The sequence below is a fragment of the Vigna angularis genome, chromosome 2 (assembly GCF_016808095.1).
Source record: "Vigna angularis cultivar LongXiaoDou No.4 chromosome 2, ASM1680809v1, whole genome shotgun sequence".
Taxonomy (NCBI): domain Eukaryota; kingdom Viridiplantae; phylum Streptophyta; class Magnoliopsida; order Fabales; family Fabaceae; genus Vigna; species Vigna angularis.
This window is the reverse complement of record NC_068971.1, coordinates 640466-712554: the sequence shown is the minus strand read 5'-3', so window position 1 is coordinate 712554 and position 72089 is coordinate 640466. Positions and strand designations below refer to the sequence as shown.

The following is a 72089-nucleotide window of genomic DNA, read 5'->3' as shown; positions in this document are numbered from 1 at the left end:
TCTTCTATTTTTATTAATAATTACATAAATAATAATATTTTTTTTCGATTATTAAAGTAACCATTTCAATTTAATAGTATATCTTTTCACTATTAATTTAAAAATGTTGCAGAAAATAGATTATGAAAGCATAATTATTAATTTTTTTAGTGAAATACAAGGGAATTACGTCATCTGACTTAGTTATGTGTTAAAAGCGTGATATTGAGTTAAAACTCACCTTAAACACTTATTTAAAACTTCAAATCAAATTTTTAATTATTACTTCAACATGTGAATGCCATATTTAATAGTATGGAGAAATAATTTGAGAAATTGAAACCACAAAACGAACATTACTCATTAATATACAGCATAAACACAAGGATTAAGCCTGATATTTACATAAAAAGGAATAAAAAGTATCCAAAATAAACTGCATAAGTTTTTATCCTTTACATATAAATTCGGACATGCCAAGAAGTATTAATAATGTATATTATTTGATTAAAGTTTAATATTATTTTGGAAAAAAATTTTGAGAGAACCTTTCATATAATATATTAATATGTAGTCAAAGTTTAAGTTAGTTTAAATATTTTTTTTTTAATTTTAGACATTTTTAAAAAAAGAAAAACTTAACAAGTTTTTATATTTTAAAATATACAAGACTTCAAATATATAACAAGAAAAATGTTTTTTAACAATTTTTTTACAATGTTTAAATTATGATTCGTGATTGATTTATTTTAAATATTTTCTTTAAAATAAATTCAAATTAGTCAATAAAATAATAACATAAAACTTATTATAAAAAAAATTGTTATAAAAATATCAGAATCTATATAATAATTAACCCTAAGATATCATTCTATCGACTTCGGATGATATCTACATTTGACTTTGTTTCTCTTAATCAGCAGCACACTTATATTTCCTCTCAGCCAGCACCCATTCTCTTTCGACCTTGTAACATATTTTGATGTTATGCTCAAATCAAGATGACAGTATCAGCCATCACAGTTATTTGTGACTATTGAGAACTGAAATATATATATATATATATATATATATATATATATATATATATATATATAATATTTATAAAGAGAGTATGCCCTCAAAATATGACAGTTAAAGAAGCTAGGAGTTTGATTGATATAAGGACTGAGAGTGTCACAGGAAGAAAAAGCAGGTAGAGATAGATTATAGAAGGAAAAATCTTACCAAAGAGAATAGGAAGAAAGAAAGAAAGAAAAGGTGGTATGATTATGTTTGAATTTGCATTATGACAGCTGCAACAGAGGCAAAGGCTTGAGCAAGCCTCAAAGGTCCACTCCTCCATATTTGATTATATCCACTGTACAGAAATATAGAGTAGTGGAAGCCTTCGAGGGGTGCTAAAGACTTTCTCCCATCAAAATACTGAATTATTGCTACCTTATTAAGCACAGCCACCCATATATATATATATACATCATGAACAACAAGACCTAATATTCTCTTTCTAACTTTTTCTTTTATTATTGCTACACTAAATTCTAAAGGGTAAGACTCTCTTATGCTTAAATTTTTCTATTTTAAGAGACTTTCGAACACAGATTTTATTAGCAAGAGAATAAATATTATTCTTAGTGCAGCCTTGATTGCACTGTTTTAGATAAAATTGTTTTTTTTTTACTAATGGAGAATAAGAATTTACGCATAATAGAGGGAATTTTTATTATTGTTTTGCTGCTGGTTTTCAAAAAGCAGTCTTATTTATACTTATGAAAGCTTGAAAAAAAAGAAATGGTAGTAAGAAATAGTGACATGCCTGACTTTTATCAGAGAATGGTATTATTAACACCAAAATGAACTTCTGCTGATCCGTTTTTCAATATGAATTTATTTATGATTAAAATTAAATCCAGTTAAAAAATATTTAATAATTAATGTGTGGGTGTTATTCTTTAATATTTCTGATAGGGAACGAGTTTTTAATGTGTGGAAAATAAAGGGTTATTTATTTTTATGATGAGTGAAATAAAAATATTCTATGGTTGTATATATTAAAAAGATTATATGAACCCAAATCTATATTATCAAGAGAAACAAAGAAATTAAAAATACAAGACTTTTTTGGTTAAGAAAAAACGTGTTTGAAAGATCAAATCATACAACTCTAGAGAGTAATCATCTAGAGAGTATAATCATCAGGTAAGTTTTCATTCTATATTCATTTATTTGCTAATTAATAATGAAATATTAGATCATGAATAAATAAAAATAGTATTCAACTTAAGTGTTAGTATACAAACAAAGTCTCACATTCAATAAAACAAGAGATAGATGAGTTTATATACACGTAAAATATCTTCGTTAATAAAAAAGATTTTTTAGAGTGAAACAAATATGTGAGAAGGGAGAAACAACACATATGAGTCTTCACAATGGTAAAATCTATCTCTTATTTTATTTAATGTAGAAATTTATTTGTATCTTAACAGCAAGAATTTTATAACATATTATTAAAAATCCTTAAATATAAATTTCCGGATAAAAGTTTGAGAAAAAAAGAATAGTGTGATTCCGGTGCGTGCCACAATTATCCACAATATTCCATATTTTTACATCTATATATTATATCCTCGAAAGTATCTAGGGCATTGTTTATATTAATATTTGGAATCTTGAACATATATAATATAAATTAGTCCTAAACCTGTGACAATGATATAGTTTAGATTTGAAAGGTGACTTATTCTTGGTGTGAAGAGCCAAAGCAAAATTACCCTAAAAAAGTGAGATGCCAAAATTCACTCACCTTTAGTTGACTCCTATTCATTAGAATGTCAAATGCCTAAATTATTAGTGCAACCTTTTTCCCTTTAAATTGATATTCATGCATGCATGCAAAGACATTCCTTTTGGCTTTGCATTATCTTTAATTCTCAAAGTGGAAACATTATTTTTCGCATCTGCTGCCCTCAAATGAATGGCTCTATTTTGCTACCTAAAACTTGTGATGTTCTTCTGTCACTTTTCTATAAGATGTTTATTAATTATTACGCAAATTATAAGGACAATGATACTTTGACAACATTTTTTTGACAACATTTTAACATCATCTACGTGTCATTCTGTGATTGGTCCATGTCGGTGTTTATGATTATTATTATTGATTGTGGAGTAATTTTGGACCAATTACAGAATGACACATAGATGATGTTAAAATGTTGTCAAAAAAATATTGTCAAATATCATTATCCAAATTATAATCACCAGGTGCACCCAAAGGCAACAAGAAAAGATGTGAAAAAAACTGTTTTTGGTATACTTAGAATATATATTGATTTTAAAAGTTTGAATTTGACAAAATCAACTTGTATGTTATATGGTTGTTTTGTGGAAGAGTGAACCTTTTGTCCTGTTTATCAAATTCCTTTAAATCTGATATGGATTAGTTTTTATTCTTTTTATCTTGGATATGCACGTGTTGTTTTTTATGATGTTATTAAATTAATAGGAGTAAATAAATATAATATATAAAGGAATCAAAGTGAAAAGGAAATTAATGTGAAGCATGTTGATCGTATATTGGTTTAAGAATCAAGAGATATAGGGAGCATAACTAAAGTGGCTATGATTTATTATTAATAATTAAAGGAAGTTTTATACGGGGTTTGCAAGCTTAAAGTTAATAATTTTTTTCTTTCTGAAATTTAGGTCGGAATATATTAAAGAAGACAGAGTCACACCAATGTTTCTTTCAATTTATACTTTTTTGTATAGAAGGAGTAGTGCGGTTTGAGATTAAATTAACTTTTTTTTTATTGAAAAAAACAAATATATTAATAGATGCAATTGGGTTATCTCATTCCATATACAACAAAATAACATAAAAAAAAAGAAAATACAATATAATAAGATTACTTTTGGTTGTCCTCCCTACAACAAGGGAAATCCAACACAACATGGCAAACGTTATTTTTTTTAATGATTGTACTCTTGTCAAGATATTAAATGTTCTATTAAGCTCTATGATATGAAATTGACTTTTAATAGACTTAGTTTAACATGTTTACAATATGATAACAACCAAAGAGAATTTTTGTTATTTTTCTTTTTAATTATCTCTAATAATTAATTTTTGCCTTAATATGGTACTTGATCTTCAAATGTACATAGTTACATTTATTATTATATCGTCAATTATTTATATAAAAATATATATTTTTCTTTTATTAAATTTTTAAAATGTAATGATTTATAGATTTAATTAAGTTTCAAGTCTATTATAAATTCTATATATTATCAATTTAATTCCTACTAAATATTGTTAGTATATTAATTATTTATAATGTTTTATATTTTTCAACTAAGTCGTTGTCTTTCAATACTTGTATTGATGGAGTAACTTGACTGATATTTTAGTTTATCATCTTTTCTTCAATACTTTTATTAATCGAGTGACGTGATTGATATTTATCTCATCTTTATTTCTCGTGTAAAAAATGTGAAGTTCTTTTATTAATATGAGATGATTTTATGATTAAAGTAAGATGATAAATGACTTTTATAAATTTAATTGAAAATATGTTTGATAACTAGATTATCATGTTCTTTAATGACTTCTACTACATTACTTACATTGACCAGGTCACCGTCGGTTATTGTTACCACCATTGTAGGTGATAGTAACGAATCTCTTGTACTATAATATACTTCCAATGAAAATAACAAAACTCACTTGTCATTTTACATTAATCATAATATTTTTCTATTAATAAAAAAATCTTTTACTTTTTAAGACATAACAATTAAGCAAAATGATAAATAAAACAACATTATCATCACATATTTAACGGAAAAAAAATTAAATGACAAGAACTACATTGAAAAGTATGAAAATTTTAAATTATTAATAAAAAATAATAGGAACTTAATTAAAAATATAGAAATCTATGAAAAATTTAAGATTTAATTAAACATTATTTATATTACCTAAATCAAATGTGTGTTCTAGTATTGGAAAATGGGTACTATTTTCTATTGTGAGTTGAGAAGCGAATAATTTATCTCAAATATGATGTGCAATCTAATTACCATTTTTATCAGCAGCGAATATATTTTCTAATATAGAACTTTAAACATTTTAAACTTTTTATATTTTAGAGATGGTTTTTGCCAAAATTGGATAAGCAATGAAGTTTTTTGGTTGGGAATGATTATTAGGCTATATTTCAATGGAAAGGTAAGGTATTAAGGAAATGTTGAAAACATTTGAATCAATAAGTCACGAATATTATATATAAGAGGTCATTCCAAAACTCATTTTTAACTTAAGCTTTATGAACGTGTTTATGTGTTTTATTTTTTATATATTACTTATTTTTATCATTTCTAATATTAAATCCAAACTTAGCTATACTTATTATGATACGAATCTACAATTTATCTACTCTTTTTGTATGGAAAACCACTTATATTGTTTAATAGAAAAAATATTAATTATACTTAAAACAAGAAGAAGAAAAAGTTAGCCAAGATTTGATTCCAAATGAATTTGAATCAACCCAAAACCTAAATGGCACCAGCACACAGTTAGAAAATAATAGTTGCCTGATAATTTATAGATTCCATTTTCCATTAACATTAATTGCAATTTGTCATCCGTCCTTTTAAGAGTGAAAAAAACCATAAAATAGTAAATGTTCCAATAATTAATCTTTAAACTGATTCTTGAAATCAACATTTTCACACGAGAATCATTCATTCTATTTTAAAAGATTACCATTTGATATATATATATATATATATATATGAAAATAAGATATAGGTCTTGATATATATAATGACAATAAATTTATGTTTTTATTGTTATAATCGAGCACTAACCTTGTTGCCATTTTTAAATGTTTTATTGTCAAATCCTCTAAAGTGCATAATTTTTCCGTACTAGTACCTCCATGAATTAAAGCTGTAATCGTTTTCACCATGTGCATAATCCATTAACAGAATAAGAAGGGAATATGGAAAAATAAATGAAATATTTCAAAATATGTATAGATTTTTTTATTGCTCAACAACACACCATGGAATATATATAATAAGTTCACATCAACATAAATGATAATATGAAATATTAGGTACATGCATGTAGTGGTATTTTTTTATTTGATGGAATTTTAGATTACTTAGATGGAATTTTTGAATGAATAGGGTTAAAAAGAATTGAACATTTGCAAAATCAGAGTAATTCTTTTGGAGTAATGGGTAAGAAAATGCTATTCCTTTCGAGTATTGTACAGGCGACGTGTTTGTAGACAGAAAAAAATAAGCAAATAATAATGTTATTGTTGAAGATATTAAAATTGAGAATGATTGAAGGAGAGTTGAGTTAAATAAATAAAAGAGAATGAAATAATCGAAGAAAATATTGAAAAGGAAATTATCATATTTGTAAATTCACATGAGATAACAATTACTAAAAAGAAATGCATGCACTCTTAATTGAGTACATTCACATGAGATAACAATACAATGAATTAAACATATTTATAAAATTGATTTACAATATAAATGATTTGCATGTCATTTCGTGTTTATTCTGGAATTGTGAATTACAATATTCTAATTTAGATTGAAAAATAAGTTGTTTGCTACTCCTTCTACAAAAATTCATTGAGTTTATTTGGTTCTTAACAAACATCGAGTTAAATCCTCTCCAAACAGTTATACATTCTAGGCTAATGTTAATCAAAATTAGAAAAAATACTATTTCTAAATTATCAAATTCTATATTAATTCTCCTAGCTTTTAGCAAACAAGATTTTGAGGTAGATTTAGAACTTTAGAATTTTTCTTCTTTTGGAGTTAAAAACGTTGAAAAACTCGAATTAAGATTTCAAAGAAACAACTTCACGTTTTACGTTTATCAGAGATTATGAATTTTGTGTTTGGACGAAGAACTGGCTTTAAGTTCTACGCAGTTTCTCTAAGATGGTATCTTTTCAAAATAATTCTTGACTATCATAATTTTCATTTTCAAATTTGTCTCACAATTTTCTAAAAAAAAAAACTTAATATTAAAGATTAGTGGCAATGACACCGAATTAAATCTTATTTTTAAAGCATCAGATACACATAAAATTTGATCAGAGATACAAAAAACTCTACAATGGCCATTATTACATTTAGTTGCAATAACTTCTTCTTTTCCATAGGATCCATGAAAATTTTTAGGTCTTCTTCACTTGAATGAATTTGTATGAATAGTTTTCTTATAAAAGTTTACCAATATATAGTTTTCTTTTTATAAGATAATTTATATGAATAGTTAAGATCAAAATGGTATTTTGTGTAAGTGTATTTTTCTTCTTCTGATTTTTATCTTTCTTATCAAATAGTTAAATTTTGGTAACACTCGACTTTTTATGTTTAATAGGCATGGTCTAAAAATATATATAAAAAATAATTCTAAATTATTTGGGAAGTAAGCTTGATATAAGTATGAAGTTAATAAAATTTTCAAGTTTCAGTAATATATTACAATATTTTATTAGAACTATAAAATTCATTTTATTATAGAAAGTTTTCCTGTATTATCTATATTAGTGATTATATTATAATAAAATAAAACTCGAATTCATCGTGTATCTTCGTCTGTGATCGAGAAACTTATGATGTTGTCCTTTTCTTATTTATATAACAAATCAATAAGTCCATCTTTCAATTCATGCAATTAAAATTTATATACTTTAATTCTCATTTTTATCACGCATTGAAATTTTTGAAATTTGTTTGGAGAAAAAAAATCTAAAAAGAATATAATAGATAATTTATTTAAATTACACTAAAAAATATACAGATTAATTATTTTTCTTAATATAAGTGAAATAACATTAAAGAATTACTATATAAGAATAGAAAGAGTATAATTCAACTCTGATTTTGCATTTGAATTGGAACCGGATCATAATCATAATTAATATTTTTGAGCTATAAATAAAAGGTAAAAAAAGTGTAATTAACATTATTTTTAACAAATTTTATTTTAAAATCTTTTATCCATTTAATAAAAGAATTATAATTTTTAAACCACTACTTAACCAGAGACCTCATGATTGTGATGGATATTGGGTCATGTGGTGGTTTTAATGCTTTCTGCAATCGATAATGAATTCTAAATAATTGCATTATATTTTATTTAATACTAATTGGTTTAAAAAGTAAGAGAAATATTCGTAGAAGAAGGTAAGGTACTCTTTTCCTAAATGTTGGATGTAAGTTAATATGAAGAATAAATTGGTAAAAAAATAAAAATATGAGGACCATATCAAATAATTAAAAAGTCGGAACCGTTGTTAATAACGTACACGTAAAAGCAGTCAAATAACTAATATTTTTATAATTTGAATTTTCTGTTAAACTTTCCTGTATCATTTTTTTTATTGTATTTTAAAAATACAGATACTGATTTTAATATTTTAAAATATATTAAAAATATTTAATATATCAATCAGTCTATCTATATATGATGTACAGCAAAAAATAATACCGAAATATCAAACAGAAAATATGGAATCAAACTATTGTAAATAACATGTTCACACATGCTAATTTACAGTTGAATAAAACATAGTAATTATTTATTGTGAAGTTAGAAATAGTTCCTTTTTATGATTAACTAATTTTATGCAAATAAATATAGTTGACAATGTGTTCAAGCTATATTACAGATTCTATATATATTACAACACCTTTTTGCAGTATATCATAGCCTATCGTGATATATTGGTGTAAAAAAAGAATGATATAGTATGTCAATATACAAAACCTACATTTAAATAAAGATATTTTAACATATATATTTTTGACAATATTTTCAGATAATATAATTATTGTTTTTATTGAGTTTAGAATATATCAATACAGTATCAAATAAATTATGAATCAGTATAAATTAATATAGTGTTTTTTATATATATATTCTAGTGACAACAAGCAAGTTGCAGCAAATACCCACTGAGTTAAAGCTCTTCACAGTAACCCTTGACCTTATTCTCAATACAACTTGTGCAATTGAAAACAGTGTACAATCAAAAGAAAGGAAACAAGTCAAACATAAGTGATTCACAGAAGAAAAATGTTTTTTTAACAACTTTTTTTGAATCCAAAGCCAAGAATAATAGTGTTCTTTTCTTCACATTAGAACCGAAAACCTGCAAGAAAACAAAAAGTGTGGTCTTGTTTCTTCTCCCTCAAGCAAAAAGTGCGAGAAAAGCTCCATGTATAAAAGCTTCAGATTTTGGAATGCTGAAAGTTTGTCTTCTTTTCCAAGTACAAAAGCAACACTCAAACACAATCACCAGTACTTTTAAGACCTAGAAACTGCACTCTGTAGAATAACAACAGTATTACCGCAACACAACATTATAAAAATCTATTATTGTGGATGTTTAAGAACATAATGAAACATAAGCAGATGTCTTTAATGATCCCCAAGCCTCCATTACCACTTGTTGCAGGATTTTAAACCGACAGCAACATGCAGTAATGGAAGCCTTTGGGGTCACCAAAACTCATTCTGTATTATTCAAAGCTCCATGCATAGACCTAAGAAATTTGTTAATTTATTTCTCAGTCAAGCACACACCTTATACCTTAATCACGATGAATGCATCCATATTTATAGACTGATAAAGAGAGAAGATGAAAATGCATCTTACTCTCTTTGCTGTGCTTTGATTCGCCAAATTTAAGATATGATTACTTTTTAGATAGAGAATAATGGACTTTATAATTTCTCAAGAACCTTCATAGTTTATAATGACAACTCAACTAAATTCCACTAAGATGGAGATACATAGTGCTTATTTTTACTTCTAATATAATAGAATGTTATAAAAAGGGAAATATACCTTCATTTTGCATGATTTCTTTTTTATCTTCATCCAGTGGAATCAAATATACCTGATCCTTTAATAAAAAATTCATCTGCATGTTGGTTATTTGATTGGTATAGTGGAGAATATATATATTAAATAATGACTTTAAAAAGATAAAAGGAACATTATACTAACAGAAGCCACACACAAGTCAAAACTGATTGATGAAAATTACAGAATGCCACCAATTAACATTGCAGATTATCCGTTTCATGCAATCATTCAACAATGGAGATCACAGTCACAAGCCATGTGTCAACACTAATTGAAGACAAAATCAAACAAACGAGTATCATTAATACCTGCATAGTGATTTTGGAACCCAGATTAAGTTATTCCGAAAATTCATTTCTTATCCAAATTCTTATAATCTAAAGATAAAGAGTAACTTTCTTTTGATTTATATATATAATATGTTACTTTTTTTATTTGCAAATGATACGTTAACATAGCTTTTTTTTGGTTTAATTGCTTAATTAGTCTAAGAGTTAGTGTCAAGTTCGTCCTCTTTTTAAAAAGGTTTTAATTTTGTCTTCACTTTTTATAATTACACTAATTAAGTCCATTTCGTTAATTTTAACAAAGAAGTCTGCATATTTTTTTTCTTTATCCTATGCTCCTATGCTTCTTTGCACGACCCATACCCATCTCTTTCTCTCTCTTATGCTTCTTTGCCAGCAGCGTCGTCTATGTTGGTGGCCAACAAAAAGTTTTCTGGTTTGAGGTTTCGATGCATGACGCCCATGAAGTGGCATACATGAACGACGTTCACGATCTGCTTCATCACCTCGTCGCCTCACGCTCTTAGTAGTTCCTTTTCCACTATCTTCTTTCCGTTTATATGTAGTTATGTTTAGATTGAGAAGTTCAACAATTATTTTGGTTAATCAGATTATATAATTATGTATTATGTCACATAATAGTTATTTTATTTAATAAAAAATTAGGTTTAATTGCTTAAATTATGATTTTTGAATTAACAGATGTTTTTCCCTTCTGAATTCGAGAACAACATGTACATGGATCGTGTGCATGCAGTGAGCCAGTAAAATCTGCTTTCGCAGTCAAAGTCCAAATTCGCTTCAGAATTAAAACAAGAAAGATGCACTTAGTTGGTTGGTGATGCATTATTTTTTCTCTCTGACTCGAAAAGAAAGAAAGAGATGGGTATGTGTCGTGCAGAGAAACGTAAAGAATAAAAAGAGAAACTTGACACTAACTTCTTAATTTAGACATCAATTAAACAATTAAATTTTTTCCTTATAATATTTTAACACTATATACATCTCATTTATTTCCTTAAATTAAAAATATGGCAGCATAATAATCAGTGAATTAATAAAGACATAACACGTGTGCTAATATAATAATCAGTAAATTAATAAAGAAATGACACTAATGTTATAAAAAAATTTGTGTTGAAATATTTTTTTCGTTTTTTATCACTCTTTTGGTTGTCCTCCCTACAACAAGGGAAATCCAACACAACATGGCAAACGTTATTTTGTTTAATGAATGCACTCTTGTCAAGATATTAAATGTACTATTAAGCTCTTTGATATGACTTTGACTTTTAATAGACTTAGTTTAACATGTTTATAATATGATATCAACCAAAGAGAATTTTTGTTATTTTTCTTTTTAATTATCTCTAATAATTAATTTTTGCTTTAATATGGTACTTGATCTTCAAATGTACATAGTTACATTTATTATTATATCATAATTATTTATATAAATATATATATATATATATATATATTTCTTTTATTAAATTTTTAAAATGTAATGATTTATAGATTTAATTAAATTTCAAGTCTATTATAAATGGTATATATTTTCAATTTAATTCCTACTAAATGTTGTTCGTATATTAATTATTTATAATTTTTATATTTTTTAACTAAGTCGCTGTCTTTTAATATATGTATCAATGGAGTGATCTGACTGATATTTTGTTTCGTCATCTTCCTTCAAAATTCGTATTAATTGATTGATATGGTTGATATTTTATTTCTTCATCGTACTTATTTGTCTATCGTGTTAAAAAAAAGTGAAACTCTTGTATTAATATGAGATGATTTTGTATTATAGTATGATGACGAATGATTTTAATTGGTATAATTGAAAACATGTTAGATAACTAGGTTACTTACAATGACTAAGTGACCGTGGATTGTTGTCACTCTTATCACCATTGAAAGTGATATAATAACGATCATTGTAATATAATATACTTTTAATGAAAATAATAAAACTCACTTGTCGTTTTACATTACCCATAATATTTTTCCATTAACCACAAAACCTTTTACTTTTAACAATTAAGCAAAATGATAAGTAAGACAACATTATCATCACATAATTTACCGGAAAAACTAATAGACACGAACTTGATATATAAATTTATGTTTTTTATTGTTATAATCGAGCACTAACCTTGTTTCCATTTTTAAATGTTTTATAATTCTTTTTAATATATTGTCAAATCATCTAAAGTGTATAATTTTTCCGTACTAGTACCTCCATGAATTAAAGCTATAATCCTTTTCACCATGTGCATCATCCATTAACAGAAATAAATGAAATATTTCAAAAGATGTATAGATTTTTTCTTGCTCAACAACACACCATGGAATATATATATATATATATATATATATATATATATATATATATATATATATATATATATATATATATATATATATATATATATATATATATATATAATAAGTTCACAACAGCAACTGTTCTTTCATCATTATTAATGATACATCAACATAAATGTTAATATGGAATATTAGGTACAAGCATGTAGTGGTATTTTTTTATTTGATGGAATTTTAGATCACTTAGATGGAATTTTTGAATGAACAGGGTTAAAAAAAATTCAACATTTGCAAAATCAGTAATTCTTTTGGATCAATAATGGGTAAGAAAGCTATATTCCTTTCTGAGTTTTTAAACTGTTATTTCAATTATAATGTAATTTATTTTATTTCATTTTGATTTAATGGTAAAAAAATAGAAAAATATAAATATTATTATGTCAAAAAGTTGTGACAAATTGTCTTTAAAACACAAACATACTTAACGTCACGAACATGATAATAACAATCGATAATGCTTTCTGCAATCGATAATGAATTCTAAAGAATTTCGTTATATTTTAGGTAATACCGTTGGATGTTGTAACGTCCCAACAATATAGTGTAAAATCATATAAGAGAATAATAACATATTAACAATACTATAGACCAGTTCAACACTCAGCGAGATATGATTATGGCCGAACGACCTTACATAACAGCAGAAAATTTAAAACCGTACGCTAGCTACCACTAGACCGAACGGTGTACAAAATACACTATTACTGCACGGTCTTTCAAAAATTAAAGATAACAACAGACCGAACGTTCCTAAGGTTCGACCTTCACTTCTGATGCATCTTTCAGTACTTCTTCCAGCAGCTCTTCTCCTTCTGCTCACATCCACACGGATGATCATTGCAACAGGACAACGACAGGACACACAACACAAACAAAAATGGTAAACAGGGTAAGCTTATGTAATTTAATTTATTCAATAACAACATATAACAATCATACTTAAACCAATAACACTCAAATCAACATTCATACATCAAGGCATGCAATTAACGACCACTTGACTCTGACTGTCCGGACTGTATGAATCTTGTGTAGCTACGACGTTCGTGCACTCGGGTGATGTAGTAACTGAGATGCCCTCAACAGCTCCCACCCGAGGTTGATCCGTTCCGTCCAAGTTAACCTTATGAACTAGGACCTCCTGCCATTCCCACACATGACCTACTCCTCTCTACATGAGAACGAGTAATCATGGAATATCAGGATGAACGTCTGCTAAGCTTTGCCTACATTCATACTTTACCAATCAATAACCACTTTCTGTGATATTCCTCCCTGGAATACTCGTTCATAATCAAATTATTTCATTCACATCACATTTCAAACTCTCTTACAATTCATCATTAATACATTCGACTGAAATACGATCACACTCTCTCATCATCTCATAAGTTCGACTGGAATAACACTTCTTAAAACTAACATGACTGAGCGTTACTTATTCACTTCAATAAACAGACCACTAAGAGTTCAAAACGGACGCCACGAAGCCTAGGCCGAGTACTAAGACTCTAGACCAAACACCTTTTAAAGATTAACACTGTTTGACACACAATACTAATACTGATAAGAAACTATGAGAAACGAACGCTATCGATTTTTGGGTGAAGACCTTTATTCTAAAACGGTAATAATAATTGATTACTAAAAACGAGATCAGCGCTTGGTTTAAGACCGAGCCCTGTAGAAACCTAACACTATCAAACGAGCGCTGGTCCAAGACCAAATACTTATCAGAAACGAGCGCTACTGAGATCGAACGCTTAGTCCAAGATCGAGCACTAATAAACTTTCATAAAATGAATGAATAGATATATATACGACTGCACCACACTTATTTATACATATATAATATTATAACACGGTCTTCATTAACAAAATTCCTTGTAGAAGAAGAACTTAATATAGACGGACGCTCAAAGGAAAACTGAACGATGAATATGAACTCTCGGTCACAGTTTATCTAATCCTATATAGTATTACAGAAAGACTCTTAGACATTATCCCTAAAGCATGAGAAATCAGGTAAGACCATGCACTCCCAAGAATAACTGAATACTCGCTAACGACGCTCGACCATACTACCACCTTTACTCAGAGTACTACAGTTTGAATATCAAGTCTTATCTCAACTCAGTTCACAACGTATATCATTCATCCATCCACACATCCAAACAAGCAGTACACGCATCTTTCATACTCATCAAATAATCAAACAACGTATCATGCAAACATACCAACATTCAAAACCAGAATTTAATCAAATTATATAAGTTTCCCTTACCTTTATACGTAACCGAACGTTCAACGAGTCAGAATAGAGCTCCCCACTACCAAAGACTTAACGTTCGAAAATCACGTTTTAGGAGTACTGAATCAAACAGAAAAACCAGAAACACTCAGAATTATACGATTCACTCAGGCGACCAGAAATAGAGGGTTGCATGCGAGACTAAACGAACGTGCTAAAGAGAAAGAAACTCACCGGCTCAGAATCATAAACCGATCGGTTTAAACGAAAGCTCTTGACGCCGGGAGTGTTCAAATGGTGCCTGAGAGGTGATCGGAAGAAGAAAATGTGTGATTTTCTTAGAGAGAAGGTGGAGATTTTAGAGAGAAGATGGAGAAAATGGTTTCACCAGTTTGGGGAAGAAGAAAGGCATGAAGAGAAGTGACACGACATTTAAAATTTGACATTAAGTATTGTCGTCACCCAAACCGAACGGCCTCTCTCCTGCAGCCACTTGTTTTCCACTAACTGAAACGCTCACTCACTCCTTGACACATGGATCCCACTACTTGGGGTTTTGAGTGAGTTTTTAAGGGGTATGACAAATGTAAGTTAATATGAAGACTAAATTGCTAAAAAGAAATCATGAATATATGCTTAGGGTTCTATTCTAACCCTTACTAACCCCATAAACAATCGACAATAGTAGGAATTGAACATATAGCTTCTAAATTTGGAAATCAATTATGTTCCTTGAAGCTCGTGAGGAAGGACATGAGTTTATTACAATCATGTCAAAATAATGGAGGATATTGTCATTTTGTCTTCTGCTGCCTCATTTTTAAAGCACAATTAACTTATCGGGTAGCTTAATTCTAGTGCTTTTGGAATGTGTTTTCAACTTTCAGGTTATGAGTAAATATGGCCAGGTGAAGAATTTACGCTTGGTCAGGGACATTGGTATCATTCTTTGGTCTACCTTACTTCTTAACCCTTCTTTGATTGTCAGTTCCTGTTAGTTATTTCTTCTTCCTGCTCTAAGAGTAGCTATTTTACATCTTCAAATTGTGTGCTTTTGAAAAACATATAAGTCGTGCTTCTTTTGAGCATGCAGGTCGATGTGATTGAGTCTTTCTTGATTTCTTGCTTGTATAATGCTCTGCATTTGACTATGTTTTATTGTATTTCAGCCATTTTAAGAACTATGTTAAAGTCTCTCAGGAATCTGGATACTGTTCTTTTCAGATTGTTTTTCCACCACAAATTGTTTTCTATTTATGTAGATATAATATAGTGGTTGTAGCACTGTACACGGTTAAGAACAATGTATTTCATTCATGAAGTTGTTTTTGTTAGAATTATCAACAGATCTGAGAATGACTTGTTGGGTTATTGCCTCAACTACTGGAAAAATATACTATTGAGTCTCTTTAAATGTTCGTTTACGAAAAGATATAACATTTCCAGTTGGGTTATTTGTGCCACATTCTGTGTATAGCCACATTTTTCGTGTTAAATTCCTGCCATTGATTTGGAAACTTTATGAGTTCATTCCCTTAAATGATATGTATATAGTTATCTTTAAGCCGTATTATTGTCAAGCTCTGGGATTTAAGTTTTAACATTGGTTTTATTTATTTTTGGTTGCAGTGACAGGAGCTTCTCGCGGTTATGCTTTTGTTGAATATGAAACTGAAAGGGAGATGCGACGGGCATACATGGTGTGGTATTAAAACTATTTAATCTTTAGCTTATAAAAGCAATGCTATGGAAAATGACTGAATTTTCTCGTTTTGCAGGATGCTCATCATTTGATTGTTGATGATTGTGAAATCATAGTTGATTACAACAGACAACAATTGATGCCTGGATGGATTCCTAGAAGGTTAGGTCAGTTAAAGTGACTCATTCTTCAAGTTGCATTTCTATCTAATGGACCAGGATCCATCTGAATACTTTTTGTTCTCTTCTACAGGTGGTGGTCTCAGTGGCAAGAAGGAATCAGGGCAACTTCGTTTTGGGGGAAGAGAAAAACCATTTCGTGCACCCTTGTAAGTTTCAATTCACTCGTCCCAAGTCATATCTGAAAAGTATTTTTCTGAATTGTTATATCCTAGTTTTGAAAGATTTGTGATAATCTGTGTTAAATGAAAAGTGAATATTGAACCATTATCAAAATTGGTTGATTATCAGAGTAAAATTACACTGTGGTTTCTAGAAATATGTCTAAATTACACTGTGTCCTCACTTGATTGGAAGGCTGTACAAAGGGGGACTTAATTCTCTGCAAAAGTTTAAAAGGGCCCAATTGCACTTTGTGACATGAGATGAGACTAGGTTGTTTTTATATTTTCATTATTACAGTTTTTTTCTTTTGAACAGAAGGTCAATGTGATTTTTCGAAACAAGAGAGGATGTGGGTGTAATTGGCCAAAAGTCAATGGCCAGTCTAATTTCCATTACATACTAATTTAAAAGCAATGATATTCTATGGCACGTTTTCAAAATATTCCGATACTGCCATGTTGCCAGCAATGGTTTCATCCAGTTTTATACGATACACTGATACAAATGTGGTTATTGGTACTTATACTTATTGGCTATGTTCATTTTCTGACTATTACTTGACCAGGAAACCAATCCCATATGAGGAGTTGAAGAAGCTTGGCATACCCCCTCCGCCTGAAGGAAGATACATGTCACGCTTTCAGGTGGTGTTATTTTACCATTTGGAGCATATCTCATTTGGACAAGATGTTTTATTTATAATGATTTGATCTTTATATTTCAAGATATTAAAATTACAAAATCATTTGAATTTGTCTAGAATTGCTTGTTTAATTGTTTTTGTTTTTGTCCATGCTTGTAAAGGTTCCATCGCCTCCCAGAAGAGAAAGGAGTCTTTCAGACAGGGAAGAAGACTCTCATAAACGTAGATGGGGATCCGACGACAGAAACAGAAAGGAAGATAACCTTAGAAGTTCAGTGGACATTAAGGAAGGGCATTACAGAAATAGATCAAGACACCGAGATGATGAACACTCCCGTGGAAGGAGCTCATCAGAGAGAAGTGGTCGTTACCATGAGAGGAGTTCATCCGAGAAAGAACATCTTCACCGGAGATCTACAGACAAAGACAACAGGAGTTCATCTGAGAAAGAACATCGACACCGGAGTTCTACAGACAAAGACAAACATTCTCGGAAGAGAAAAGAAAGAGATGAACGGTCTCAAACGCAGGGAAAATATAGTCGCCATTCCCCTCACAAGGACTAACTCCACTCCACAGCTGATTCTTACCATTCTGTGTGCCTTTGTGCTGTGTTTCGTTTATGCATGGGAGAAATGGGAATGCAAAGTTTCAATCCTCAACATGAAACTGGTTCATTCATAGGTCGATGAAAGTCACTGTTTTTGTTTATATGCAAAAACAATCAATTGATGAATTGATGATTGTTAGAGTTGGCTTTGTTTTGTATGTTTTTCAAATTGGCTTACCCTGAAAACAAGCATCAAGTGAGGGAAATGGAAACAATTTTTCAGAATCAAAATGTGATCGAACCCAATGCAAATGCAGGTTTCATATGTGAAGTATATTTTTCACTCCACCTGTTTGATTGAAATCCATTTCTTTTTTATTGTTATATCACTAGTTAATTGGAAGCAAGCACTGTGAAATAAAAAAGATGCTGTAGTAAATTATATATTTTACTGTGATAATGCTTAACAAATAATGTTTTTAAGAAAATCTATAATTTCTATTTTTTATTGTTTTATTTTTATTAGCTATACTATTATTGTTACTGACTTATTTTTATTCACATTTTAGTGGTGCATATTAATTTTAAATATTTTTAATGACGTTAATACAAATATTCTGTTTTTTAGCAAATCAGAAAAATAAAACATTTTATTACATATATTGATTCTAGTTTTAGAAAGAAAAAAAAATCAAATGGAGCTATATTTTCAATCTTAATTACTTAATTTATTTTCTAAATTTGTGAAACAATAATAATAAAAAAAGTAATTTAAAAGAAGCACAAGAATATATTTAAAAGTGGTATAGTTATTTAAATATAAAAGGTTTCTCACATAATGAATTGGCAGAGTTTTTTTCCTTCACGTAAAGCAGATATTTTACAGTAACATATTAATATAAAATGAAGTAAATGATTGGTTCCATAATGAATTATGAGTAAAATCTATTAAAATTAGGATAAATTGGAAGTAGTATATGGTACGCAAGTTCCTTTAATGAAGTAAAATTCAAAATTTGAAAGAAGAAAAAATCTGAAATCTTGGAACGGTTCACCGAAGAAAGAATGAAATAAAACAAAAATGGTTGACCTTATTTACGCGTTGGCCACCTGAAATTAAACGCTTTGTCTCCCTTTTTTCTTATATATAAAATTAAGTTTAAAAAGTAAATAAATAAATAAATAAATAAATAAATAAATAAATAAATAAATAAAATGGTGTTTGTTTGATTTATACCTTCACTCCCTCTCTCTCTTCGTTGTGATTCCCACACCCCACCAAACCAAACGCTTCCTTCAATCATAGGATTGATTCAACACAAAACCCATCATTATCTTCCATCAAAGTTCAATCCTTTTTCACTTCGATTCCTCATAGCCGTTTCGTTTGAGCTCATCAGCTATGCCCAACTGGGAGCTCAGGAACTGTTGTGACCATGACCAGAAGGTCTTCATTGGTTGTGTTGCTGGCTTCACCGTTGTAATCCTTGTGGTACACTACTTCTCTCTCTCTCTGCATTCAAAACACCCTCAAAATCAAAACCAAATTTTTGTTTACTCCTTCCCACAAAGGAAAACATACCCTGTTAAGGAATTAGATTTAGAGGAAAAAAAGAGAGTTTGAAATTTAAATTCAAGTGAAATTGGAAGTAATTTTTTGCGATGTTTAATGACAACCACTTTCTCTCTCTCTCTCTCTCTCTAGCTATCTATCTATCTATCTCTGTCTCTCTGTAATCTAGTTACTAATTCGTACTAATTACTGACTGCACATGTTTGTAGTTGTAGGTGATTGTCTTAATGTAATCAAAGCTATATCTTGCTTTATTTGATTGCAATGATATATCATGCATTTAAATTATTTCAATCCTACTACGTAGTGGTAGCAAAGGGATGTTGAGAGAAACACAATTGCATTCAATAGATGTTAAGTTATGAATGGGATTGTGAATTGGAGTGGCAAATGACGTTACCATGTGAAAGTTTCTGCCTTTTAAGTTTTTTGTTTTTTGGATAAAGTATGTGGACGGTTAGCAAGGGGATTAACGATTATTTGTGATTTCCGCCTGACTTTTTCCCAAATTAGTTGACTTGAGACTGGATCAAAGTTTGGTAGCTCTTTTGGATGGGCTTATCCCTAAAAATAATACATGGTTGCGTAAGTTGAACAACTTGGTGGTCTTGGCATTAGACAAAAGACCTTTTCAAAAGGAGGTCCTTAGTTTGTTCTAGTATGCTACACCGTATTTAAATAGTTAGTGGTTACTAAGGTAAGTTTGCAGATATTTGTTTTGATTTAGTAACCATACATATTAATGCTACACCACATTTCATGTAGATTTATTTAGGGCACAATGTCATATATATATATATATATATATATATATATATATATATATATATATATATATATATATATATATATATTTATTTTGGTCTCAGGCTGTATAACTGATCTACTTGTGTTATATTACTTTGTTGTGGTGGTGGCTGTAGCTATGGAGGACCTTTGTACTTACACCTTTTAAGCTCATCACTGTGTTTCTGCATGAAGCTAGTCATGCCATTGCTTGCTGGCTCACTTGTGGCAAGGTAAAAACTGTAAATGTTGTAGCTTAATGCATTTTGATGTTGAAGCTATCAAACATCTTTAATCTAGTAAGCTAGTTTATCGACTAGGAACTTATAAACTGAGCTTATTGGTTAGTAGTTAGCTTATCTACTAGAAACTACTAGTTTACTAGTTACCAGTTAGCTTATAAACTAATTTGGCCAAACACACTCTTGAGGTCTTTTAAGGAATTTGTCACTTTCATTGCTTCGTAATTTATTCATATGCAGTAAATTTTGTGAATTGTGATGCATTAATGCTGCATGTTCCAGTTAAACAAAGTATATACCATGTTGGTAACAATATATTCACTGTGGATCATTAGCATTATGCATATTTTTACAGCTGGCCCGACCATGATGGTCTTATTGTATGGAGCCTGAGTCATTGCAAAAATTTGACTCTGGTGTAAGGTTCTTTATATTTGTATCTTCTGTATACTGAATCATTTTTAGTCTGATCTCAATAGGTGGAAGGAATTCAGGTTCACGCAAATGAGGGTGGGGTAACCCAGACACGTGGTGGAATATACTGGGTGATCTTGCCTGCTGGATGTAATGCACTTTTCTCCCTTAATTTTTAGTTAACACTTTAATTTTTACTTTCATTTGATATATAAAAAGTTAATGCAATGAGGTTCAATTTTTTAAGTTCATTTAGAATCAGGGACTTGTGGATAACAATCTTATAAAACTAACATCATCACCAAATGTGCTATGGGTTTGATGTGAAATTGTGACATGCAATATGTGGATATTCTGTATTTGAATGGATAGACTTCTTAACCTTTTTATGCATATGATTTGAAATTGATAAGAAGACTTCTCAATTGCATTTACCATTATTCTGATTGATTTTTCTTCTAGATCTTGGTTCGTCATTTTGGGGAATGGCTTTGATACTTGCATCCACAAATCTTCTCACCGCAAAAATTGCTGCTGGTTGCTTTATTGCTGCTCTGATTGTTGTGCTCTTTCTTGCAAAAAATGTAAGATTGATTATAGATGGAGATGTTTTGTACCAATATATCAAAGCTATTTTTGTTCTGACTTCTCTCCCTTTTCCTATCTTGCTACACACTTTTATTCAAAAAGTGGACACTTCGAGGACTATGTATTGGTGAGTGGTTTTGTGATCTTCTTCTCAAATAGAATGTGAAAAAGTGGAAAGATGACATTGACAATTCTCACATTGACATTTTTGTTGACCAATTAATATCAGGATTTATTGTTTTTATTGCTGTTATTTGGGTTCTGCAAGAGAAAACAACAGTTCATGTCCTTCGCTATGTCATTCTCTTTATTGGTATGTTCCTCTTCATCCATTTTCCAAAAATTATTTGAACTAAATAGACTACTAATTATGATTTACTTTTCAGGTGTCATGAACAGTTTGTTTTCAGTTTATGGTATACTTTTAAGCACTTTCTACATGGTTTATTTTACTTTGGATAATAAAATTTTTGCTACCACTTATATAACATGATTAAAATTTATGTGATCTAGATATTTACGATGATTTAATATCTCGAAGAGTCAACTCTAGTGACGCTGAAAAGTTTGCAGAAGTTTGTCCATGCCCTTGTAATGGTTTTGGCTGGGGAGTTATTTGGTGAGTTTGCTATTCCGAAGCACGCTTGAATGCAAGATAATCCTTTTATTTTGGACCAATATTTGCTGGTTTTATTAGGATTGAAATTTGGAGTTTTTTTTTTTGTCATAGTTAAAACTCTATTAAATAGTAGTTCTTTGCTTATAATGATTAAGATGGTCATATAATAGCAGTGTAGCAATAGGGGTAAAGTACATGAATGAGCAGTTGACTCACAATTGTAATATATGCTTTATCACTGGGGATAAACTGAATTTATGTCCTATATTTGTATTAGCTAGTAGTCATTAATATTCCGTTCTGCAATGGATTCCACTTTCAGGGGGATGATATCATTTGCATTTCTTTGCGGATCTTTGTACCTTGGCTTGGTCATATTATCAGGTAAATATGAAGAGTTTAATTTAGTATGCTTTCAGTGTAAAATTTTCTGTATGATCAATCTACTAGAAATTACTCAGATATGACTTTTAAATTAAGTATTACAAGAGTAAAAAATCTTTTTATACTTGTCAATCCAGGAACGATGACAGTGTAAAAAATTCATATTTTTAATATATTTTAATTAAATTCAATATACAATGTCTCGAGGAGTTAACTAATCAGTTGAATACATGGCTCCTCCCAAATGAAATTGAACTTGAAAAATTAGTCTGATACAGTGTATAATTTCATTCATATGTCAACAATCTGTTCAAACTTAGTAGGTGTTAAGATTTTAAAAGCCTTAAAGTAGTTTTCTGAACTGAAACAGATATATACGGACACACAAACACACAAGACAACCACATTTTATGACAATGATATATTTATGCATGTCTCTTATGTTTTTTGTTTACAGGTTGAGAAAATTGTATGCGAGAGGTTTGTTAGTGCAGAGAGCTTGACCAACTTCTGTTAATGCTTTGTATTCTGATTGTTTGTTCTTTTTTTTTTTCTTTTTTTTTTGTGATGGGAGTTTACTCTCTGTTACTCCCATGCCTTCATTCTTTGCATCCCATTTTGGGGTGCTTGATTATACATGATTGCTTTTGTATAGAAAATCAGAAACTAATACAGGCGAGTACTTCAATAGATATATGTGCCTTAGACATTTGCAGCTACTTTTCATCCCCTTTTTTTTTCTTTCTAAATTTGTTCTCTGTTTAAAACATACAACTGGGTCGGTTTGAATCACAAATGAATATCAAGAGTCTATGGATTCACCAAGAAAAGTCATGGAAAGAGTTTACACACATAACAAGAGACGTATACGGAAAATATAGAACTTGTACAAGTCATAACTTAAGTGTTCTTCTGGATAAACGATCTCTTACAGAAAAAACATTTTCCAGAACAATTGTCAGAACAAAAAAGATGAAATGAATGATGTATGTTTAAAAAAGAAAATTTGAATTACTCAGTTTGGACAATATATGTGCGCTTTTTGCTTAAAAATAGGTTTTTTGCTGAGCCACTATTCAGCTCCTTTCAAGAAAAGGTAATTTTGTTGAAAGTGAACAGTTTTGAATATAGATCATATTTGTAGAAGTAAGGTTTCAAATTCCTTCAAAAGCTTCCAGCATTCATTCAAGCATCTTAGCTTACTGAATACTGGAAGCCTTTGAGGGTACACGAAAAATTCTTCTGTTAACCTCAGTTTTGATACTGGTGAAAGACATTTTAGGTTGGTATTTATAGACAAGAATGCTTGGCCCTTGGTCTCTGAAAGAGGTTAATTAAATCGAATACATTCCAAAGTCAAGTCGAATTCTCTTCATTATTCCCTTCTCCACGTTTCGGCTTTGCTTTTATTTTCCATATATCTTTTTCTGATACCACAACTAAGTTTATCTTTTCTGTCACTGTATATGTATGTACTCAAAGCATGAAAATATAGAGCTCTGAATCAATTTAAAAAAATAAGAATTCAATTGAGTAAAAAAATAATGTAAAAAACAAAACGCATCAAAAACAACATAAGGACTAAATTATAGAACCTGCCTATTTGACATTACTATATGAACAAGTCTATATTATAGTATAATAAGATTGTATTTCGTATAATCCAACTGATAAATCCCAAAACCAAGAAAAAAAATATACATGATAGGTTGAAAAATTGAAAGAACTGAGAAAAGTAACGACTTTGGAGAAATATAATATGTGCAGTTAGCTTCTGACAGATAAATTATTCTGCATGGGAAGAGTCAACCAAAGCAATATCCTATCTGTTTCTGGATACTGTTACTGCATATATGGGTGTGTGTATATATATATCAGAATGTCAACGCACTTTTTTTTTCCGTCTCTGCCTTTGATAATTGAAATGCATGGCCATGCATGGTTAGATAGACACGGAATGTCTGCACAATCTGTGTCAACTCAGTACAGAATCTTAGTAGTTTTTTTCATGGTAGCAGAGATTTTCTTTTTATTTGTCAAAAGCAAAAACAGCCAAGTTTCATTAGGAACAGATTCTAACCATTATTTGTGATCAATAAAGTAATCTTATCTAAAATACGGTGAATCAAAGAAAAAACATGTGCACGTTAGTTGCCTGATTATAAATAGATGTTTGTTGTTTTTGTTTTATCATGAGTGGTCTGTCTGTGAAGGATTTCAAAGGAGAAAGCATTCAGTAACCCTCAAAGGCTTCCCGCTACTTCATGTTAATTACCTTCAAAATCATTCATTGATTATGAATAATTAAAGAGAAGCGGAAGTTGTTTGGGGGTGCACCGAAAGCTTTAAACCTCTCTTCTCATTGCTTTCTTTATACATCCTCAACCAGGGGAGAATAATGTAATTCCCTCTACATTTAATATTATTTCTTAATTATGTATTTAATTTATATTCCTACATTTAATTGTGTTTTAATTAGTGCTATCATAATGGGTTGGAACCGGTAAGCCAACTTAGTCCACTACGGGTTTGGACCAGGTTGGATTGAAAAAAACTAAAATTTTGATGAGTCAATTTTGAGCCCGACCCACTAAAAACTCGATTTACTCGAATTCAACCCGTGGTGAGTCGGATTTGCTTACCAACCCACCTAATTTTGTTTTTTGTATTTGCCTTTAAATTATATTTGAAGTTTAAGATAATTTGGGATTGTATTATATTTTTTTATTTTGAATAGCCTTTTCAAATTTAGCATCATTTTAGATTGAAATTTATTTAGATTTGAATTATTATTTTTTTAATTGAAAGAAAAAAACTTGTAAATAGACGTATCAGTGAGTCAATTCGTTTAATTCATAAACATGTGGTAAGTCAGACCGGATTTAAATTTTATAATAAGTGAGTCGGGTTAGGATGACTCACTAAATGGTCAACCAATAGTACACTGGGTTAGGTTGGACTGGATTACCTATTTTAACAACAAAATTTTTTATTTAGACAATTTATCTAATATGTTATTTTAGTTTTCATACTTTTAATTACTTAAATCAAATCTTTATAATTCATAAAAAAGGTCACCACCACTATATATTTTACATCAGTTATTTAATGATTGGTATACAAAGTGGTATAGTGACTAATTTGCAATATTATACAAGACGGAAAAACTATCATTCGATATCAGTGATTTGAATTTTTTATTTTAATGTAATAAATTATTCAGTTATTGCAATAATAATTGAGAACTTATATTGTATTTGGTATATGTTTCTTTTTATAAAAGACCACATCAAAGTTTAAGGTTATGTTATAAGGGTTTGTTTTATCAATATCATAAGTTTTATAAGTATATAAGTATTTTCATAATTACAGATGTAACTAATAAAAAAGAGTGAAAACCAATGCAAACTCAGATTAATTTTCTATAAGCTATTTTCAATTTTACTGAACAGAAAGAAATACACGGTTTAAAAGAACAGAGCAGTTGAAAATGTATTAAAAATTCTTATGTGAATAAGTTTACAATTTTCTTTCTGAAACTAAAATTAAATTTAACTTCATTTTCATAATTGAGGAATTACGTCATTAAAAGAAGGACAACAAATTTTATACCTTAAAAATGTTTAAAATATATGTATAACAAATTCCCAGTTTTTATTTAAGGATATATAATATATTTTTTTTTTACATATTTTTTGTAAAAATACAATTATATATATATATATATATATATATATATATATATATATATATATATATATATATATATATATATTATGTGAAATCTTTTACTTTCTAGGTAGTCAACTCTGAAACTGAGAGTTCATTTTTAAAAAAATTAGACTTTCAATGTCAATTACTACTATTTTAACTAATATTGAAAAGATTGAATGTGTTAAAAAGAAGTTTTGAGTATTAATTACTAAATCAATATTTAGTTACTAAACCAATATTTAAAGAAAAACCTTAAATTTTTTAATTATGTCTTATTTAATTTAAAGACTATATTAAAATATTAAAATATTAAACCAATATTAAATGGATTTTTATGTGTTTGAGTTTATAACAAAATGTATAAGGCTATGTTGTGTTTGTCATTAAATTTTAAATTTTAGAAAATAGGAAAAAGAGTTGAACATGAGGTTTTACTACCTCAAACTTTTTTGCTTCAAGGGTATAAGTAAAAGTACACCATTATTTACTACATTTTTAAGCTCTTTTGCAATCTGGTTTTGTTATGCATAAAGAAAATTTGGAAAATCTCACTTTGATAATTCATATGGCATAGAAATAAAGTAATACATATATTAACGAGAAGAAAGATTAAGATTAAAATTGATAAAATGTTATAAATATGTCTTATTAGTGTTAGCAAAACATTAAAAGAAAAAAAAAAGTATAAATTTAGATTTGAAGTTACCGACTAATTATAATTTTCTTAAAAAATTTATAAAAATTTCAGCTGTGTTCATTTAAGAGGATGAAATGGTTCGAGTGGATGTGTGAAGATGGATGTGCGAGGATTGCATGTGTTTGTTTGCATTAATTGTAGAGCGAGTGAAAACACAAATTTAATGGATGGGTGAGATTTTGTAATCCTTCAAAATTGCTCGGATTTGTGTGGACAAAATTCTAAAATAACCCTTAACTATTTCCATATTTACCTCAGAATATATTAGGTTATATTAAGAGTCTTGAAAGAGAAGTTATGTCCATTGAAGAGATTGAAGATGAAGGTGATATCCAATAGAGGAGTGGAACTTGGAGTTGGAATCGATTCCACCAAAGCCTTATTCGATTTCAAGGCTTATTCAAAACACACAATGCATGGATTGGATTCCTATGGTGTTGTATTTCATTTATAACTATGTGTATTCATTGACAGGAGAGTATATTTAGTTACATTGCATTTGAATAATAATAATAATAATAAACAATTTTTTTTCATTTTAAAAATTAATTTTTATTTTTTCTCTTCTTATTATAATTTTTACAATTATATATAACACTAATGATCATCATTTTATATATTGCTTTTATTACTAAAACATTTTGATAATCTTCTATTTTTATTAATAATTACATAAATAATAATATTTTTTTTCGATTATTAAAGTAACCATTTCAATTTAATAGTATATCTTTTCACTATTAATTTAAAAATGTTGCAGAAAATAGATTATGAAAGCATAATTATTAATTTTTTTAGTGAAATACAAGGGAATTACGTCATCTGACTTAGTTATGTGTTAAAAGCGTGATATTGAGTTAAAACTCACCTTAAACACTTATTTAAAACTTCAAATCAAATTTTTAATTATTACTTCAACATGTGAATGCCATATTTAATAGTATGGAGAAATAATTTGAGAAATTGAAACCACAAAACGAACATTACTCATTAATATACAGCATAAACACAAGGATTAAGCCTGATATTTACATAAAAAGGAATAAAAAGTATCCAAAATAAACTGCATAAGTTTTTATCCTTTACATATAAATTCGGACATGCCAAGAAGTATTAATAATGTATATTATTTGATTAAAGTTTAATATTATTTTGGAAAAAAATTTTGAGAGAACCTTTCATATAATATATTAATATGTAGTCAAAGTTTAAGTTAGTTTAAATATTTTTTTTTTAATTTTAGACATTTTTAAAAAAAGAAAAACTTAACAAGTTTTTATATTTTAAAATATACAAGACTTCAAATATATAACAAGAAAAATGTTTTTTAACAATTTTTTTACAATGTTTAAATTATGATTCGTGATTGATTTATTTTAAATATTTTCTTTAAAATAAATTCAAATTAGTCAATAAAATAATAACATAAAACTTATTATAAAAAAAATTGTTATAAAAATATCAGAATCTATATAATAATTAACCCTAAGATATCATTCTATCGACTTCGGATGATATCTACATTTGACTTTGTTTCTCTTAATCAGCAGCACACTTATATTTCCTCTCAGCCAGCACCCATTCTCTTTCGACCTTGTAACATATTTTGATGTTATGCTCAAATCAAGATGACAGTATCAGCCATCACAGTTATTTGTGACTATTGAGAACTGAAATATATATATATATATATATATATATATATATATATATATATATATATAATATTTATAAAGAGAGTATGCCCTCAAAATATGACAGTTAAAGAAGCTAGGAGTTTGATTGATATAAGGACTGAGAGTGTCACAGGAAGAAAAAGCAGGTAGAGATAGATTATAGAAGGAAAAATCTTACCAAAGAGAATAGGAAGAAAGAAAGAAAGAAAAGGTGGTATGATTATGTTTGAATTTGCATTATGACAGCTGCAACAGAGGCAAAGGCTTGAGCAAGCCTCAAAGGTCCACTCCTCCATATTTGATTATATCCACTGTACAGAAATATAGAGTAGTGGAAGCCTTCGAGGGGTGCTAAAGACTTTCTCCCATCAAAATACTGAATTATTGCTACCTTATTAAGCACAGCCACCCATATATATATATATACATCATGAACAACAAGACCTAATATTCTCTTTCTAACTTTTTCTTTTATTATTGCTACACTAAATTCTAAAGGGTAAGACTCTCTTATGCTTAAATTTTTCTATTTTAAGAGACTTTCGAACACAGATTTTATTAGCAAGAGAATAAATATTATTCTTAGTGCAGCCTTGATTGCACTGTTTTAGATAAAATTGTTTTTTTTTTACTAATGGAGAATAAGAATTTACGCATAATAGAGGGAATTTTTATTATTGTTTTGCTGCTGGTTTTCAAAAAGCAGTCTTATTTATACTTATGAAAGCTTGAAAAAAAAGAAATGGTAGTAAGAAATAGTGACATGCCTGACTTTTATCAGAGAATGGTATTATTAACACCAAAATGAACTTCTGCTGATCCGTTTTTCAATATGAATTTATTTATGATTAAAATTAAATCCAGTTAAAAAATATTTAATAATTAATGTGTGGGTGTTATTCTTTAATATTTCTGATAGGGAACGAGTTTTTAATGTGTGGAAAATAAAGGGTTATTTATTTTTATGATGAGTGAAATAAAAATATTCTATGGTTGTATATATTAAAAAGATTATATGAACCCAAATCTATATTATCAAGAGAAACAAAGAAATTAAAAATACAAGACTTTTTTGGTTAAGAAAAAACGTGTTTGAAAGATCAAATCATACAACTCTAGAGAGTAATCATCTAGAGAGTATAATCATCAGGTAAGTTTTCATTCTATATTCATTTATTTGCTAATTAATAATGAAATATTAGATCATGAATAAATAAAAATAGTATTCAACTTAAGTGTTAGTATACAAACAAAGTCTCACATTCAATAAAACAAGAGATAGATGAGTTTATATACACGTAAAATATCTTCGTTAATAAAAAAGATTTTTTAGAGTGAAACAAATATGTGAGAAGGGAGAAACAACACATATGAGTCTTCACAATGGTAAAATCTATCTCTTATTTTATTTAATGTAGAAATTTATTTGTATCTTAACAGCAAGAATTTTATAACATATTATTAAAAATCCTTAAATATAAATTTCCGGATAAAAGTTTGAGAAAAAAAGAATAGTGTGATTCCGGTGCGTGCCACAATTATCCACAATATTCCATATTTTTACATCTATATATTATATCCTCGAAAGTATCTAGGGCATTGTTTATATTAATATTTGGAATCTTGAACATATATAATATAAATTAGTCCTAAACCTGTGACAATGATATAGTTTAGATTTGAAAGGTGACTTATTCTTGGTGTGAAGAGCCAAAGCAAAATTACCCTAAAAAAGTGAGATGCCAAAATTCACTCACCTTTAGTTGACTCCTATTCATTAGAATGTCAAATGCCTAAATTATTAGTGCAACCTTTTTCCCTTTAAATTGATATTCATGCATGCATGCAAAGACATTCCTTTTGGCTTTGCATTATCTTTAATTCTCAAAGTGGAAACATTATTTTTCGCATCTGCTGCCCTCAAATGAATGGCTCTATTTTGCTACCTAAAACTTGTGATGTTCTTCTGTCACTTTTCTATAAGATGTTTATTAATTATTACGCAAATTATAAGGACAATGATACTTTGACAACATTTTTTTGACAACATTTTAACATCATCTACGTGTCATTCTGTGATTGGTCCATGTCGGTGTTTATGATTATTATTATTGATTGTGGAGTAATTTTGGACCAATTACAGAATGACACATAGATGATGTTAAAATGTTGTCAAAAAAATATTGTCAAATATCATTATCCAAATTATAATCACCAGGTGCACCCAAAGGCAACAAGAAAAGATGTGAAAAAAACTGTTTTTGGTATACTTAGAATATATATTGATTTTAAAAGTTTGAATTTGACAAAATCAACTTGTATGTTATATGGTTGTTTTGTGGAAGAGTGAACCTTTTGTCCTGTTTATCAAATTCCTTTAAATCTGATATGGATTAGTTTTTATTCTTTTTATCTTGGATATGCACGTGTTGTTTTTTATGATGTTATTAAATTAATAGGAGTAAATAAATATAATATATAAAGGAATCAAAGTGAAAAGGAAATTAATGTGAAGCATGTTGATCGTATATTGGTTTAAGAATCAAGAGATATAGGGAGCATAACTAAAGTGGCTATGATTTATTATTAATAATTAAAGGAAGTTTTATACGGGGTTTGCAAGCTTAAAGTTAATAATTTTTTTCTTTCTGAAATTTAGGTCGGAATATATTAAAGAAGACAGAGTCACACCAATGTTTCTTTCAATTTATACTTTTTTGTATAGAAGGAGTAGTGCGGTTTGAGATTAAATTAACTTTTTTTTTATTGAAAAAAACAAATATATTAATAGATGCAATTGGGTTATCTCATTCCATATACAACAAAATAACATAAAAAAAAAGAAAATACAATATAATAAGATTACTTTTGGTTGTCCTCCCTACAACAAGGGAAATCCAACACAACATGGCAAACGTTATTTTTTTTAATGATTGTACTCTTGTCAAGATATTAAATGTTCTATTAAGCTCTATGATATGAAATTGACTTTTAATAGACTTAGTTTAACATGTTTACAATATGATAACAACCAAAGAGAATTTTTGTTATTTTTCTTTTTAATTATCTCTAATAATTAATTTTTGCCTTAATATGGTACTTGATCTTCAAATGTACATAGTTACATTTATTATTATATCGTCAATTATTTATATAAAAATATATATTTTTCTTTTATTAAATTTTTAAAATGTAATGATTTATAGATTTAATTAAGTTTCAAGTCTATTATAAATTCTATATATTATCAATTTAATTCCTACTAAATATTGTTAGTATATTAATTATTTATAATGTTTTATATTTTTCAACTAAGTCGTTGTCTTTCAATACTTGTATTGATGGAGTAACTTGACTGATATTTTAGTTTATCATCTTTTCTTCAATACTTTTATTAATCGAGTGACGTGATTGATATTTATCTCATCTTTATTTCTCGTGTAAAAAATGTGAAGTTCTTTTATTAATATGAGATGATTTTATGATTAAAGTAAGATGATAAATGACTTTTATAAATTTAATTGAAAATATGTTTGATAACTAGATTATCATGTTCTTTAATGACTTCTACTACATTACTTACATTGACCAGGTCACCGTCGGTTATTGTTACCACCATTGTAGGTGATAGTAACGAATCTCTTGTACTATAATATACTTCCAATGAAAATAACAAAACTCACTTGTCATTTTACATTAATCATAATATTTTTCTATTAATAAAAAAATCTTTTACTTTTTAAGACATAACAATTAAGCAAAATGATAAATAAAACAACATTATCATCACATATTTAACGGAAAAAAAATTAAATGACAAGAACTACATTGAAAAGTATGAAAATTTTAAATTATTAATAAAAAATAATAGGAACTTAATTAAAAATATAGAAATCTATGAAAAATTTAAGATTTAATTAAACATTATTTATATTACCTAAATCAAATGTGTGTTCTAGTATTGGAAAATGGGTACTATTTTCTATTGTGAGTTGAGAAGCGAATAATTTATCTCAAATATGATGTGCAATCTAATTACCATTTTTATCAGCAGCGAATATATTTTCTAATATAGAACTTTAAACATTTTAAACTTTTTATATTTTAGAGATGGTTTTTGCCAAAATTGGATAAGCAATGAAGTTTTTTGGTTGGGAATGATTATTAGGCTATATTTCAATGGAAAGGTAAGGTATTAAGGAAATGTTGAAAACATTTGAATCAATAAGTCACGAATATTATATATAAGAGGTCATTCCAAAACTCATTTTTAACTTAAGCTTTATGAACGTGTTTATGTGTTTTATTTTTTATATATTACTTATTTTTATCATTTCTAATATTAAATCCAAACTTAGCTATACTTATTATGATACGAATCTACAATTTATCTACTCTTTTTGTATGGAAAACCACTTATATTGTTTAATAGAAAAAATATTAATTATACTTAAAACAAGAAGAAGAAAAAGTTAGCCAAGATTTGATTCCAAATGAATTTGAATCAACCCAAAACCTAAATGGCACCAGCACACAGTTAGAAAATAATAGTTGCCTGATAATTTATAGATTCCATTTTCCATTAACATTAATTGCAATTTGTCATCCGTCCTTTTAAGAGTGAAAAAAACCATAAAATAGTAAATGTTCCAATAATTAATCTTTAAACTGATTCTTGAAATCAACATTTTCACACGAGAATCATTCATTCTATTTTAAAAGATTACCATTTGATATATATATATATATATATATATGAAAATAAGATATAGGTCTTGATATATATAATGACAATAAATTTATGTTTTTATTGTTATAATCGAGCACTAACCTTGTTGCCATTTTTAAATGTTTTATTGTCAAATCCTCTAAAGTGCATAATTTTTCCGTACTAGTACCTCCATGAATTAAAGCTGTAATCGTTTTCACCATGTGCATAATCCATTAACAGAATAAGAAGGGAATATGGAAAAATAAATGAAATATTTCAAAATATGTATAGATTTTTTTATTGCTCAACAACACACCATGGAATATATATAATAAGTTCACATCAACATAAATGATAATATGAAATATTAGGTACATGCATGTAGTGGTATTTTTTTATTTGATGGAATTTTAGATTACTTAGATGGAATTTTTGAATGAATAGGGTTAAAAAGAATTGAACATTTGCAAAATCAGAGTAATTCTTTTGGAGTAATGGGTAAGAAAATGCTATTCCTTTCGAGTATTGTACAGGCGACGTGTTTGTAGACAGAAAAAAATAAGCAAATAATAATGTTATTGTTGAAGATATTAAAATTGAGAATGATTGAAGGAGAGTTGAGTTAAATAAATAAAAGAGAATGAAATAATCGAAGAAAATATTGAAAAGGAAATTATCATATTTGTAAATTCACATGAGATAACAATTACTAAAAAGAAATGCATGCACTCTTAATTGAGTACATTCACATGAGATAACAATACAATGAATTAAACATATTTATAAAATTGATTTACAATATAAATGATTTGCATGTCATTTCGTGTTTATTCTGGAATTGTGAATTACAATATTCTAATTTAGATTGAAAAATAAGTTGTTTGCTACTCCTTCTACAAAAATTCATTGAGTTTATTTGGTTCTTAACAAACATCGAGTTAAATCCTCTCCAAACAGTTATACATTCTAGGCTAATGTTAATCAAAATTAGAAAAAATACTATTTCTAAATTATCAAATTCTATATTAATTCTCCTAGCTTTTAGCAAACAAGATTTTGAGGTAGATTTAGAACTTTAGAATTTTTCTTCTTTTGGAGTTAAAAACGTTGAAAAACTCGAATTAAGATTTCAAAGAAACAACTTCACGTTTTACGTTTATCAGAGATTATGAATTTTGTGTTTGGACGAAGAACTGGCTTTAAGTTCTACGCAGTTTCTCTAAGATGGTATCTTTTCAAAATAATTCTTGACTATCATAATTTTCATTTTCAAATTTGTCTCACAATTTTCTAAAAAAAAAAACTTAATATTAAAGATTAGTGGCAATGACACCGAATTAAATCTTATTTTTAAAGCATCAGATACACATAAAATTTGATCAGAGATACAAAAAACTCTACAATGGCCATTATTACATTTAGTTGCAATAACTTCTTCTTTTCCATAGGATCCATGAAAATTTTTAGGTCTTCTTCACTTGAATGAATTTGTATGAATAGTTTTCTTATAAAAGTTTACCAATATATAGTTTTCTTTTTATAAGATAATTTATATGAATAGTTAAGATCAAAATGGTATTTTGTGTAAGTGTATTTTTCTTCTTCTGATTTTTATCTTTCTTATCAAATAGTTAAATTTTGGTAACACTCGACTTTTTATGTTTAATAGGCATGGTCTAAAAATATATATAAAAAATAATTCTAAATTATTTGGGAAGTAAGCTTGATATAAGTATGAAGTTAATAAAATTTTCAAGTTTCAGTAATATATTACAATATTTTATTAGAACTATAAAATTCATTTTATTATAGAAAGTTTTCCTGTATTATCTATATTAGTGATTATATTATAATAAAATAAAACTCGAATTCATCGTGTATCTTCGTCTGTGATCGAGAAACTTATGATGTTGTCCTTTTCTTATTTATATAACAAATCAATAAGTCCATCTTTCAATTCATGCAATTAAAATTTATATACTTTAATTCTCATTTTTATCACGCATTGAAATTTTTGAAATTTGTTTGGAGAAAAAAAATCTAAAAAGAATATAATAGATAATTTATTTAAATTACACTAAAAAATATACAGATTAATTATTTTTCTTAATATAAGTGAAATAACATTAAAGAATTACTATATAAGAATAGAAAGAGTATAATTCAACTCTGATTTTGCATTTGAATTGGAACCGGATCATAATCATAATTAATATTTTTGAGCTATAAATAAAAGGTAAAAAAAGTGTAATTAACATTATTTTTAACAAATTTTATTTTAAAATCTTTTATCCATTTAATAAAAGAATTATAATTTTTAAACCACTACTTAACCAGAGACCTCATGATTGTGATGGATATTGGGTCATGTGGTGGTTTTAATGCTTTCTGCAATCGATAATGAATTCTAAATAATTGCATTATATTTTATTTAATACTAATTGGTTTAAAAAGTAAGAGAAATATTCGTAGAAGAAGGTAAGGTACTCTTTTCCTAAATGTTGGATGTAAGTTAATATGAAGAATAAATTGGTAAAAAAATAAAAATATGAGGACCATATCAAATAATTAAAAAGTCGGAACCGTTGTTAATAACGTACACGTAAAAGCAGTCAAATAACTAATATTTTTATAATTTGAATTTTCTGTTAAACTTTCCTGTATCATTTTTTTTATTGTATTTTAAAAATACAGATACTGATTTTAATATTTTAAAATATATTAAAAATATTTAATATATCAATCAGTCTATCTATATATGATGTACAGCAAAAAATAATACCGAAATATCAAACAGAAAATATGGAATCAAACTATTGTAAATAACATGTTCACACATGCTAATTTACAGTTGAATAAAACATAGTAATTATTTATTGTGAAGTTAGAAATAGTTCCTTTTTATGATTAACTAATTTTATGCAAATAAATATAGTTGACAATGTGTTCAAGCTATATTACAGATTCTATATATATTACAACACCTTTTTGCAGTATATCATAGCCTATCGTGATATATTGGTGTAAAAAAAGAATGATATAGTATGTCAATATACAAAACCTACATTTAAATAAAGATATTTTAACATATATATTTTTGACAATATTTTCAGATAATATAATTATTGTTTTTATTGAGTTTAGAATATATCAATACAGTATCAAATAAATTATGAATCAGTATAAATTAATATAGTGTTTTTTATATATATATTCTAGTGACAACAAGCAAGTTGCAGCAAATACCCACTGAGTTAAAGCTCTTCACAGTAACCCTTGACCTTATTCTCAATACAACTTGTGCAATTGAAAACAGTGTACAATCAAAAGAAAGGAAACAAGTCAAACATAAGTGATTCACAGAAGAAAAATGTTTTTTTAACAACTTTTTTTGAATCCAAAGCCAAGAATAATAGTGTTCTTTTCTTCACATTAGAACCGAAAACCTGCAAGAAAACAAAAAGTGTGGTCTTGTTTCTTCTCCCTCAAGCAAAAAGTGCGAGAAAAGCTCCATGTATAAAAGCTTCAGATTTTGGAATGCTGAAAGTTTGTCTTCTTTTCCAAGTACAAAAGCAACACTCAAACACAATCACCAGTACTTTTAAGACCTAGAAACTGCACTCTGTAGAATAACAACAGTATTACCGCAACACAACATTATAAAAATCTATTATTGTGGATGTTTAAGAACATAATGAAACATAAGCAGATGTCTTTAATGATCCCCAAGCCTCCATTACCACTTGTTGCAGGATTTTAAACCGACAGCAACATGCAGTAATGGAAGCCTTTGGGGTCACCAAAACTCATTCTGTATTATTCAAAGCTCCATGCATAGACCTAAGAAATTTGTTAATTTATTTCTCAGTCAAGCACACACCTTATACCTTAATCACGATGAATGCATCCATATTTATAGACTGATAAAGAGAGAAGATGAAAATGCATCTTACTCTCTTTGCTGTGCTTTGATTCGCCAAATTTAAGATATGATTACTTTTTAGATAGAGAATAATGGACTTTATAATTTCTCAAGAACCTTCATAGTTTATAATGACAACTCAACTAAATTCCACTAAGATGGAGATACATAGTGCTTATTTTTACTTCTAATATAATAGAATGTTATAAAAAGGGAAATATACCTTCATTTTGCATGATTTCTTTTTTATCTTCATCCAGTGGAATCAAATATACCTGATCCTTTAATAAAAAATTCATCTGCATGTTGGTTATTTGATTGGTATAGTGGAGAATATATATATTAAATAATGACTTTAAAAAGATAAAAGGAACATTATACTAACAGAAGCCACACACAAGTCAAAACTGATTGATGAAAATTACAGAATGCCACCAATTAACATTGCAGATTATCCGTTTCATGCAATCATTCAACAATGGAGATCACAGTCACAAGCCATGTGTCAACACTAATTGAAGACAAAATCAAACAAACGAGTATCATTAATACCTGCATAGTGATTTTGGAACCCAGATTAAGTTATTCCGAAAATTCATTTCTTATCCAAATTCTTATAATCTAAAGATAAAGAGTAACTTTCTTTTGATTTATATATATAATATGTTACTTTTTTTATTTGCAAATGATACGTTAACATAGCTTTTTTTTGGTTTAATTGCTTAATTAGTCTAAGAGTTAGTGTCAAGTTCGTCCTCTTTTTAAAAAGGTTTTAATTTTGTCTTCACTTTTTATAATTACACTAATTAAGTCCATTTCGTTAATTTTAACAAAGAAGTCTGCATATTTTTTTTCTTTATCCTATGCTCCTATGCTTCTTTGCACGACCCATACCCATCTCTTTCTCTCTCTTATGCTTCTTTGCCAGCAGCGTCGTCTATGTTGGTGGCCAACAAAAAGTTTTCTGGTTTGAGGTTTCGATGCATGACGCCCATGAAGTGGCATACATGAACGACGTTCACGATCTGCTTCATCACCTCGTCGCCTCACGCTCTTAGTAGTTCCTTTTCCACTATCTTCTTTCCGTTTATATGTAGTTATGTTTAGATTGAGAAGTTCAACAATTATTTTGGTTAATCAGATTATATAATTATGTATTATGTCACATAATAGTTATTTTATTTAATAAAAAATTAGGTTTAATTGCTTAAATTATGATTTTTGAATTAACAGATGTTTTTCCCTTCTGAATTCGAGAACAACATGTACATGGATCGTGTGCATGCAGTGAGCCAGTAAAATCTGCTTTCGCAGTCAAAGTCCAAATTCGCTTCAGAATTAAAACAAGAAAGATGCACTTAGTTGGTTGGTGATGCATTATTTTTTCTCTCTGACTCGAAAAGAAAGAAAGAGATGGGTATGTGTCGTGCAGAGAAACGTAAAGAATAAAAAGAGAAACTTGACACTAACTTCTTAATTTAGACATCAATTAAACAATTAAATTTTTTCCTTATAATATTTTAACACTATATACATCTCATTTATTTCCTTAAATTAAAAATATGGCAGCATAATAATCAGTGAATTAATAAAGACATAACACGTGTGCTAATATAATAATCAGTAAATTAATAAAGAAATGACACTAATGTTATAAAAAAATTTGTGTTGAAATATTTTTTTCGTTTTTTATCACTCTTTTGGTTGTCCTCCCTACAACAAGGGAAATCCAACACAACATGGCAAACGTTATTTTGTTTAATGAATGCACTCTTGTCAAGATATTAAATGTACTATTAAGCTCTTTGATATGACTTTGACTTTTAATAGACTTAGTTTAACATGTTTATAATATGATATCAACCAAAGAGAATTTTTGTTATTTTTCTTTTTAATTATCTCTAATAATTAATTTTTGCTTTAATATGGTACTTGATCTTCAAATGTACATAGTTACATTTATTATTATATCATAATTATTTATATAAATATATATATATATATATATATATTTCTTTTATTAAATTTTTAAAATGTAATGATTTATAGATTTAATTAAATTTCAAGTCTATTATAAATGGTATATATTTTCAATTTAATTCCTACTAAATGTTGTTCGTATATTAATTATTTATAATTTTTATATTTTTTAACTAAGTCGCTGTCTTTTAATATATGTATCAATGGAGTGATCTGACTGATATTTTGTTTCGTCATCTTCCTTCAAAATTCGTATTAATTGATTGATATGGTTGATATTTTATTTCTTCATCGTACTTATTTGTCTATCGTGTTAAAAAAAAGTGAAACTCTTGTATTAATATGAGATGATTTTGTATTATAGTATGATGACGAATGATTTTAATTGGTATAATTGAAAACATGTTAGATAACTAGGTTACTTACAATGACTAAGTGACCGTGGATTGTTGTCACTCTTATCACCATTGAAAGTGATATAATAACGATCATTGTAATATAATATACTTTTAATGAAAATAATAAAACTCACTTGTCGTTTTACATTACCCATAATATTTTTCCATTAACCACAAAACCTTTTACTTTTAACAATTAAGCAAAATGATAAGTAAGACAACATTATCATCACATAATTTACCGGAAAAACTAATAGACACGAACTTGATATATAAATTTATGTTTTTTATTGTTATAATCGAGCACTAACCTTGTTTCCATTTTTAAATGTTTTATAATTCTTTTTAATATATTGTCAAATCATCTAAAGTGTATAATTTTTCCGTACTAGTACCTCCATGAATTAAAGCTATAATCCTTTTCACCATGTGCATCATCCATTAACAGAAATAAATGAAATATTTCAAAAGATGTATAGATTTTTTCTTGCTCAACAACACACCATGGAATATATATATATATATATATATATATATATATATATATATATATATATATATATATATATATATATATATATATATATATATATATATATATATATAATAAGTTCACAACAGCAACTGTTCTTTCATCATTATTAATGATACATCAACATAAATGTTAATATGGAATATTAGGTACAAGCATGTAGTGGTATTTTTTTATTTGATGGAATTTTAGATCACTTAGATGGAATTTTTGAATGAACAGGGTTAAAAAAAATTCAACATTTGCAAAATCAGTAATTCTTTTGGATCAATAATGGGTAAGAAAGCTATATTCCTTTCTGAGTTTTTAAACTGTTATTTCAATTATAATGTAATTTATTTTATTTCATTTTGATTTAATGGTAAAAAAATAGAAAAATATAAATATTATTATGTCAAAAAGTTGTGACAAATTGTCTTTAAAACACAAACATACTTAACGTCACGAACATGATAATAACAATCGATAATGCTTTCTGCAATCGATAATGAATTCTAAAGAATTTCGTTATATTTTAGGTAATACCGTTGGATGTTGTAACGTCCCAACAATATAGTGTAAAATCATATAAGAGAATAATAACATATTAACAATACTATAGACCAGTTCAACACTCAGCGAGATATGATTATGGCCGAACGACCTTACATAACAGCAGAAAATTTAAAACCGTACGCTAGCTACCACTAGACCGAACGGTGTACAAAATACACTATTACTGCACGGTCTTTCAAAAATTAAAGATAACAACAGACCGAACGTTCCTAAGGTTCGACCTTCACTTCTGATGCATCTTTCAGTACTTCTTCCAGCAGCTCTTCTCCTTCTGCTCACATCCACACGGATGATCATTGCAACAGGACAACGACAGGACACACAACACAAACAAAAATGGTAAACAGGGTAAGCTTATGTAATTTAATTTATTCAATAACAACATATAACAATCATACTTAAACCAATAACACTCAAATCAACATTCATACATCAAGGCATGCAATTAACGACCACTTGACTCTGACTGTCCGGACTGTATGAATCTTGTGTAGCTACGACGTTCGTGCACTCGGGTGATGTAGTAACTGAGATGCCCTCAACAGCTCCCACCCGAGGTTGATCCGTTCCGTCCAAGTTAACCTTATGAACTAGGACCTCCTGCCATTCCCACACATGACCTACTCCTCTCTACATGAGAACGAGTAATCATGGAATATCAGGATGAACGTCTGCTAAGCTTTGCCTACATTCATACTTTACCAATCAATAACCACTTTCTGTGATATTCCTCCCTGGAATACTCGTTCATAATCAAATTATTTCATTCACATCACATTTCAAACTCTCTTACAATTCATCATTAATACATTCGACTGAAATACGATCACACTCTCTCATCATCTCATAAGTTCGACTGGAATAACACTTCTTAAAACTAACATGACTGAGCGTTACTTATTCACTTCAATAAACAGACCACTAAGAGTTCAAAACGGACGCCACGAAGCCTAGGCCGAGTACTAAGACTCTAGACCAAACACCTTTTAAAGATTAACACTGTTTGACACACAATACTAATACTGATAAGAAACTATGAGAAACGAACGCTATCGATTTTTGGGTGAAGACCTTTATTCTAAAACGGTAATAATAATTGATTACTAAAAACGAGATCAGCGCTTGGTTTAAGACCGAGCCCTGTAGAAACCTAACACTATCAAACGAGCGCTGGTCCAAGACCAAATACTTATCAGAAACGAGCGCTACTGAGATCGAACGCTTAGTCCAAGATCGAGCACTAATAAACTTTCATAAAATGAATGAATAGATATATATACGACTGCACCACACTTATTTATACATATATAATATTATAACACGGTCTTCATTAACAAAATTCCTTGTAGAAGAAGAACTTAATATAGACGGACGCTCAAAGGAAAACTGAACGATGAATATGAACTCTCGGTCACAGTTTATCTAATCCTATATAGTATTACAGAAAGACTCTTAGACATTATCCCTAAAGCATGAGAAATCAGGTAAGACCATGCACTCCCAAGAATAACTGAATACTCGCTAACGACGCTCGACCATACTACCACCTTTACTCAGAGTACTACAGTTTGAATATCAAGTCTTATCTCAACTCAGTTCACAACGTATATCATTCATCCATCCACACATCCAAACAAGCAGTACACGCATCTTTCATACTCATCAAATAATCAAACAACGTATCATGCAAACATACCAACATTCAAAACCAGAATTTAATCAAATTATATAAGTTTCCCTTACCTTTATACGTAACCGAACGTTCAACGAGTCAGAATAGAGCTCCCCACTACCAAAGACTTAACGTTCGAAAATCACGTTTTAGGAGTACTGAATCAAACAGAAAAACCAGAAACACTCAGAATTATACGATTCACTCAGGCGACCAGAAATAGAGGGTTGCATGCGAGACTAAACGAACGTGCTAAAGAGAAAGAAACTCACCGGCTCAGAATCATAAACCGATCGGTTTAAACGAAAGCTCTTGACGCCGGGAGTGTTCAAATGGTGCCTGAGAGGTGATCGGAAGAAGAAAATGTGTGATTTTCTTAGAGAGAAGGTGGAGATTTTAGAGAGAAGATGGAGAAAATGGTTTCACCAGTTTGGGGAAGAAGAAAGGCATGAAGAGAAGTGACACGACATTTAAAATTTGACATTAAGTATTGTCGTCACCCAAACCGAACGGCCTCTCTCCTGCAGCCACTTGTTTTCCACTAACTGAAACGCTCACTCACTCCTTGACACATGGATCCCACTACTTGGGGTTTTGAGTGAGTTTTTAAGGGGTATGACAAATGTAAGTTAATATGAAGACTAAATTGCTAAAAAAAATATGAGGACATATCAAACAATTAAAAATTAGGAACAGTTGTTAGTAACGTGTAAGGAGTCAAAATAGTTTTATAATTTGGATTATCGGTTAAACTTTCCTGTATTATTTTTTTATTGTATTTTAAAAATACAGATACTGATTTTAATATTTTAAAATATATTAAAAAAATTAATATATCAATATCAGTCTATCTATGATGTACAACAAAAAATAATACCAAAATATAAAACAGAAAATATGGAATCAAACTATAGTAAATAACATGTTCACACATGCTAATTATACAATTGATCAAACATAGTAATTATTTATTGTGAAGTTAGAAATAGTTCTTTTTTATAGTTAACTAATTTTATGCAAATGAATATAGTTGACAATGTGTTCAAGCTATATTACAGATTCTAACATCATAGCATATCGTGATATTTCAGTATACAAAAGAATGATTGTATGTGAATATACAAAACACACATTTGCGTTAATAATACGTTAACACAATTTTTTTTTACAACATAGTATATGTATTATTTTTTCATTAAATTTAAAATATGTCAATATAATAATAAATTAATAATGAACCAGTAAGAATCAACTACTACTTGTTTGAATGTTTTTTTATATATTCTAGTGACAACAAGCAAGTTGCAGCAAATACCCACTGAGTTAAAGCTCTTCACAGTAACCCTTGACCTTATTCTCAATACAACTTGTTCAATTGAAAACAGTACAACCAAAGGAAAGGAAACAAGTCAAACATAAGTAATTCACAGAATAAGCTTTCACGGCAACACCCTTTGAATCCAAAGCCAAGAATAATAGTGTTTTTTTCTTCACATTAGAACCGAAAACCTGCAAGAAAATAAAAAGTGTGGTCTTGTTTCTTCTCCCTCAAGCAAAAAGTGCGAGAAAAGCTCCATGTATAAAAGCTTCAGATTTTGAAATGCTGAAAGTTTCTTCTTTTCCAAGTACAAAAGCAACACTCAAACACAATCACCAGTAATTTTAAGACCTAGAAACTGCATTCTGTAAAATAACAACAGTATTACTGCAACACAACATTAAAAATATAGGATGTTTAAGAATATAATGAAACATAAGCAGATGTCTTTAATGATCCTCCAGCTTCCATTACCACTTGTTGCAGGATTTTAAACCGACAGCAACATGCAGTAATGGAAGCCTTTGGGGTCACCAAAACTCATTCTGTATTATTCAAAGCTCCATGCATAGACCTAAGAAATTTGTTAATTTATTTTTCTGTCAAGCACACACCTTATACCTTAATCACAATGAATTCATCCATATTTATAGACTGATAAAGAGAGAAGATGAAAATGCATCTTACTCTCTTTGCTGTGCTTTGATTCGCCAAGTTTAAGATATGATTACTTTTTAGATAGAGAATAATGGACTTTATAATTTCTCAAGAACCTTTATAGTTTATAATGACAACTCAACTAAATTCCACTAAGGTGGAGATACATAGTGCTTATTTTTACTTCTAATAATATAGAATGTTACAAAAAGGGAAATATTCCATCATTTGCATGATTTCTTTTTTATCTTCATGCAGTAGAATCAAATATACCTGATCCTTTAATCAAAAATTCATTTGCATGTTGGTTATTTGATTGGTATAGTGGAGAATATATATATTAAATAATGACTTTAAAAAGATAAAAGGAACATTATACTAACAGAAGCCACACACAAGTCAAAACTGATTGATGAAAATTACAGAATGCCACCAATTAACATTGCAAATTATCCGTTTCATGCAATCATTCAACAATGGAGATCACAGTCACAAGCCATGTGTCAACACTAATTGAAGACAAAATCAAACAAACGAGTATCATTAATAGTGATTTTGGAACCCAGAGTTATATATGTTATTCCGAAAATTCATTTCTTATCCAAATTCTTATAATCTAAAGATAAATAATAACTTTCTTTGATTTATACATAGATGTAATTAAATTTTAAAATTGTTTCTTGTGATGGTTTGGAAATTCAGCAAAAATAAATCTTACATTCTTTCAAAGTATTATTATTGTAGTTTTTATTAACAAATGATAAGTTAACATAGAATTATTCTTTTCACTTAACACATTATTTATGTTATTTTTTAATTGGAGTTTGAGTACGTTAGTTACAGGAACTAATGAATAGTAAATTAATAAAAGAAATGACACGTGTGTTGTGTAAAAGTATTATGAAAAAATCTGCGTTAAAATATATTTTTTTTATCAATTATTTTAATGGAATACTGTGAACAGATGTCAGTTTAATTGGTATTAAGGGATAATATTGGAGCATCTTTGCTACGTTTCAACTTCCATGGAAGCCAAGGGCCAAAGACTGTAGGATGCTCTAATTGATTCATCAACTTCGAATGTGAACTTGCTGTAATTATCTTATGTTTACTTTCATTCTACAACCTTATACATTTATATTTTATAAAAAAATAATATTTTATTTAAAGAGTAGTTATATAATAGATGTATTTAATAAATAATGGTATCAAAATATTATTTCTTTTATATTATTATTTATAGTTTAATCTTCTCTTTTTATTTTCTGCATATGGGTTGAAGTATCGTATGTGTTTATATGTATATTCAGTGACATATATTTATAACTTATTGAAATAAATAATCGAGCTCAACCTTATCATCTATCTTAAAAATTAAGTAAATCATTTCTCACTTAAAATTTAGATTTTGATGGTTTTGAATGCTGCATTTTATTGTTTTATTTACTATTTAAATTTTAAAATTTCTAACTAAAAAGTATTAAAGAGCTTATTAAGTATTACACTATTTGACATATTAGAGAAAAAAAATTCTATGTATATTTTAAAACACCAGATAACAATTAGATGGTATGGTATGATCTAATAATTTATTTATGTGAAATTAAATTTCAATTTACCTTTTTTTCTCTAATATGTCAATTTTTTATGTGAATACTAAAATGATACACATCTTTTAAAATTTTCACTCATATAACACATTTTAAAAATGGAGAATCTTTCCCATTTTAAAGTAAATATATTAATATATGTTATTATTTCAAGTAAACTCTTAATTTTTATTTTATAAATTTTAACATAGTTGTTAAGCAAAAATAAAGCACTAATTTCATTGTTCATTATTCTTATTCGGCTCAAATAATAGATATGAAAATGGTTAAACCTACTTTTTTAGAACTACAGTTCAGCCAACTCCACCATGCAAAGGTTGTCCTTGTTTGCTTCTCACATAATGTTACTAAAATGGCAATATGATATCTTTTGCTTTAATTATATTCTTATCTGCAGTTGACAATGAATAGCTGAAAAAAGGTGTATTATTTGAATGTAATTACCAATAATTTGCAATTTGATGATTCAATTGGTTTATGCACCAATGCTAGCTTTCCACCACTTTATAAAGTGTAGATTAAAGAGTTGCTTTATGCAGAAAAGGAATATTATACACAGAAAAATTGATCTCACAAAAAAGTCAAAACCAATTAAAAGTAATCACAACATGCCTCTGAATTTTTTTTTGTTAGATAAACTTTTTAAGGAGAGTGTTTCTCTCTGCAATAGCTTCTTCCTAAACCTTCAACTTTTTCAAAAATTTCAAAACTAATCTTAATAATTTTAAAATATATTTTATTTAATTAAAACAAGTAAAAATTATTTTAAAATATTAAAAATAAAAAATGTAAAAATTAAAAAAAAATCAGATATCAAATTTTAAATTTTTCAACAAATTTTAAAATTTATTAAAATCTTTAACATGTTTTAAAATTTGTTGAAAATTTTAACAAATTTTAAATATTTTTAAAAATTTTAACGAATGAGCATTTTTTTTATGCATTTTCGTTTATTAATTGGAGGTGTAGGGAGGAATAGGTAAAGGTGCATAGAGAAGCACCCAACTTTTCATGCTAATGCAATGGGTGTTTCTGAAGCCTCAATCAGGTATATTACTCTTTCGGCTTTTACTTCCTGAACCCTCACAATTTCTTCACATGCACCTCTCAATTTTTCAAAATAACTATTTTAATCTCATCATAGTATTTCAAATTGATGATGTCACAATTTCATGATTCCTTTGATACGCAATGAAGAAAGTCTTGTCTAGGTGGAGATTTCCGAGGTTCAATATTTTGTCATTATGAGGAAATTGGTGATTTTGAAATTTAAAAAAGCAATTATATTAGGTAACTTGTACTCTAAGTTTCTTCTTCAAAATATGTATATATAAACTACATACCAATGGAATTATTCAGAAGAATATTCTAGAGATTAAACTATATTTCCATTCTTTATAGAATAAAACCACTTACATATGTATTATCAGTGAACCTTTTCATCTATGTAACTATGTATTTCTTTAATTATGATAACTTTTTATTCTTTATCAATAAGGAAGCTTCATCAGTAACCTAATTGACCACCAATAATTAGTTTCAATCATATCTTTTTCACAAGATTTAAACGTCATACCTTACTTTAATTAACTGAATCATGTCCAACTTATTGCTATCTAGATATATTTCACCATTTTTTTTATTCATTCAGTGCAATTAAAAATTAGGCCTAAAATTGTTATCTGTTTCACCAACTAATTTTATTATTTTCTTCTATTTTTCTATGGTATATATTATTATATATTTATTCTTATAAAATGGATGGTTTGTAAGGTGGAGATATTTCGTTGAGAATATTTTATTTTCCATAAAATATATTTTCACTTATATTTATATACTTAAATTAAATTTATTTCTTGTTGGTGTAAATTTTTGAAGACAACATGCACAAAAACCTGTTTATATCATTCATATCATTTTTAGTTTCTGTTGTGAAAAAATTAGTTATTAATTATGAGTAGCTCTTCAATCCTTTTCACCAATCCATGTTCTTCAATGTGGGTAATCAACTACTGTAATATAATAATTTTCATAAATTTTTTAAAATAAATTTATCATATTTAAGTCTAATTTAACAACCCTAAATAAATAAAACGAAAAAAGTTTAAGAAACGTCGTTTTATGAATGGAAGATGGGCTGGTTTTGTCGGCGAGAGTAAAGACCGGTTCTCGCGTGCGATCGATTCGTGGGGCCCACTCGATGGTGATAGTTAGTTCTTTTACGTTACAAACACAGTGCACCGCCCATCCAACGGCGTCGTTTCCGTGGTACCTGACGGTTTTTGTCATTTTGGATTTTTTCACGTGCCTTTGACATCGACATGATTACGTGTTTGTTTCTTGTTCCTCAAAATCTTATTAATCATTGCTTTGCTTGCTTCCTCGTAAAAAAAACATGCACCTTTCTTTCACCTGCGAAAATATTAAAAAATAAATTTTATTTTTTTCTCATTTTAACTTTTTTATTTATTAAGAAGCATATTATATTTTCATTTTCTGTGTATTATAAGGTATTTCTTGTTATTCAAGAAACATACTACACTTTTAACTCGTAAAGAAAGACTCGTATACTTTTAGGTTTCTTAAGTTTGCAAGTAACTTCATTGATGTTTTTTGCGATTTACACAACGTTATTTTTAATATTTTCAACAATAAAAATATATGAATATCATAAACATAAAATAATAAGGATCCTATTTACTTTTGAGAAAACCTTAGAAAATATAAATGCAGTTTACTTTTAATTGAATAAAGAATTACGTCCATTCCGCTGTTTACTTGTATTTCAAAAACCTTTCAATTTAATATAAAATACACAAGTAGACTCAATAAAGCATTCATTTTTTTTTTCATTTTAACATATAAAATAATATATGAAGTTGCGTAAAAAAAGCTAATATTTTATTGCAAGTGTTTAAAAAAATAGTCTCTAACACGATTATTCACTTACTCATTCTTATAAAATATAGGATATACTATATACTTTTTATGGAGAAAAAATTTGTAACCAAATAATATGTAAAAGCCAGATTCTATCATTACATATGCATTCCTAAATTCTATTTATAGTTTATATCTTTTTTAAGTTAATGGCAATAAGCCTTAATTCAAAATAATTCATTCTTTAGTGGATCTTAAAAGCACGTATTAATTCTTAATTCAGTTTTAAGATTTGTATATAAATATAATAAAACTAAAATTTGTATTACATGCGGGATTTGTTTCTCTCACACACGTGATTTCTTAATTCAGTTTTAAAAGTTGCATGTAAATATATTTAAACATATTTGATCATATTTGATAATATTTGTGCATGGTATAGAACTCATACACACACAAAATATATATATATATATATATATATATATATATATATATATATATATATATATATATATATATATATATATATATATATATATATATATATATATATATATATATATATATATACCAACCAACACAGGCTGATATTTTTTTTTATATTACAGTTTTAGTTTTTTTTTGTCTTCGTCTTTCTCGAACAAATAGTGTAAGTTGACTTCCAACGTTTTTATTGTATTATTCAATTCTACTGGTTGGCCAACATCACTCAATTAGCGTAACACATAATTAACTAATCTTAATTATTTCATAATTACATTTGGTATGGTACTATTTTCAGTTGAAATATATTAATTGTAATAATAATAATAAATAATAATAATAATTCTTTCCTTCAAAAGTTTTTAAATTGTTTATTTTTCCTAAAGCAGTAGTTGACAAACATGTATTAATTAAATTTTTAATAAGAGTGCCATGATTAAAAAAAACTATTATTGGAGAAGGAAAGAATTAATAATGAAAAAATATACAAAAATAATTTACTCGTCAAAGTGATAGAAAAAAAGTGAAAGGGAATGAGTGAAAAAAAAAAGGTTTTGGTAGGAATAAATAAATAAAAAGATTAAAAAAATTGAGTGGACGCATGATATCATGAAACAAAAATTTAATATATTGTGAACATAAAATATTGGATTGAGTATTTATTAATAAATCAAAAGTTATATTTAATAAATCAGAAACTCGAACTATATAAATTTACGGCAAAACCAAAAAATACTAAATTTGGATACCCATCCAAGGTTTAAAGTAAACTATTGAATATGTATCTTTTTATTTATGTAGGTCTGTTCTGGTACTAGAGAAATTTAATTTTCTCATACCCAAAAGTTATGATTTTTAAAATCCTCAAAATTATGATTCTAAAAATAATCAAAGTATGCATAGATTAATAAACAAAATTATATTAAATTTCTATAAATCGAAAAATAATATATTTTGTAATGTTTTTTTTTATTCTTAACACAGGAAAATGATATCTTGTATGAGGATATTTTCATTAAAAACTCAGTTAAAAATCATGCCTAAACAAAATTTCATGTGAAATTTATTCTTTATAAATAAAGTAAATTAAATTCGAACGTAGAAAATATAATTTTCCAATCTCAAACCACCTTACACTTAAAATTTGTCCACAAAAGATGTATATTCAATATGATTTGTTCACGGTAATAATAAATGAACAAGAGTAATAATAAACAAAAATAATCACAGTAATAAATAATAACAATATATTAATTATAATAATAAAATTTATTTTTCTTCGTCACAGAATTCCATTCCATTTTCACGCTATAAAACCATGACTATTTCTTAGAGATTTTTTTACCTGTTTTTGAGTCTTTGATTTTGACCTTCAGTTCCACTTTTTCTCTTACAAAAGTGGGAGTGAATTGAAATTTTCAGAAAAGAAGCGTTTTGTAGAATTGGAAAGATCAAGAAGGTTCATAAATTGTCTGTAGCAGATTGAGGTTGGTGTATGAAATTCCTTGTTCTTAGAGGCATCTGAGAAAGCAAGAAAGAAAGTAACAAAAGGTAAAAACACAAAGAAACCCACTCAAGAAGAAGAAGATAAGATCAAATCACAGCAGTTGATAGGAAAGAAAGAGGAAAACTTGCATCAGAAAAGGACACATCCCACACCTTCCTTTTCCTCCGCTTGCGCCATCTTCTCTCTCACTCACTCTTCAAATACCAGCAATGCCTCTGCCTCAATTTCAATTCCCATTCTCTTCCCTTCACTGAGACTCTCGTTGCTATCGCCACACCAATGGAGGACTCTCCCTGTCACCTTCAGAGACTCCGTTGCTCCGTCAAAAACTACGATTGGGGTCTCCCTGGTCGCGTCTCCGAGGTTGCCAGACTCCACGCGCTCAATTCCAACACTCCATTTCACGCGGAGGATCCTTATGCCGAGCTTTGGATTGGTACCCACGATTCAGGACCTTCTTTCTTGGCCTCCAATGGGGTCTCCCTTAAGTCGTGGCTTTCCGACAACCCTGATGTGCTAGGAGACCAGGTTCTTCGCAAATGGGGTTCTGATCTCCCTTTCTTGTTCAAGGTATATCTCTCCGATCCCTCCTTTGTAATTGTCACTGGTTATGTAAGTGGGTGTTTCGGTTTTGGCGCAAGATTGAATCTTTTCAGCGCGTTGTGTTTGTTAGGTGCTGTCTGTGGGGAAGGCTTTGTCTATTCAGGCTCACCCTGATAAAGAGTTGGCTAGAATTCTGCATAAGTTGCACCCGGATTTGTATAAAGATGGAAATCACAAACCAGAGATGGCTCTTGCAATAACTAATTTTGAGGCTCTGTGTGGATTCATCACTCTCAAGGTACCACTTCATTCTTTGGATTATTTTTATTATTATGTTAAATTGTTCCTTTGTTCTCTGTAATTTTCTCCACACTAAGTTCAATCATTCTAAATCTTCCTCTTTGACAGCCTAGATCCTTTGCATGATAATGATAAATTTTATATTTTCAAGATAGGATTTACTTTTTATTTAGTATTCTGTTTATCAAGAGTTGGAAGATTTATAACAGGATTAACAGGAGAATTTAGCATTACTCTTTTAAGGTTTATTTTGTATACAAGAAATGTGTAATTCTGACACGTACGTATGAGCTAGTTTTGGCTCTTGCTGAGGTCCCCGGATAAAACTTTCTGACAGTATAAACTAGCGACAATAAACTACAGAAAAAATATTCTTTCCCACACCAAAATTTTTTACATTTCACACTACCTTTTTTTTTATTTTTTAAAATGGGAACCAGAAATTTAAAATGAGAACAATTAGAAATTAAATGAATAAATTACATTTTATTATATTTTAAGTTCTTGGTATGAATATGATGAGAACAACGGTTTTGATTTTTCATCGACTGTTCAACAACAACAACAAAAAAAACTTTTATGTCTGTGCTGTGTTTTTCAACTTTGAATGTATGCTTTTGAGTTTGAACCTTATATTATATGGCAGAAAACGGGAAAGGGTCTGCGCGAATTTTCTGCCCTAGATATTGTTGTTGATTGTAGATACATCAGAATTTTTTATTGTTTTCCTGTAGAGTTTGATGTGTTAAAAACCACTTCTTTAAAAGTTAAAAGATATTCAGTATTCATGGACTTTTATTGATTGGATAAGAACAGCCCACCTGTTAGGTACAATCCCTGTGATGTGACTGAATGTTCCTTTCTCTGCTAACTTTACTTTCCTTATTATGTCAATCACGTTTCCACTTGTTCACAGGCTTCTTTCTGATGCAATCCAACCTGTGATAGCCAACCAACAACACAATTAATAGAGAACATGTCAAAAGAATCGAATGATATCCGTTTGAATGAATAAAGTAATAGAGTTTTAGGGCAGATGGTGGAAGTATGATTTCGTTTTATTACAGATCTTATAGTGTGGGCTGCCAAACCACGGCTATGTTACTTTAATTTAAGGTTTCCATGGGATTTGATTTGGCTTGGGGGATTTGACGTTTATTGTTATTTTCTTTTGGTTTACATGAGGAATGTGATGAGTATTCACTCATTAACTTTCGAGTTCATTCATATATGGATGCTGCCATGGTTTATTTCTGTAATTCTCTTAGGTGGAAAATGGAATCAACATTTTTTTTTTAAAATTGCATAACCCAAGCATTAAAAGGTCTATTTGTTTGATAAAGCAAAGATGGAAACAATTACCAAGTTATACTTGAAAACCAAAAATCTAAGCCAAAGAATATTTCTTGTGTAAAAATTACCTGGTTGTACTTGAAAACCAAAAATTTCAGTAGAGGAATATTTCTTTGTAGTTTGAGACCAATAGGACTCTGTATTTTTAATCTTGACAATAATTCAAAGATGTTTACTGGTTATGGGAAAAAATTTCTTGAGTGGTTCTTGTTGATCAGTGATTCTTTTCCTAGTTTTTTCTTTAAACTTTTTCCCTTAACTTCTGTCTTTGTAGGGGTTAGAACTTGTGCTAGATGCTAAGACATTAACTTGCTTTAATGATATCTTAGTAAATGAGCAATCTCCCTGTTTCTGTTTAGGAGCTCAAGGGTGTGCTTCATTCTATTCCTGAAATTGTGGAACTAATTGGTGCTACAAATACAAACCTGGTCTTACAAACTAACGATGAGGATGATGAAGAAAAGGTTAAACCTGTTTTGAAGGCAGTGTTCACCGATCTCATGTCAGCTAATAAAGAGAGAGTAACTGATGCAGTAAACAGATTGAAAACTCGTCTGCTTCAGGAGAATGAGGTTTGTTCGTTACATGCGCTATTTGGTTTTACGAGTTTAGCATATGCGCTAATCTATCATTCTGGTTTTGTTCCTTTTATATCCATATTGTTATTTAGATATAATATATAGTCCATGTAAACATGTCAGAAAATATGTGGCAATTTAAGTCTGTTCCAAGGGTCATATAGTCTCATGGTCAAAAGTAATGAATAGAATACAAACTACTTATTCTGAAACCACATGTTATCTGTATATCTGATCCTCTCTGTATTATGTACTGGATATAGGATACTGTCACAGCTTTTTCTATTCACAAGACTTCACCTTCTTGTTACATCATTAATATAATAATTATGTTCTTTTTTTTCTTTTTTGTTGAGCTATGCGTCAGGTGAGGCAGTTGACAGATAAAGAGCAGCTAGTACTGCGGTTGGAAATGCAATATCCATCTGATGTTGGTGTCATAGCAGCCTTCTTTCTTAACCTTGTAAAACTCAATCCCGGCGAAGCTTTGTTCCTGGGGGCAAACGAACCACACGCATATTTGTCTGGGGAGTGCGTTGAATGCATGGCAACTTCTGACAATGTTGTGCGAGCTGGCCTAACTCCCAAACACAGAGATGTCCAGACCCTTTGTTCTATGCTCACGTACAAACAGGTAAAGGATGCATCAAGGCTGTTGTTAGATCCTTTCGTTCAGATATTCAGTTTAGTTGAAGTAATTTACTGTTCCCTTTGGTTTTTCTTTGATACGAATTCCAATAAATAATGACATGTTAAACCTTGTATTTCTTCAGCCTTACACCTGATCACTTAGGTTAGGCACGTCTCGGTTTTTTTTCTTCTTTGAATTTCATCCTGGCTATCGATTGATCCATATTCATTACTTCTCTTTTGTTTCTTTTATCCTTGGCCTTCACCATGGCACATGGACTGCTTGTTGATTATTGTCTGAAGTATTGACTCAACATGAGCAGCACAGTAGTAGACATGCATATATAGTTTAAGGCTGAAACACATTTTGAGGGATGTTGATTTGAAATGATCACTTAATAGGTGGCAGAATACATGAGATTCTATGTTTGAGGCCATTTTCTCTCTATTTTCTTACAGGGTTCTCCTGAGATATTGCATGGAATTTCTCTTAATCAATATGTAAATAAATATACCCCACCATTTGAGGAATTTGAGATTGATCGTTGTATCCTTCCTCAAGGGGAAAGAGTGGTGTTTCCAGCAGTTCCAGGTCCTTCCATATTTTTGGTGACTGTTGGGGAAGGAAATATGAATACAGGATCACCCAAAGGGCACGTAGTCACCCAAGGTGATGTTCTTTTTGCAGCCGCTAACACTGAGATTAGTGTTACCAGCGCATCTGAATTGCATCTGTACAGAACAGGGGTAAATAACAAGGTTTTTCAGGCTTCTTAGCCTTCAGCACAAGGGAGTGAAATATGCAATTATGTGCTGCCTGGAATAGAAACAGTTTAGTGTACATGCAAGAGTAAAAAAAAAATCACAACTGAGTCTTAGAGAAAAGTTCATTATATAGAAGTGGGTTGTCCAGTGTCATTAGTTTGTTCATAATAATGCTCGTTAAAAGCTTCATCTCCACATGTATTCCTATTTTATCATTTTATATAATAAACAAAGCGCCTACAGGTATTATTTTTATATCATTGCTTTGAATACGCTTTATTATAATGGGATATCTTTGCATAGAGAAATCACAACAAAGAAAGCGTTAGGTGTTTTTGGTGTCTGAAATAATGGGATATCTTTTCATCTGGCTATCTATTATATGTGATGTACCATAGTGAGTGTTAATGAGAATCTATCATAAAAATTCAAGTACATTAGGATGCTGAAGTACAGATACTTATATGAATGGAGATTGGATATCTGGATCGGTGTATTACAACTAAAATCACATTTCTTCTAGGACCTACCTTGAAGATTGGAACACCTTCAACATTATTACATCATTTCTAATTATCTTAAGCAAGACACATCTTTGCATGTTCTCGGATAAAATGAGAAAATGAAGCATATGGTTTTTTTTACTATCTTTTGCTTCTTACTTCTCCAAGCCATTTAGCCATGAAAGAATAACTTTTGCACCTCTCTCCCACGCAACATCCAACATCATGTCATGAGCAACTGCTTCAATGCACACCGGTGGCACACCATAGAACTTTGCTGTTTCTTTGAGTCCCTCTATATCCTATAATATAGCCAACAAAAAAAAACATTCACTATCAAAAGTTGAATCAGTGTTGCGGAATTATTGGTAGAAAAAATAACTGGGCAATGATAATTCAATGAATTAAACAGTATCGTTGGAGGAGGAAAAAGCACGTAGTTACTAAAATTAAACGTTAAACATAAAATTACCACAATAAAGTCATCCTTTGCACCCAACACAAGAATTTCAAAAGGACAGTTTGACACAGGAGGAACTGGAAGAGATGCATTCAGCTTTCTTAAATCAAATAACGGCATCCTCGAACTTTCTTTCATTAGCTCTTGATATCTGAAATATTAGAACAAGGCAAAAAGGCTTCAGGACTTTAAGCTTGAAAAATCAACAAAAAATTTGAGGCTATATAACAGGAATGCATTCCGCAATATATTGATCATGAGTTGAAGTAATTATTATTAAAATGCATGAAACTGGCTCGAGCACTTCCACATTATTATAAACACATCACTCACAGAGTATATATACCTAAAAGCCATGAATAAAAAATAAATCAGAATAACTTTAGAGCTAAGTTTGTGGTTGGAGTGTGGATTAAAAATTTTCACTTTGCGGCAAGCTAGTTCTGAGTTGCTGACTAGATCTTCTAACAACAACCACATGCCTAAACATCAAAAGCATTAGAAATAAATGGGTAATAAGCTGCAAAATTAAAAACTAAACCCCCCTCCTGTTAACCTTAACAACTAAGCTTTAACTTGAGTTGAATTGTGAGCTTAAATAAACTTGAAATATCAACGGACAGTACAACTAAATATTCAGTAAGTTGACTAAGGATCAAAACATGGTATTAATATATACAAAGAGTAAGTCTTAGGATATTTAACAAAAAATTGAAGTTCATGTTCAACATTTTTATGTTTATGGGGTATTATAAACATACAGTGAACTCCTACAAAATTTGACATGAATTCAGGATTTTTAAACATTCTTCCCTGTGGACATTATTTGAGATTACTCTAAATAATTGAAATGACAGTAAATCAATATGTTTTCCTACTAAAAAGTCAAACATGTTCATAATTTTGAGGTTCACTGAAGTGAATTGCCATTTGCCAAGGTATGGTAAGCATGTTTTTTTAGAAGAAATTCCTTGCTTTATCCCCTGCCTCTGCCCTTTTAATAAGCGCTGGCTAGAACTACCAATGTTTTGGTACAAGACAGAACATGTTGTTCACTAAATCATTACCACAAATTTGTAAGTAGTAACAAGCCCTGAATATATCACCAAGTATCACCTTTCCATATGAAATTGCAATGGAAATGCTCATGGAGGAATGGTTCCAGGACATCAAACCTTTTAACAACATGATCCTCCATAGTGGCTGAAAAAAATGTCTCCTTACAAAGGGGAAGAGAGGTCTGAAAAGCTTTTGCTGCCAAGCTGCGAGTTACCTGTCAGGTGGTGTATGCATATCAGAAGACCAACACGGGAAAAGTCACAGTCTTCAGATAATTAAGTTCAAATACCTTGAAGGCAGTAATTGGCTTGGATAAGATATATCGCCAAACTATCCCACTAATAAAATTGACAAAGAAATATCAACCAGTGCAATCACAGTTAAAAGGTTCATCTTTCTCTCTTAAAGAATAGCAAGCAATAACATAATTGAGAGTTTAGTTACCTATTACCAGAAGGAGGTACAGAGCAAACAAGGCCAGCTCCTGTAAGCTTTGGGAATAAATCTTCTGTTTACAGGATCAAGCTCAAATGAATAAGCACAATGAGCCAAAAATGAAAAATTATCAGAGATAACAGAGAGTTTCGATACACATGCATATATATGGCGGGAGGGGAGAGAAGACAGACCAAATGATACCATAATAAGCTCCTGATGCACACACCAGCAGCTCAGTACACTTTGTACAAGTTGCATCTGCCTTTTGAATCTTATGACCAATTGCCATCAACTATACACGTATACCTTAGGAGTGTTCATAGATAGAAATGGGTTTTGACAGATAAAATCATCTCATCCAATCTCAATCAATTAGTTTGATTCAAAATCTAAGTCTGATCCGATATAATCTAAATGTTTGGTGAGAGAATGGTAAACAAATCCTATTTTCTCATACATTTTTTTAACAAAAAGTTACTCTTTTAAAACTATGCATCTATAATAGAATCCTAAAATATACCACATGTTTATTTGGCAACATTCACCACGGTGTTCTCATGTCAAGTTCAAAGTACCAAAAATAAACATCAGGTGCAAATAATTCTTAACTATTAATCAATAGTAGCAGACTAAAATTCAGAATCATCTAATTTAACAATTTTCAACAAATTAACAAATTAAGCCAGGGTGAGAAAGCACCTTTGAGATTGTCACTTCCTAAATTGGAAATATAATATTGAATAATAAGTCCTCCAAATGAATGTCCAACCAACACAGGCGGTGATCTAATATTTCGACAGATAAAATCTGCAACATCTCTTGCGTGTGTCTACTGCAAAACATGGTACACACAAGAAACTATAATAGTATATGATCATAATCCATTAAATCTGCCCAAATTATCAAACAAATTTTGAAAGTTAATAGATAAACAAAGCTTAAACCATAAATTTCATATAAGCGTTATTCTTACTCATAAAAGAAGTACTTAAGTAGGGTTAGCAGTCTAAACTACTTAAGGACAGCTTAAGTTCAGTGAAATTCATCAACCTAAGGGGTAAAGTGATAGATATTCAATACTTCGAAAATTACTCAAAGTTTTACTACGTCAAACACTACTTACGAGACAGTAGTACGTACGAGTCTAAATTGGTGGCTATAAACAAATCTCAAGTAGAAATGGAAGAGGTACACACCTGAAGTGTACCGGCAACAGAATCGCCAGGTGCATCACTTTCACCCTATCCAAGGAGAAATCACCACCAAAAGATGACACGTTTGGAAGTGCATATAGATAACAATACCATTACAGTTAAAAACTTCTCAATATCTTGACACTGAAACTAACAACATGGATGAGATACTTATAACAAAATTTTTGGGAATTTTTTTGAAATGTCATTTACCCTTTTGAGAATGTACCTGTCCTAGCAAGCTAACAGCATAGCAGTCATAGCCAGAAGATGAAAAGAAGGGCAACCAGTGTTCAGCCCAACACCAAGCAGCATGATAGCTTCCATGAACAAAAACCAAAGGAGGGTATTCAACATTCTTGTTGATTTCTGCACCCTTTTGCACTATCACCTCCATGCTTAGACCAGAGGGGAGCTCATGGAAATTACGACTCTGCCCTTTCTTCAGATCGTATTGTACTCCCATCTTCTTCTCTCTGCTCAGAACTGCAACAGTCTTCAAATTGGAACGGTTCATGAAAATTGTGTGCGACCCAGAAACACAAACAGCCATTGCCTCTCCTATTTTTCTTCAAAGCTTCGGTCTTTGACGCCAACAAGATAAGGGTCGCTCCACAGCAATGATAACACCAAAAGCTCTTACTCTGTTTTCTGTATCTTCTTCTCCCTTTCTCAGTGTAATAGAATAAAAATTAAATTAAATTAATTATTTTAAATGTTAGAGAAATGTTTTTTACTAACTAAAATACACAAAGAAAAGAAATAAAGCATTAAAGTACTAATTTAAAATAAAACTGAAAAGATATTTAAAATAATTGTTCAGTTGTTTGGGTTTTTCTTTTATCCAAGTTTGAGAAGGGAAAGTATATTCGCGATTTTTTAATTTGCAATAAAATAAATTGAGAAATTAAATATGTTATTTTAAATGTTACTAGCATTTCTTTAATATAATCCGATTAATCAAACAAACGAAAAAAAAATTACTATTGAATGTTTTTAACAAAAAATGTATTCTATTCTTTTAACAAAACAAAAGATAAATGTAACATCCCAAAATACAGTAATAACTATAAATTAGAATTAATTACATTACAAAATCAAACAGTGCAGTCTTACACTAAAATCAACGTTCAAAAGCCGAACGACATTACTTTCAGAGTTAAATACAATAATACAGAAGTAACAAGAGTTCGGGACGAACGGTTTTACAAAACAAACTAACCGAACGTTCAAAATCAAAAATAACTAGCTATCGTCTATGAATAACCGGACGTTCTAAGGCTCGGCCTTGACTTCCACATCTACCAGATTCTCCTCTTCAATTATATCTTCCAACAAGGCATCTCCTTCTGCTCACATCCACATGGATGATCATTGCAATTGACAGGACGGACGTACAAGGACGAGACAACACAAGAAAACACAGGGTAAGCTTAAGTAATTTAATTCAACACATCAACATATAAATTAAACATTTCAACAACACAAGAATGATTCAACATATATATATATATATATATATATATATATATATATATATATATATATATATATATATATATATATATCAATACGAAAACTATCATTAGACGGACCGTCCGGACTGTGTGAATCTGTGTAGCTACAGGCGTTCGTGCACCCGGGTGATGTAGTAACTGGGATACACTCAACAGCTGCCACCCGAGGTTAGCCCTATCCAAAGTACCCCTAAGGATTAGGACCTCCTACCGTTCCCACACATGACCTACCCTCCTCTACGTGAGGACGAGTATTCACGGAACATTAGGATGAACTGTCAGCATTAGCATGCCCACAGTCATACTTTACAAAATTCCAATATTTAATACATGAGTCGTTCCTCCCTGGAACACTCATTCAAAAAACACAATCGTTTATTCATCTCATATACTGTTCCTCCTTTATAATCTTCCACTTCATTATCAATTTCATCATTAGTTACAAGGACACAAAATAACGAACGTTCAGTCCTCTTCAGAACGAGGACGAACGAGAAGAAAGAGATCGATGATTCTCTCGTTCAGAACAGAATAAGGCGAAGAGAGTTACTTTTGGATTTACGAAAAGAACCGAGTAAAATAGAGCAATATATATGACGAACGGTATTTACCACAGGAATCAGTTGACTGAACTAACTCTCTTGAATTCAAACCAATACTTAAGGAATAAGTCAAATATGGAGGCCTTATGCCGGATCAAATAAAAGGAGACTCATCAAGAGGTTAAGAAAGTGTATTTAGAATAGTTCACATAAGGAAATCCAATGCCAGTAAATGACTGAACATGGTAAAGGAAAATAATTCTGATGTTGGACGAACGTTATTTCAACAAGCTTGATAATTAAAGACAAGTATGAGCGTCCGGTATAAGACCGAACACTATTTAGTATGAACGCTAGGTGTAAGACCGAGCGCCACTTATTACAAGCGCTAGGTATAAAGCCGAGCACTACTAGTCTTAAAGTATGGGGGTGTATATATGTATTACTTTATTTCGGATATCCGGGTACAACTATGCTTGAACAAACGCTCAAGCATAGTGTTCCACATGAGGACGCTCGTCCTCGATTAGAATTCTCTCCAAATGAAAGAATTCCAATTTTAAAACAATTTACTAGAACAAACCGAACGATAGAGGACCGTTCGACAACGAACGTACTTTATCATAATGAGAATTTCATATACAGAATTTCATCTAATTTCAACTCAAGTTTTCAACATATCAATTCATACCTTATAACTTCATATCAAATATCAATTTACAGACTTTATAGAATTCCACATTTATAATTCATACTCAATATGATTACTCATATTCACATTCATAAATATCAACCATCATCATATACATCAAGCAGCATGCATCATATTCATTCCTTAAATCAACGGACGTTCATACAGTAAGGCAACATACAAATGTCAACTAAATTAAATAAGCTTCCCTTACCTGGATCAGTGGTGAACGTCCTAAGAGTAGGATTTTGGTTCGTTCGACTACAGCTTTCTACCCTCAACGATTTTCTTAATTTCTCCAACTAAGTCTAACCATATAAAAACCAAGAATAATTTAGATTGTACTCCTGCATGCAACCAAAACTTGGTTTTGCATGCAACCCAAGAACGAACGACTAGTGACGAGAACTTACCAGTTTCAGACTCTGGAACTGTTCGGTCCAGAAAGAAGCTCACGACGTCGGGACTTCTTCTACGGTTTCTGAAATGGGATCAGAGAAAGGAAGGATGAGTTACAATAGAGAGAAGGAAATGTTTTCTAGAGAGAAGGAGGAGGAAATGGAAATCAGAGTTGGGAAGGAGAAGTGCATGCAGAGGAGAGTGAACAGGGTTTTCAGAAAAATCATTTTTGTCTGTCTCACGTCCAAACGAACGTGCGCTCTCCTGTGGACACCTGTCCTCCACTACTGATTTTCGAATCTTCCATTCTTGACACTTGGCATCAGTGATCAGAGTTTTGGGTGGGTTTTTAATGATTCTGAGAGGGTTTTGGACGCATTAAATGAGATTAAACAGGTGGGGTTTGGGTTAAATTTCCGAGGTCTGACAATAAACATCCATGGAAATTAAGTGCAATTAATTTGTCAATAAAAAATTATGTAATTTGAAAAACGAAAAATGCATTGTTTGGATCTTCAATCTTTTGATGCAAAAGAAGAAAAAAAAATTGTTGTTGAAAGATCTTCAAGATTTCTTAATCAACTGAAACAAAAATAGATGACGGAAAATATAATTTAAAATATTACTTATTTATCACTAAAAAGGACTTTGAAATGGTTATAGTGAAAGAAACATAAACAAAAAGAAAACATCTAACTCAGTGAAATTGCTTCATGCACCTGAAATCATAAACTGTCAATCAAGCTTAAAAATTGTTGAAAAGAAATCAATGTCACAAACTAATAAGACTACAACTGTAAAATAGACAATAAAATCCACAATGGAATTATATCAAAATTTCTTTTTGCACCCTACCAAAATTGTATGGATAAGTAAAGGGGTGTAGAAAGAGAAAACCTAAAACAGTTAAAAAGAAGAAGAAATTTATGACCCATATATGTAGCTCAAAGCCCATGTTCGATTGAAGTGGGCCGAGACACGACGTATTGGTCCAAAAGTAAATTCAGCAAGCACAAAAGGGTGTGCGATTCTTCTGTTTTTTCAGTGAGCAGCCACCCACGCCCTGGGAAAGGTGAAAACCCTTTTGCTTGGTTTTCCTATTTTCTCAATTTTCTTTATAATTGAGTCTTTCTTTTGTTCGAATCTCTGTATTATTTTCCGCACCATCTTTTATTCGTTCAGCTTAATCACTCACTCTGCTTGGTTCTGTATTTGAAAACTTGCAAGGTGTTATTTTTATTTGTAGGTATACTGTTTGACGAAATGTCTGTTGTTGGCTACTCATTGTAGTCTCTGCTAGTTTTGATATTTGGATATCCGCTGAAACTTGAACCTTGTATGCTTAAAGACGTTGCTTTTCGGAGTTCCATTTAAATCTGTAAATGATTCCTTGGACCTGAATTCCCCAATTGGAATCTGATCCTTGGGATTTCCCATGCTTCAAATTATTTTGAGCTTCATATTTTTGTTTTCTTATTCTTGTGTTTCAGTAAAAATCCAAATCCAAATTTATAGTTATGTAAGACTTTTCTTCAACTGATGCTTACATTGTGTGTGTATGTGTATCTATACAGTTTGTTCTTGTTTACTTTGTAATTCTGTTGTCTATGAACTGTATAAGTATCTAATCCTCTTTTTTATTCTTTGATGTTCAAAAGACATAGATGGAGACACAATTTTGTGATGCTAAGCCTCACGTAAAGGCTACATTGCGTCTTGGCTCAGAATCATATTCTGTTGAGCCGAAAAACGGTTCTTTATCAGAGCAATTGGTTTCACTGAAAGAGGAAAGCATGACCATATTAAAGGATTTCATTACAAAGCATAATGTTCCTCATGATGTACCGGATGAGTCATTAGAAGCTTCTTCGGACGATGATGTTGATGCTGATGATATTTCTGAGAAGCCTCAAGCTAAGTCCAAGAAAACCAAATTGACCTAGCTTTTGTTATATCGTTTGATCAATCTGAATCATTTGTTGTACGTAATGTATGCTTTAACGCTTACTTTGTTGAAAATTTACGATGTAGCTTTTGGTAACAGACTAAAACACGTACCGACTTTGTGTTTCACTGCTCATATGTTTTCAGTTCTTCTCTGTTTGTATGGTTCTTTTTGCAGTCGTAGTATAGTGTGGAACCTTAAATGGTTTTAACTAACGTCCAGGGAGATGTATTATGCCCACGCATGAAGTAATGTGAGAGAAAGGATTAACAATATATAGATTAATTATTATCTAAGAATCTCAGATAGATACAGATGCTAACACTTCACTATGTTTCTGTTTATCAAATGTTAGAAACATAACAAAGTTGACCTTTAAAAAACGGACTCATGTTGATTCTTTTTGAGATCAGAGATTGAATCCAACGATATTTCAGAGGTTATGATACTCATCTTGTGAAAAATAACAAAGAGACACAATATCAATGAAATTTACATTATTTTTATCCAAAATTTTAAAACAATGGACTAATGGATTTTCATTTTTATATCATACTCTACTTTCTTATTAATTATTTAATGTAAGACTTAAACTCACATTTAAAATTTTTATTCATTAATTATAATGTCTCGTTCAATCCAATCATAAAAACGGTAGTAAAAATAAGTGAAATTGTACTTGTGTAATTTCTGATTTGGTTGGTGGTGTGATTCTAAAATTAACAAAAGCCAGTGCCAAATTTGAAAAGGTTGATAGCTACAAATGGCAAAGAACTAAAATTGTTTCAAAAACTTCGAATGCGCATTAAGGATTCTGTCCCCTGTAGATAAATCAGCTCCTAAAACCATTCGAAAGCCAAACGTCAACTTCTTGCCATCAACCATAATATTAGATTCATTGAGCAGGGAGACTCATTTTTCAACCTACGTACATACACATTTTCTTTTAAAACATTCTTACCTAACTATCAGTGAAAGCAAGAGAAATTTTCTCTATTTTTTGTTTCTATAGAGTTTTTCTTTTTTCATATCATTTTATCTAACCTTGGAATTCAAATATTTTAAAGGTTAATAATTACACAATCCACATAGACATTTCAAAGGTGCAGTCAATTTTTTTTCTGTGCACAGTTAAATTGTTTATTCAAAATCAATTTTAGTTTTCAGTAATAAAATGATAGTTGCTCCTTATTTAGTTCTATTTTTTCCATAAATTTCAATTGCCTCTCATTGCAAGGCCCTTTGGACCAACTTGTGACAGATATCAAGTACCAAGAAAATTCATGAGTTCAACTCAGACATGACTTCACCAAACTTTTATTCAAATGAAATGAAATCCTTGTTGTCTCGGTATAAGCAGGTGCCCTCTATACACCATGACCCTCTTTTGTGGCAGGTTTGGTGATGGCTTTGGTGATGATATGAGTAAGAATCCCAATGGGGCAAAAGAACAAGCAAAAAGAAACAGAATGCCGAGTTTCAATCTGATTCTTCAGTCCATCTTGAAAAACATGCCTGAATTCATAACCAGAAATAGGATTAGATAACTCGGTAAAGAATGAGAAACCAAGAGAAAGATAAAATCCACGACCTTGCAGCAAAAAGATCAACAACCAACAGGTGAATCCATGCAGAGGCCAAAGTCATCTCACTGGAGAACATTCTTGCTATACCAGGCAGCTGCATCAAGAAGTATTCACAGTTATCAGTTGCATACAACTCTTTTGGGAAGAAAAACTTCATTGCTGAATGCATTCACACACACCTCTGGTAGCAAGTATTTACTTGCAAAAATCAATCGAACTGTCTCAGGCGTCCAAGAAAGGTACAACAAATATGCATAAAGAATCCCAAGCACTACATATGGCAGACTACTCTCCATAGACTTCTTGGTCTGCATTTTTGCACTTAACATGAATCAGGAAAGACGTGAAGTACAAAATCAGAGACCCAATAAAAGTTTACGAGAAAGAAGAATATCCAAATTCCACACAAGGATTATTTACTACTACAGAAAATAATTATATATATGTGAATGATTTTTGCATGGTAACTAAACAGACATGTAATAAAGCAAAATTGTTGCAATGAATCGTGCTCGTGAGTCGTAAATTTTCTCCACTGCAGTTAGAAACATACTAGATCAGAATTTGGAGCTAGAACCATAAGTGTGTAAAATGGGAGAACGGCTACAGTTCCAGCCGTAAATGCAGTGCTAGCAAGTTGAGTTCCTATGAAGCCTGACAAATAAAGGTAGAAAAGTGAGTATCAGGCGAAAAAAATAGTCACCATCAGTTATACAGAATAAAGGAATATTCAGTCAACTTTGTACAAAGAGAAGCAGATTACCAAAATGTCTAAGTAGTTAAGATAACTATAGGCACATCTTTGCTATTTAGAATTACTCATTGTGATTGATTGCTTTTACAGTAAAATAGCAAAATATCGACAGTTAAAGGCAAACTTTAAACCCAACCAGAATGAATGTAATGATGGTACGAAATTTAGACCACAGCTCAATAGCTTCAGTAAAACCTGATTCCTAGCATACCTTTCCAAGAAATTGAACATCTGCTTCAAGAGCAGAACTAGTAGCAAGATTTAAATTTTAAGCACAGAACATAATCCAGTGTCAAGCATGTTAGAACAAGCTGTTCAGATTCGACATTAAAGAGTAGGAACCACATTATGCTATCAAATTCAAAGTCACATTATGCTAGAGAATAACGAAAAAGTAGGTACCACAACAGCACAGATAGCTGAAATCGGCAGCCACATGACATTGTGGAAGACTAAAGCAAAAGGGACAACTTAAAATCAATAACTGGTCCCTAAAAATTTCAAAAAATAAAGCCGAGTAACTTAGTTAAGCTTAAACTAAGAACAACACTTGGTGAAGTCATGCAGACAATGCACGGATATTTATAGCTCTCGGTAGTTTCAATGTGCGTGTATATCATAAAGTAATTTAAGTTATAGATATACTGACACAAGAGGTAAGCTAACCATGTAAATTCATTCTGTGAATCAAATCCTTAATTTGTGCTCTATTTCGAGATAAACAATATTAGTTTAGTGGCAAGACAAATCCAACAGTTTTTTAATAAGAATCAAAATATATGAATGAAAAAACAGCTTGCGCCAATGATATTTATATAAATCAGAATGCAGTGAAATTTTCCAGGGTGGTCAAAATGAGAAATTTTAGAGCAAAGAGGCCTAATTACAAAACCTCCAATTTCACCTGTAAGTTGCTCAGAAACACAGAAAAGTATCACCACGTCCAAAATACCAGAGACTTCAATTGGTTCTTAAATAAATTTGGTCCAGCAAAAGACACGTTATTTTCAAAATGAGTTTGAAAATGAGAAGCTGTAGTATAAGAGGGTTACATGAAGCTTGCATTTGACCCCTTTTTGGATAATGAACCAATCTTGTAGCATTTGGTTTCATAACAATTTTGTATCCTCCTATGAAACTCCAATCTCCACTTAAGTTGACCCTTGTTAAATTTCCTTGCAACCTTCTACTCCCCACAATGTGTCTGTTACAAAGCTCAGGCCAATTACTTCTGAAAGAGAAAACAAAATTTTGCCCCTTCCCAACAGAACCACAAGGTTTTATAGGCTGCCAAAATGAAACAAAAAGAATCTCAATTATAAGAACAGTTTGTCTTAAGCCCAGAAAGTACACCTTATGCTATCCATATATACGAATAAATTATATTAAACCTTTTTTAGAGTGGAAATAACCAGGTTGTGCAGATTATTATTTGAATGACACTTCAACACGCAAGGAGTCTTTGAACAAACCCACAGAACTGAATGAATTTAGAGCTTTTGAAGACACAGAAAAGCCAGTTTCAGAAACACAAACTCCTTTTTTAACTCTACTACACCAACAAGCGCCTAGAATAGATCCATGCAAAGCAAAACAAGCAAACAACCATGCAAAGAATAAAAAGAAATTCACAAATGCCCAGTTCGTTAGTAATGCTTAGGCGGTTCAAATCTACGAAAAATGGCCACTTTCAGTCCAATAACCATTCAAAGTTTAAAACTTTAGAGTTCAAACGTAGGGAATGAAACTCCAACCTAGTGGGCAGGGGGGAAATGAGCTGAAGCCAGGAAAAAAAAATAGGTGATAAATAAAAGGTAGCTAATGAACAAAACGGTGAAAGAAAAATTGCATGTAAAATGAGAAATCAATGGAAGCAATAGGAAAGTAAAGAGAAAATGTACCTTGAGTGTCAATGGGGAATGGGAAAGGCAAGAAGAGAAAGACATGATTGAAGGAAAAGCAAAAGAGCAAATAAGTGATTCTGCAACAGTGGCCACTTCTTCATATACAGTAGTACTGTGTAGAAGAGTGACAGGATTTGGTAGAAAGAAGAGAACAACTCAAGCAAAACGTTGGAGAGGAATGTGGAACCAAATTGTTGGAATTGGTGGAAGAGAAGAAGTAAAATGTTAATTTTTTTTTTCATTTCTCTTACAAGAAAATAAAATTTATCTTAAACACTGTAAATCAGAAAGTACTTTATTTCTCTTCCTTGAAAATGGTGTCAACATCCGATATGTCGAAATTATTTAGGAAATCAACAATAGGGAAATTTAACAGTGTAATTTCAATATCAAATTACATGTGTAAATTTTCAAAAAACATTGAACATGCACAAGCCATGCTAACATGGCAAGTTGGGGTCATTGACAAATTGATGTCGTCACAAATGAGGTCTTTTTATTTCAGTGCAGAATTGAAGTTGACTTATTATGATATAATTTTATTTATGATTTGTGATTAAGTTTAATTCATACATAAATGATTTTAATTTTTTACAAAAGTTATTATTATTTTGCATGACTTCAATTTATCAACAGTAAAGTCATTTTAGTATGATACAATTTAAAACAAAATTTGTGTCAATTTAACATAAATTACATTGAAATGATAAAAAACCATAAAAAATAATATATGGTATAATATTTTTATTTTATTAGTTTAAGTTATCTGTGTACATTAAACACATTATTAAATATACTTAAAAGTAAAATCATTTATGTACGGATTTGCAAATTAAAATTCATTCACATTACTATTGTGTCTCATATTCTCTTTCTTCACTAAAATTACTCACTATATCAATGTGAGTATAATATTTTAATTATGGCATTATGGTTTATGGAAAAATAATTATAATTATAATCATATATATATACTTTAAACAAGTATTCTTATAATATAGTTTTATTATAATATTTTTTATTTCATTTCTTTTATTTTAATTCTATTAATAATTAATATATTTGAATATGTATTAATTATTTCGTAAATTCATCAAAGAAAAATTAATGTTAATTAAAGATTTTTAAATTTATGAAAACAAAAAATAAGATGGAAAGGTTTTTTAAATAATTACATATTAATCTTGTTTTTGTTTTAATATGACAATTATTAGAAATTAAATATATAGTTAATTACTTTAATCATTAACTCAAAAATTAAACAAGATGAACAAAATTAAGATTTTTGTGTAATATTTTGTTTTTAGTATGTTAAAAATAAAATATACAAATATATGTTATACTTAATTTATTATTTATCTAATAAAAAAATATAAAACCTTTATAATATTTTAAATTAAAATATAATTAAGTTGATATTTTCCTTGTCAAGTGCTAAATCATGATGGATGGGAGAAAAGAATAAAATGCAGAGTTGTTGGACAATTTTGGCATAAATATTATGAGAAGAAAAACACATTTATTTTCTTTAAAAACCCTTACAGGAAATTGAAAAAACCATTATAAACTTTCAAATTTGAAGAAAATAAATATTGGCTCTTTCTACTTCTCTTTATGTACTTTTAAATATAGAAGTAACAAATAACATAATTTATTTCTATATTTAAAATAATTATTTAAGAAAGTGAATAATACTATTTTCCACTAGGATATAAAAAGAAGTGAAATTGGCACTACGAATGTCAATTTCCAAATTTTAGACGAAACCAAAATTATTTTAATTAAAGTTTATTTTCTAACATCAAGTATGGACTTAAATGTCTTAAACCAATAACCCAGCATTTACTAAAAAATTAAAATTGAATTGATTTAGAAATATTGTGATTTTTATTTAGACGCTTTAATAATTAAAACCAAAGATTTAATATATGTTTCATCTTGCACAAAAAATAATTTAATTTAAAATTATTTTAAATTTTGGAATTAAATTTTTCAAAAAATTATCTAAAATTATACTAATTGATAGTTTAACAAAATTGCAAAAAATGAATATAAAATGAATCCATACAAAAAAAGGTTACATAAGTGTTGTTTGTCTTTCAATGTTACGATAAGGCTGTGGATTGAAAATTTGTAATGACAGTGACGTTCTTCATTCTCACACACACAAGGACTGTTTATTTTTTTTTTCTTCTGAAATTGAATAATTTATTTGGTTATGAGAAATTTAAGGTATGTTTATTTGTAAAATAAATTTAAATAAATTGATAATGTTTTTATTAAGGTGAGTTTATTTGTAATTCCCTAAAAAAAAACTTCTACATTTAAAAAATATTTTGAATTTCTTTTAATAGTTAATTAATTTTTTCTTAGTTGTCAGATCATGTTTTCAATATCAACCTAACTGTTAGATTAATCGAAATTTAAATCTACAATTGCGATGAAATTGCTTTAATCATGGTGAACATTGATGAATAATTAATTTGTAATCAATACTATTTATTCTAAAATTTCAATCGTTTATAAAATTAAATTATTTAATAAATCTATGTAATCATCTCTTAACAATTTAAATAAGGTTAAAATTCCCATATGATTTTTGTATTGGTAGAATCTTAATTTGGTCTTCTCCTTTTAAATGGTTTGGATTCTAAATTTAAAAAATAACAACAAATAAGTCATTTTCTTTAAGTGGTAAGAAAGGATTTCAAGATGTGGTAATGTGATCCGCAATAGACATATTGATGTAAATAATTTTATTACATAGAATTAAAGTTTAAATTATGATATGGAATTGGGGTTTAATTTTTAATGTGACATTGTTTAAATGGTAAACATTGTTAGGAAGAAAAGATAAGGATTTGATCCAGTACATATTAGGAATTTAAAAACTACAAATTTAAAATTTTGAAATAGGTGTATCATAAAGGAATTTAGGGATTTCGAAATAGAAATTTGCAATTGAAGACAAATATATTGGGAAAGAGATTTGAAAATCAACAGAAGACCAACATATTTGTACAGGAATTGAAACTATAAATTTGGAATTTCGAAGAGGGATATCGAAAAGGGATTTAGAGATTTCAAAAAAGAGATTTGCAACAAAAGACGAACACACCCTGAAAGAGATTTGAAAATCAATAGGATAGAAGACCAAAACAAAGAAAACTCTCATTCCCCATTTCTCGCTCCTTAGTTGTATGAAACCACCTCCTTCTCAGTTCACCAAGCTTCCAATTTTTGTAATTTAGTAACCGATTTTTTCTAAAAAGTTGAACAAAAAATGAATAACAGAACACACCACTTTTCACTTAATGAAACCTCCTTTAAATGATTTTAAAGTAACTTATTTTTCCTTTACTTCTATTACATTCTTCTTTTTTTCTATTCTTTTAACTTTAATTTTGAATGTTAAGGCAAAACTACAAGGTGGTAAAAAAACACATCAAGTTATTGAAATTAATTAACAATGACACATCCTTCTCTAAACATTACAACTCAGCATGACTCAGCATGTCTTGAAGGTGTTTCTTAACCTTTAATGGAAAGAGTTTATTTGTTACACATTTTAAAATTGAAGAATCAAGTTAGATAACTTAAAATGAGATGATCGAATTTATATTTCTGTACAAACATGAGGATCATAAAAAAGGTTTAACCTTTAAATAAACAAAACTGATTGGATGATAATAATGTAAATCAAAATTTAATTTTCATATATTTATACTTAATATGTTAGTATTTTTAACAAATATAATTTATTTTAATTTTTTTGATATATTTTATTTAATATATAAAGGTTTAAGAAAATCAACTTTAGTTTCTTATGTAAAATAGACTTGAAATATATAATTTGACAAAAAATTCTTACGATTTTTCCAATAATTATAATTATAAAAGCATGTAAATAAAAGTATTATTAAAGATCATAGGTA

General features: G+C 29.4%; 6 protein-coding genes across 7 annotated transcripts; 4 read left to right on the top strand and 2 right to left on the bottom strand.

Annotated features, from left to right (window-relative positions):
* Positions 1-15467: 15467 nt before the first annotated feature.
* On the top strand, positions 15468-18421 carry LOC108318787 (U11/U12 small nuclear ribonucleoprotein 35 kDa protein). Its single transcript, XM_017556235.2, has 6 exons — positions 15468-15773; positions 16464-16534; positions 16613-16703; positions 16789-16864; positions 17446-17524; positions 17685-18421. Exons 1-6 carry the CDS (start codon positions 15725-15727, stop codon positions 18087-18089), a joined length of 771 nt encoding a protein of 256 aa, XP_017411724.1. The 5' UTR covers positions 15468-15724; the 3' UTR covers positions 18090-18421.
* An 887-nt stretch (positions 18422-19308) lies between these two features.
* Positions 19309-23398, top strand: LOC108318760 (uncharacterized). Its single transcript, XM_052873250.1, has 10 exons — positions 19309-19565; positions 20570-20665; positions 21154-21238; positions 21551-21672; positions 21779-21803; positions 21906-21989; positions 22063-22092; positions 22190-22295; positions 22618-22679; positions 23137-23398. The coding sequence occupies exons 1-10, from the start codon at positions 19476-19478 to the stop codon at positions 23139-23141; spliced, it is 705 nt and encodes a 234-aa protein (XP_052729210.1). The 5' UTR covers positions 19309-19475; the 3' UTR covers positions 23142-23398.
* Positions 23399-50847: 27449 nt separating this feature from the next.
* LOC108321702 (mannose-6-phosphate isomerase 1) lies at positions 50848-55418 on the top strand. Its single transcript, XM_017553532.2, has 5 exons — positions 50848-51564; positions 51668-51835; positions 53550-53762; positions 54136-54402; positions 54858-55418. Exons 1-5 carry the CDS (start codon positions 51274-51276, stop codon positions 55173-55175), a joined length of 1257 nt encoding a protein of 418 aa, XP_017409021.2. The 5' UTR covers positions 50848-51273; the 3' UTR covers positions 55176-55418.
* A 161-nt stretch (positions 55419-55579) lies between these two features.
* LOC108321703 (uncharacterized) lies at positions 55580-59491 on the bottom strand. The gene is made up of 8 exons (XM_017553535.2): positions 59046-59491; positions 58820-58864; positions 58323-58452; positions 57630-57693; positions 57475-57523; positions 57302-57399; positions 56139-56277; positions 55580-55968 (listed from the first exon to the last, which is right to left on the bottom strand). The coding sequence occupies exons 1-8, from the start codon at positions 59367-59369 to the stop codon at positions 55822-55824; spliced, it is 996 nt and encodes a 331-aa protein (XP_017409024.1). The 5' UTR covers positions 59370-59491; the 3' UTR covers positions 55580-55821.
* A 3468-nt stretch (positions 59492-62959) lies between these two features.
* Positions 62960-64038, top strand: LOC108321665 (uncharacterized). 2 transcript variants are annotated; one of them, XM_017553486.2, is made up of 2 exons: positions 62960-63037; positions 63624-64038. In XM_017553486.2, exon 2 carries the CDS (start codon positions 63630-63632, stop codon positions 63906-63908), a length of 279 nt encoding a protein of 92 aa, XP_017408975.1. In that variant the 5' UTR covers positions 62960-63037; positions 63624-63629; the 3' UTR covers positions 63909-64038. The 2 variants fall into 2 exon arrangements, with proteins under 2 accessions (XP_017408975.1, XP_052729209.1); XM_052873249.1 differs by lacking the exon at positions 62960-63037 and adding an exon at positions 63188-63211.
* A 1008-nt stretch (positions 64039-65046) lies between these two features.
* Positions 65047-68379, bottom strand: LOC108321658 (protein ABA DEFICIENT 4, chloroplastic). Its single transcript, XM_017553476.2, has 6 exons — positions 68152-68379; positions 67303-67537; positions 66050-66150; positions 65676-65804; positions 65502-65590; positions 65047-65425 (listed from the first exon to the last, which is right to left on the bottom strand). The coding sequence occupies exons 1-6, from the start codon at positions 68194-68196 to the stop codon at positions 65278-65280; spliced, it is 747 nt and encodes a 248-aa protein (XP_017408965.1). The 5' UTR covers positions 68197-68379; the 3' UTR covers positions 65047-65277.
* Positions 68380-72089: the final 3710 nt, after the last annotated feature.

Bases quoted from the DNA above. Each gene is read 5' to 3' on its own strand.
- LOC108321702 (XM_017553532.2), top strand. From the start codon at position 51,274: ATGGAGGACTCTCCCTGTCACCTTCAGAGACTCCGTTGCTCCGTCAAA. The intron at 51,836-53,549 runs GTACCACTTCAT...GTTTCTGTTTAG, and splicing joins GTGGATTCATCACTCTCAAG to GAGCTCAAGGGTGTGCTTCA. The intron at 53,763-54,135 runs GTTTGTTCGTTA...GCTATGCGTCAG, and splicing joins GTCTGCTTCAGGAGAATGAG to GTGAGGCAGTTGACAGATAA.
- LOC108321703 (XM_017553535.2), bottom strand. From the start codon at position 59,369: ATGGCTGTTTGTGTTTCTGGGTCGCACACAATTTTCATGAACCGTTCC. The intron at 58,453-58,819 runs GTGTGTACCTCT...GTTTTGCAGTAG, and splicing joins CTGTTGCCGGTACACTTCAG to ACACACGCAAGAGATGTTGC. The intron at 56,278-57,301 runs GTTTGATGTCCT...CTAATATTTCAG, and splicing joins GAGGATCATGTTGTTAAAAG to ATATCAAGAGCTAATGAAAG.
- LOC108321658 (XM_017553476.2), bottom strand. From the start codon at position 68,196: ATGTCTTTCTCTTCTTGCCTTTCCCATTCCCCATTGACACTCAAG. The intron at 65,805-66,049 runs GTATGTTTCTAA...GCAAAAATGCAG, and splicing joins TAGCTCCAAATTCTGATCTA to ACCAAGAAGTCTATGGAGAG. The intron at 65,426-65,501 runs GTCGTGGATTTT...TTATGAATTCAG, and splicing joins GTTGATCTTTTTGCTGCAAG to GCATGTTTTTCAAGATGGAC.
- LOC108318760 (XM_052873250.1), top strand. From the start codon at position 19,476: ATGCCCAACTGGGAGCTCAGGAACTGTTGTGACCATGACCAGAAGGTC. The intron at 21,239-21,550 runs GTAATGCACTTT...TTTTTCTTCTAG, and splicing joins GGTGATCTTGCCTGCTGGAT to ATCTTGGTTCGTCATTTTGG. The intron at 21,990-22,062 runs GTATGTTCCTCT...TTTACTTTTCAG, and splicing joins CTATGTCATTCTCTTTATTG to GTGTCATGAACAGTTTGTTT.
- LOC108321665 (XM_017553486.2), top strand. From the start codon at position 63,630: ATGGAGACACAATTTTGTGATGCTAAGCCTCACGTAAAGGCTACATTG.
- LOC108318787 (XM_017556235.2), top strand. From the start codon at position 15,725: ATGAGTAAATATGGCCAGGTGAAGAATTTACGCTTGGTCAGGGACATT. The intron at 16,865-17,445 runs GTAAGTTTCAAT...TTACTTGACCAG, and splicing joins AAACCATTTCGTGCACCCTT to GAAACCAATCCCATATGAGG. The intron at 17,525-17,684 runs GTGGTGTTATTT...ATGCTTGTAAAG, and splicing joins GATACATGTCACGCTTTCAG to GTTCCATCGCCTCCCAGAAG.